Raw genomic sequence first — 72,089 nt, forward strand, 5'->3', positions numbered from 1 at the left:
AGATAATTTATTGACATAGCCATTAGAGACCATGTTTGAACAATTTTCCCTTCCATAAGTAGACCGTAAGGTTGCTAAAGGCTTAGTACTATTTCTACCTTGATACTATCCAATGGATTCCTTGAGGAGTATGTGTTGTGGATTGCAAAGAGTGGTTAGAGTGGATAAGAATGCTTGGACTCAAGAAGGGAATTTCATGAAGATGTACCAACATAGAAAAGTCGTGGATGTGATGTGAAAGAAGTTCTAGAATGTGAGGAGATAGGACATGCGTCATAGATTTATAAGATAAAGAGTAAAAGGTGAGAAGTAGCATGATGATAAGGAGGGTATTTTGAAGCAATATCAAGAGTGAGATACAATGGTTAAAGATATTGCGAAGGGGTAGAAGATGAATTTCTAAAAAGGTAACTTAAAGATGCATATTACAAGAGATAATTACATAATGAAACAGCATAAGTTGAAGAGAGTACATGAAGATAAGTAAGAAGAGAGTGCAAATATGAACCAATAAAAGAATCACAAGGCAACATCAGATATTGATTAAATGGTTAGGCGAGTGTGCGCTTGTGGAAAGGATTTTAAAGAGAGAAAGAGACATTCGAGGAACTATAAGATTTATATGAGGTGAAATATGATGCTATAGGGAATTTTAAAGTGTGGAGGGGTGGTGAGAATGACCTAGAATGTTCCATGAGGATAAGATGATAAAACCCCCTAAATATTATGTGGACGTCCACCTGTCATGCCATCATGAGATGTGAAAATACAACAAAATATGATTTCATCCCCAACCACACCCACCAGCACACTAAAATTTTATGTTCCCTTGTGATTAAAACAAAATTGGATCCCTCGACCATCCAATCATGAGACAAAGTCTCTATCAACCAAAAACTAGTTTGATTGCAAAAAATATGAATTAAATTATTCCCACCAAAAACTCGATTGGATGAAATATATCAATCAAATTTTTCTTATGTTTAAATCCTATATGATCAGCTTATGAATAGACCCCTCTTTTTGAGAAAGTTATGCATGTTTAAATGGAACCTAAGGATAGGCATCAATAACTACAAACCTCGAGTCAATATGAAGATATTGCTCATACAACACTTGACATTCACTACCACTAACAATGCCCAAAGACATTGAAGTCAAAGGCAACCATGCAAGAAAATTGTTGCTATAGATAACATGGATTGCCATCAAGGAGAAGTCCACGTCAAAGGTGAGTACTAGGATAAAAGACCCAAAAGATTATCTATAAAAATATGGCCCATCAATTTCTACTTGTGAAGCCTCCTAACATTGCACTTGAAGAAAAATCATACCGCTCAATGGAGACAAAGCAGAGAGAAAAATCTACTGTACAGATAAAGCAAATGATTTCAATTTGAATCGAATGGCTCAAACATGTTGCTTTAAATAAACTAGAAGAGATTTCAAAGTGAATAGTACTAATTGTACTAGATGGTTATCAATCGAGGGAGATGGGAGCAACAATGTAGAATATGTGTGTGTGTGTGTGTGTGTGTGTGTGTGTGTGTGTGTGAAGTAAAAGTGATCTTCTAGCTTCCTTGTCATAAAAGTTGTGGATGTAAGGAACAAATACTATATTACCACTTCATCATAAAAAACCAATGACCATTATTGATCTAGACCTCGTTGGCGCACATTTCATGTTAAGGTCTTGATGTTGATGTCTGTGCATGAGGGTTCACCACTGAGTATAGAAAATCACACGTAGAGTGGAAACCAAGCTGAGCTCAGAATCGCTACTTCTCCCTATATAAGTGTTTTTGGCTCCTACGTCATGGTATCATTACAAAGCCCATATGATGTAACAAGCTATCATCTTGCAAACGTCCGATTGTTCCTCCACCCAAGCCTTGTGCCAACATAATACTACTCTCAAAAGCTCTCTTGCTTTCTATTCTCTTTTCTAGCAAAGTGCCTTCTTGTAAGCAAAGGTGTTCGTTTGATTGCAGGGAATCACAATGCCAACCGTGGGTGACGAACTATCCGTGTGAGTTTTTGATCCTTTGGTAGAATGGATAACTGCCCAAGGGACTTGAGTTAGTAGGCACTCTAGACTACCCTAGGAATGAACAAGAAACAACCTAGATAGCCACACAAAGATTTCTTGTCATCTACAAGATCCTTGTGCATCTTTGTAAATATGGTGATAGTGGTAATGTTACACGCAATGAGAGAGACAAGAATGTTGTGTTACATGTCACATGGTGCAAGTAGAAAAATCTACAAGATGAAATCAATGATGTAGGTGTAACAAAGGGCGACCAGCAGATCATACAAATACCTAATAACCTTTAGACAAATAAAATATTTAGATATTACATGCACACAATATTGATATGGAGTACATTACTTTGTCCTACACATTCTATACCAGGCCAACTACAAATATTGCTGAGAAGCATTCCCTTAATAGTCACCTGTAGTAGCAATCACATAAAACACGGATGTGTCATTTGCACAAATTCATCTCACATGACCTAGCATGTAAGTCATGATACTAAAAATGTAAGACAATTGACCGTTGCTACTTTTCCATGATATTATCAAGTGGGAGGTCATACTTAGCCACCCATATAAAGTTTCCAATACATTGAAAATAATGACAACCAGAACCTATTGACAGATATGCCTCCTCTAGCACAGTTCGAAACTGAAGACCTGGAGCTTGCCAAAAGTGGGCAGGACAAGTGCCTGTCCAGTAAAATTTATGCTTGGTCAACTAGCAGAGTTTACAGTTTTGTGAAACCTGCAAGAGCAAAACAGCGTTTGCAAAGCTGTAAGTGCCATCAGGTCACCCAAAGAAGGCTTCAAGGTCACATTTACCGGCTGCATGAAATGCTCCACAGTTAGATGTTTGGTTTGCATGACCAAGTGAAGGACGCCATCATATTATTGTGTACCACAAATGAACTGTACAATTTTGGCATGGTACAGGCATCATGCTCATGCAATCTTTTGGCCACAGCAGATATACCTGTGCCCATTTTTGCAAAGAGTGTGGGAACTTCAGTACTTCACTCCCTTGCCTTTCAAGAGAGGAAAACCAAATTTAATTGGAATCTGTGTTGACATCAAAAATGTTACTATACAGCCAACCCAGTGTGGAAAACTGACATCCATGGAACAAGATGGTGCCTATCGGGCTCTGCATATACAAAGCAAGATTAAGAGGAGATAGCATCAATGCTCATCTATTTATAGGTCCAACGGTGACCTGAAGCACGATAAGCACCCAAACCTTGATCGCTGCTCTCTCCACTGCTGTCTGCAGTACCATAGGTGTAAGTATATTTTTTTGTCTTGCGTTTTCCCATACCACTGTCACTCACACTTCCAGTCAATAGAGGGTCATCAATCCCTCTGATTGTTGTAAGCCATGTGTCATCTTTAACTTGCTTTTGAGGGCTCCTGTGCATTGATGCTTTTAAACGAAACAGGCCCTTTTCAACAGGTTCTCTTACCTTTCCAACAGTGAACTTCACGTCATTTATGACCTGCATCAAAAGGAGCTGACTCTAATCAAGCTAACCCTAAAAAGTGAACTTTGGAAAACTGGAACTTTAGAATTAATAAGAAAATGAAGGTGTAGAGGTTTCAAAATCAATGTCTCATCATGAAATCATGAGAACCTTCTAGTAGCGTTCCCAAACAAAGTGTTTTAACCATGACATGAAAAGGAGGACTCACATATTCACCCCCTTTGAAAACCAAATCATGCATGCTCTCTTTCAAGCTTGTTCCAACTTCATTTACATCTGAATACAATTGCCGTTTGATTGTGGGCCGCTCAATATCCTTGACCTCCTCGGGATCCGGAGGAAGATCTATGGCAGCATAATCCGATAGAACTGACACACTACCACGCTTCTGTGAGCCCATAAGTTGGTAGGGCTTGGCAGGAAGAATATAAACATGGGCAACAGCTGCAAAGCCCATCTGCAGAAAACAGGAAAACATCTAAAGGACCAAGTACCATGCATACAAAATGTCTCATACCATTCATCCTAATGACAGGGCTGAGGTACAAGAAATACTCCAGTATACCTCTATGCATATAATGAAGTCTTGTATCCGAGCTTGCAGTGATTCCTCATTCTCTATGTTTGCAGACTGCATGGCAAAAATTATCGCAATGATAAGGCCTTGCCACCATGTAAGAAACACTATCGCTTTGAAACAAAGAAACTTGTACAGTGGCCGGATTGGTGCAAGCTCCTCCTTAGTTATATTGTAGAACTGCATCAAGCAATATAGTGCCCAAGATTGACTGAAATTTATGACCACTGCCACATACAAGTACCTGGAGACCACAAAGATGTGATGATTCATCAGTGGCTGATTTACACTATTATTGAACAGCTCTTAACAGCTTTGCTACCTATTAAGCTTAATTTAAAGGCAGTAACAGATGAGATGTTTATCTAACAGTCTAATAAGAGCTCTGATGAAAAGCCCAAGGAGCCTGACCCTACAGTAATGAAACAACTAAGGAATATCTTCTGAACAGCAATGTCCACCTTAAACATGCACCATAAGGACATGTAACAGGTTTGCACCAGTGCGCACATTTGTTGCAAACAAGAACAACACACCACTGGTGAACCAAGCATGCTAAGATGAGATGTTTATCTAACAATCTTAATAAGAGCTCTGATGAAAAGCCCAAGGAGCCTAACCCTACAGTAAACAAAGGAATATCTTCCGAACAGCAATTTCCCCTTAAACATGCACCATAAGGACATGCAATGGGTTTGCACCAGTGCATACATTCGTTGCAAACTAGAGCAACACACCACTGGTGAACCAAGCACTTAGCATGTTTCCATAGTCTCCAAGTAAGGCCCTCCACCACACACACCAAAAATGCCTCTTTGGTGAATAGGAAAAGAAGACTATCTTAATCAGAACCCAACTCCTTGACTGGCTTTACATCTGGTTGTAGTGTGTTCACCACATATAAAACAATAAAAATAAATTAAATTTGCTGTGTCCTTTCTAGACACAAGTTTCTTCACAAATGTTAGTTCTCATGACTAGCTTTAGCTTCCTCCACCAGAAAAGTATCATGGTTCAGTTGAGAAAAAGATTAAAAACCCTCATACACTGCCTGGATAAAACAGTAAATCATCTCGACCACTTACCCTCTGTCAAATCTAAACTCTCCCTCTCCATAAAGGTTCCAAATTTGCAGAATCAGTGCAAGCAAAGCACTTAAAGTCTTCAATATCATCTGCAGAAATGGAGCAAACACACACACTTAGTTTGGCCAATTTAGCTCCAGCAGTACTTTTCTTTGATCCCAAAAGAAAGAGCAGTTTATTTAACTGAATCATAATCAAAATGCATTTACACCCAATAACAAAAGTTGCATGGCATACAAATTGGACAATGCCAAACTTAAATGCTTGATAGAACTGTTTTCCAAGATCCCAAGGCTGCAATACATAGCTCAGAGGAAAACTATGCTTAACAGCTGCCCTGCCTGCACTCTGTACCAACAATGGAGTTCGAGGACCAGCAACTGCTTGCCTCTCCATCGATTCCATGGTCTTTTCCTCACCACCTGTATGAAGCACATAGCTGGTTAGTTGCACAGGATATCACTAAACCCAGAGATTCTTCTGAAGTCAAGATTCTTTTGAAAAAAGCTCTTATCAATAATAAATTTGAGCAGTTTCACATGTCATGGCTCACTGCACCATGTCGGATATCTTATGAGGACATGCAAGAGAGTCCACAAGAAAAGACCCCAAACTAAACAGCACAATGGCAACATCATAGCTCGACACCAAACTAAGAAAATATGAATTGTTGATTATTCATTGGAGCCAACTAACATCATAGCCAGTACACCATTCTTATTCAATTCTGTGAAGCTCAAGTTTCCCATGCATTTTGCATACACATAGACATACCCATACTGAAGTATGGTAAAAGTGGATTGCCCCTGAACAGTACGTAGCCCTAAATGTATTCATGCTTCCAAGGAGCAAGGTGTAAGTAATTAATGGAGCACTTCTACTACTGCCATTCCAGAAAATTAGCATAGCAATTTATGCGTAAATGCACCAAAACCCTGCCATAATTAACCAGTCACCAAATGCATCCACCATTAAATATTCGTAAGGCATAAGAGGTATTTGGATTATGTGCTCTGTTTTATACCTCAGTGCTCGTTATTATAGTTAAGGGATTATAATATAACTTTTTTTCCCCAAAAAAAAAAATCAGTGTTGTAAGCCTAGAAAGAGTGCAGGCCACACGGAAGAAAATCAAGTTTAGAGTCACAAAAGGCATCGGGCATAAGAGGTATTTGGATTATGTGCTCTGTTTTATACCTAAATGCTTGTTATAGTTGAAGGACTATAATATTCATTTCTTTTCCCAAAAAGAAATTTGTCAGTGTTGTAAACCTTAGAAAGAGTGCACAAGCTACCAAAATATGAAAACAGACGAGGGGAGAGAGGTGAATAAACCAAGAGCACACATACAAAAGAATGGAGACTTGAGCACACAGAGAGATAGGGTTGAAATCTTCTTCTCCTTCCATACAAAAAAACCAAGTCTACAACATGATAAACTAATATGAAAGTACCACAACATATGTACATGCAATCACTAAGTGTGAATCTACTAAGGAAGGAAGGAAGTGGCACAATGAATATGCCATAACCAAGGATTGGACTACTTGGGTGTAGTCCAACTGTAGAATCACTAGCGTATCCTCATTTCAAAACTAGGGTATTTTTTACATATGCTTGTGTAGGAAACGCTTTGAACTAACATTTCAAATTCCTAGGAAGAGCAGGTCAGCAAAGAAGTCTTGAATCTTTGCATGAGACTGCATGAAGAGAATTGAAAAGAGGGGCATAGATAGGGACAAAAATGACATTTTAATAGTAAAACTTTTGTTTTTACTTTTCTTGAATTTAATTTGACAAACAAGCATTAGCTTCATCTCACATGAATATTGATCACCTAAAAGCCAGATAACAGTGAGCAATTAAATTCAAAGAGAAAAAGTTAGAAGGAAAAATACCAATCAGATATCTAAGAACCTTTCCTTGTTTTGTCTTTTCCTTTTTTCCAAAAATAAGACAATTCTCTTTTAAGTTCCACTCGCACACATTTCCCTCTTTAAATCAATCTCTAGTAGCCTCTAAACTGCATTAAGTTCATTCCAAACACTAAATTGAAGATAATCTTATTGGGAAATTAATGCAAAGGAGTCTTTTTAAGAATGGGAACTTCCTCCAAATGCTTTAATTATCTAGCACTAAATAAAGAAATCTCATGTGTGAACCGCCGCTAATATAATCTTCTTCCTGAATGGAAACAACCTTTATGGGATGTAGCAAAATTAGATGACCTTAAGTGTGGCACCTTTAAGGAAACTTGTCATCACTCCCTTTGACATGTGACCTGTGTAGTGGCAACACATGCACGCACATGTAAAGGAGGGCGCTCTCTAAAATAAGAAGCTGTGCATATTTGTTTATGATGCAAGTTAGTAAGATGAAATTCATTGTGCTCCCCACGCACCATAGCCTTTGATTTGCAAGCTCAAAACCACTTCATTTTCTCACTCTTCTCAGTCAATTGGAGTTCTTGCCACTTGCTTTAGAGTTCTTACTCAGTAACCAGCATACATTTGGACATCAAATCAGTAAGGAGGGGAGATCTTGAAGGCTTGGAAGATTTGAAAGACCATCAAGCAACATCAACACCAAGCTCTCTTTCCACTACATTTTTTTCACTCTCCCTAAGCTGAATCTCAGCTCAGTTTCCAGCAAGCATTCAATTGATTTACCAACAAGGAGGGGACTCAAGTTACAAGACAAGCATCAAAGAATCATCTTCAAGCTCAACATCAAGTTCAAGCATAGTATCTACATAGTGTGTTTTCACACTACCATTGTGCTACCGGTAATGGGGACCCTGGCACCTGCTTTCGGTCAACTGTGGCACTCTTCTCTTCACAGCACATCTGATGGCAGGATCAAGCAAAGTCTCTGTCAATTATATAATGAGCATTGTCCCAGCACGTTTAGGATCTCTGCTCCCACCCCGGCTTCCTGCAGGTCACTCTGCCCCCAATCACACCTTCCCTCCACCTTGGTCTACTGCTCCATGGCCTCTAGCATCCTCATAATGGATAAAAGCTCCAGCCTGCCTTCCTCTGACCTCAGCTTTGCATCGCCAGCAGCAGCATCATCACCCAAGCAACAATTTCTCTCTCTGCTCATCATATCTGAGAGCTGGCTTGATGTATCCTCAGAGGTCAACTAGAGGACACAACTTATGACAAAGCAACAGACGTGGCATCTCCATCACCACAATGCATTGAACCTGCCGAACACCATTTCAGCTACTTTTACATTTGGTGCCTGCCCAAGTCACAATGGCTCTATTTATATGCCATGTGTTTAATAACTTCAAGTTGGATCTGCTTGATCCACTTTTGGGCACCCAAATTTCGACCGTGCAGATTTGTTTGTTGGGATCCTGTAGACACTTTTATTATCCACCATTGGTATGGGATCCTCTTATTTTAACCTCTTTATCGGTGCATGTCATTGACACACAATCCCATAACAACAGCCTCTTGTTGAAATTTTCTGCATTCATTTGAATGGTGTATCTGGAAGTTCTTTTAAGCCTTTAACACAAGCATCACATAAAAGCCCTAATTTTCCAGAAGACACATGTTCTTGGACATTGGCAATGCCCATGATTATTGCATTATGTGCTTAGTGTTTTAGTTTTGTTGATAGTACTTCAGATACTCGGCCATTAATCCTTCATTAGCAAGACACCTATTTATGGCAAGAAGACTATTCAACAATCTGTCTCTACCCATATTTACACATTGCACTTGTTTCATCATTCAAATGTAATCACAACCATTCCATGGCATAAGGGAATGCGCCAGACCTATTAATCTTGCTCCAATACCTTTTTCGTCCAAATATTGAGCCCCTATCAATTTATTTGTCATATTCATTGCCAATATTGTTGATTGAGTCTTCCACTCTAGCTGGAGATAGTCACATCACATCTTGTGCTGGGACCACTACCAGATCATCATTCAAATGCAATCACAACCATTCCATGGCATAAGGGAATACGCCAGACCTATTAATCTTGCTCCAATACCTTTTTCGTCCAAATATTGAGCACCTATCAATTTATTTGTCATATTCATTGCCAATATTGTTGATTGAGTATTGCACTCTAGCTGGAGATAGTCACATCACATCTTGTGATCATTTCTGGGACCACTACCAGATCATACACACCATTAACGGTTAATTATCCATCTTGTTTTTAGCTCCATCTTGTGATTTCTTAGAGTCGTTCCATTTTGTGCATCTTCCTTTCTCTACACTTGAAAGAAGTTTGAGGTAAGGGAAGGTTATGGTAACAATCCTACTTCAGAAATTCAAACTATCAAGTGTAGAAGAGGACTTTGTTTGAGACTACTTTTGAAGATCGTACATGGATTGCTTCACACAGCATTTCCTTCGTAGTTTGGCAAGTCTTCATTGTATAGCTCATGGCTCCTTTCCATTGAGTAAGGGATTGTTGGAAAATCAATGTAAATGAGTCTAGTATGTGTGGGAACTTCCTCCAAATGATTTGATTATCTAGCACTAAATAAAGCAATCTCATGTGTGAATCACTGCTAATGGTGAGAATACCCTTTATGAGATAATGTAAAAGTGGATGCCCTCAAATGTGACACCTTCAAGGACACTTGGCATCACTCTCTTTGATATGTAGCACATGTGGTGGCAACACATGTACAAACTTGTAAAGGAAGACTCTCTCCTATATAAGGAGCTATGTGAACTCATAATACAAGTTAGCAAGAGCTCCTTGCTCTCGTTAGATTAGGCTTCTTGTGCTCAATCTTGTTTGTTTATTTCTTAATCTCTTTGCCTTTCAATAATTACCCCTTTGCCCAATCTTGATTAATGTCAACAAATCTTTAGCTCTAAGCTTGAGATGGTCCTGACCTTTAACAAAAAGCTCAATCACACAAACGTGCCATTCTTGAGATATCAAACAATATTGGCCACTATTATGCCCAAAAAACCATTAAAATAAAAAGAGTATGCATATCCAAACAATATACATCTTCTTTGGGATCTATGTGCATGCATGTGGACCGTGTTTGTGAAGAACGTCGGTTGTCATTACATGTGTGAGGTGTATATGACATGATTGAATAAATGTCAAATCCATATGCTCTAGTATATATGCATCTACACAGTTGCAATGGCTTACAGAGCATGGGCATCCAGCATATGTGGTGCACTAAATGAAATTACGCTTGCTTAATAACACAAATAACATAGGCAAAGTTATAGAATATTTTTTAATGCTGTAATACTTGCTGCAAGTGCTCTGTTGAATCAGACAGCAAAAACCTTCAAACAATTACAAGCCAAATTGTTACATAGTTGCAACATCCCAAAAGCGAAAGAGTGTAAGGTAAAAAATTACCGAGACAAGCAACCATGTAGCGCCCAAAGGAGTAAAGAGCAAAAGCTTCATAGCAATCTCGAACTATTTCAAATACAAGCGCAGCCTCTGAACTGCACAAGGAAACAAACTGCAACAATCTTCAAAGTGAGAATTTGAGCACCAAGCCATGAAAGAACTCTTTTTAACAAAAAATTTGTCAATAATCATGGTTCCCCCTTCATGATCCACTTGGCCATAACATAGATGAGAAATTCTCTCTAATTTGCTAGTACACTAAGACCAGCTCTGTAACATCATAATGTTCAAATATTTAATACTACAGTTTAAATTGAATATGCCATACTATCCCCTAGGCATAATTTACAACAAACATCTTTGGCAGTCACTGCATTGTGTCCTACAAAGTCAAACTTGAATTGATATGCAGACCTTAGTCAGCTGATTCCCGAGGGTCAAATCTTCATGAATGCCTACTTCAATAATAGTACCACCAACCAAGATTTGATCCCAATCAGAAATACACCCACCTTTTACCAGAATCACACCTATCATATTGACATCCTAGCTAGACTCTAAGCTCAAAAGGTTTCCCTCGAGCCATACATTACAATAAAAACAAGCTATGTTGTCATACATTTTTTTATATTCCTGTTTTGGGTGTGTTGTAGTTCTTCCTCAAAAGAGTGGGTGGGTGGCTGTTTTGCACCGTGTACATCTCTTGGTTGGGAGCCTCAATCTAAGTCAAACGAGTACATTGGGAGCTCTGACACGTTCATAGTCTGTTAGTCTTTCTTTTGAGTTAGATCCCTCCATTCCAAGCACATCATATGGAGATTAGAATTTCTAGGCCTTGATCATCTCATCCACTGTTTTTCTTAGCCTATTCACACTACACAGTTCATTTTATGGAGTGTTGCTGATCTTATCCAAGTGGCATCATGGGCTGCCAGCATCTCTTCCATATGGGCAGCCGGTTTCGCAGGCACCGACTTTTGGCAGCATTAAGTCTAAGAGAGTGTGCACCGGAAGAGAAACACAAACAAGGATAGACAAGGGAAGAGCAAGACTGCAAAGAAAGAAGAGAATGAAGTGATAAATCTGCATTGAATTGGAATGAAAGCTGAATACAAAGTGTCATGAGGTCATGTATTTTTGAAACCTCACTTAACATATGGATTAATTTTTAATCACATGGTTAAGTAAATGTTGCACATGTAAGGTGTAAGCGGGGTTAGAGTAAATTTACAAGCCCAAGACCCGAGAAAATCGCGGGATGTCAAGGCAAAAGTTGCTATAAGTTATGCTGCACAAGTACTTGATGGTATCTGTTGCCAGTCGTTGGCCTAGGTCATTCATTTGGCCATAAGTGTCAGTTGGTGATACTAGAGAAGTGGCGTTTAATGGTACTTAACGCCAATCTAATGGTCAAAGATGGTGTAAAGACACTCGAGAACGGAAGTTGCCTAGCCAATTTAATTATTGGCCAATTATATTATTTTTCAAGACACCAAAATAATTATTAGATTAATTGTCAGTATTTAAAGATTGAAAATTATTAATATTTGATTATGGATAATACTGAAAAAATAAGCCATTTGGAAAGGCTACCACTTGTCAAAAATGCCCATACAAGACTGAAAAACATCTTTAGAGGTTGGAGAGAGGCATTTTAGAATACTCAGCTGCAAGAGAGAGGAAGGAGATGTTGCTGGTCTGATTTGCAGCCATTGGAGGACCTTCTGAGGCAGCCAAGGGCAAAAGAAGACCAATGAACAATAGGTGACAGCATCTACAGGCTGTTGAGATAGGGCAGCAATAGTAAATGACTGCTTTTCTTCCGTTCTTTGCATCTACAAGTTGTTGAGACAAGGTCACAACAATAAATGATACATTTTGTTCAGTTCTTCACAAAGGTCTAAATTTTCTCTCTCCTCAGCATTCTCTCTCATCTCCTAGCCTTTCTATAGCCTTGCTCTGAAGATTATAGCATTGAGATCACCAGAGACTGAGAAATTTCATATTTCTTTATTGTAAACCCTAATCTGTAGCAAAAATTAGGGTTTGGCAACAACCTCAAGAAGCGTGCCAAAAATTGGAAGCTCCAAGACTTGGATTCAATACGGTTGAAGCTGTTTTCAATCAAATTCAGGTGGAGGGGCCAAAAAATCAATGAATTTGGGGCATTTTCTATCTCCATCAAAGCGGGTGAAGGCCAATTGATTGCCCGAATCAAGGGGCAAATCAGATTGTGAACTGCTTGTTCATGGTTTTTTTTGTTTTGTAGGAAAAACTAGATCAGTCTTATTAGAGTGCCGGAGATTTCTTAACTTATGAAGACTTGCTCGTCATTTTGGACAGCAAGGGAAGTTGGAATAAGGGAAGTTGAAATACCGAAAGGGGTTGGGAGAATCCCATTGTACATCAAATTCTTCTTCAATTAAGTTAAATAAATACCGAAAGGGGCGCCAATTTTGGGACCAACAGGGTGTCCAATGTCCAAGATTATAAGCTAAAGTGTGTATTTCAGTTTTGTGAATTTGTTAACTGCTGTAAATAGTGCTTAATCAAGTTATTTACCACCCTATCCGAGGAGGAAGACTGGTTTCACAAAGAGTGGACTAATCAATCCTAGCACACAGCCCAAGGTGTCAGTGAGGGCACAGGATAACGGCAGCACCAAGAACGGACGAGACTGGAAGTCGGAGTGTGCTGAAGCAACCTGCAGTAGAAAACCTGTGAATGATGGCAGCCAAAAAAACAATCTACTATAAATAGCAAGAATGCCCAAATCTAGCCGATCTTGTCAAAGTTTGAACCCCTAAAATGCTGACCAACTGCATTTCCAGCAATCAAATAATGCTGGCAGCCGAATACAATTCTGATTGCAAAATAATAATGTTGATTGAGTTTGCCGAGTATGAATAAATCCTCTGGCCACTAAAAGAGAAATTCAAGTACTGAAAACTGAACTCTAGCAATGTGAACACAACCAAAACTCACTGAAAAAGAAATGCACGCGAAAAGAATGAGCTCAAACAGTCATAGCTCCTATATCTCTATCAAACTCTAACGAAGCTCACAAGCAAGAGATGACAAACTAACAAAATACAAGCTAACACCCCCTCTTAGATCATGGGACTGTCTGAAGACCCAAAGCCCTCGTGTGATGAAGCATAGAAGCTTGAGACAAAGGCTTCATAAAGAGGTCCACTGCATTGTCCTCCATGGGACAATAGGCCACCGCTAACTTGAAATCCACAATCCACTCCCGCTCAAAATGATGATTCGATGTGCTTCGTGCAAGCATGAAACATGGGGTTCTTTGTCAGAGCAAGGGCACTCTAGATATCCACACATAGCTGAGTGGATCCGATCTATGGAAAGCCAATCTCCACCAACAATTGTCCAAGCCAACCAAACTGCATCTTGTGCAGTAGAACAAAGACCTCAATACTCTGCTTCTGTAGAAGATAATGCCATAGTAGGCTGCTACTTATTGCTCCATGAGAGAGCTCTCAATCCAAAGGAGAAAGCAAAGCCTCTAGTGGAGCATCATGACTCAACATCCCCAACCCAATCTCAGTCACTTCATCTAGTGAGAGTAGCCCCCTCTTCATACATAATCCCATAGGATCTAATTCCCTATAGATGCCACACCATGCGCAAAGCAACTCTCAAGTGAACCTAAGTTCAGAGTCTTCATGAAAGAAGACAATAATGCCACCACAAAGGAAACGTCTAGCGGAGTATGGATAAGCCAGATCAAGGAGCCAGCAAGGCACCTATACCATATGGCATCTAAAAGGGGATCTTCGATAGTAACCAACTTGGACTCTAGGTCCATAAGGTAAGAAATAGGCCAGCACTCTGCCATACCAAACTTTGAAAGAAGCTCAAAAATGTACATCTGCCCTGTGTCAACTAATAAACCTCAAGATCGAGGAAGAAGTAAAGGATACCAAGGTCTTCAATGTCAAACTCCTGTCATCGCAAAATATGTCTAGTCCAATCCACTTGTTGTGAGTCACTCCCTAAAACAATCAAGCCATCCACATACAATGTGACTAAAACACATCTATCACCCGTAACCTTATAGTAAAGGTTGTGGTCATGGTCTGATCAGATTGGATTTTCAAAAGCGTTTGCTTCATTGCTTCATCGTACATAGCTGTCATAATTTATTTCGCATTTTCCAAGTCATGATCCTAGATTTTGCACACATACCAAATTACCTCCACCCTTATTTTTATATAGATGTTTGTGATTTTGTTGAGGTTGCTCCAAATGGTAGACTCTAGAGTGCTTGCAGCTTTCAAATGGTGGTGGCATATTACATATTTTGGGTGATCCTACTATTACTGGTTCTAGTTTTTCTTTTTTTATTGAGGGGGGAGCAAGCTAAATTTGACCAACATTTTCATAAGCATTTCCTCCCGCATTTGTTGCATGGGTTCATCACACTTCAACTATCATAAATTCTCTCGCTTTTTCCAAGTCATGATCCTAGATTTTGCACACAAAACAAATTGCCTCCACACTTATCACTATATAGATATCTTTGATTTTGTCAAGGTTCCTCCTCCATTACAGATTCTACTTTTCTGAGAGAGAGAGAGAGAGAGAGAGAGAGAGAGAGAGAGAGAGAGAAGAAGCGAGCTAAATTTAATCAGCTTCAAAGTTAGAATTGGTTTTTTCACCTTGAACAAAAGCAAAGTAAAAAGTGAAGCTAATTCAGTCACATTAAGCTATTTCAATCAAGCTTTTCTATTTGTTTTCAAAATGTTGTTCGAATAAAGGGATTAACATTGATCAAGTAGTCGGATCTAGGTGTAAAGTTCTTGAAGAACAATTCATCATGTCATTGTAACATTGAAAAAGCATATGCCCTATCGCACAACACAAACAAAAAACTAGTTCTCTTAAGGTCAAACATCAACAAGAGCATGAAAGACATTCTTGCCAAAACCAACGAGCTGCAAATAAACCTAGCCCTTATAAAGTCCAGTACCTAAGTTTCCCTCATATCTAACTGGTCAGGGATTTATAATATGCTTCTTCCAAGCTAGAAGTTCCCATGAAACTTTCTAACAAGAAGATACCCTGGCATGATGAGATGTGTGAGAGAATATCGTGATAGATCATTAATGTGTTAGATAGAGTTTGTTTGGAAAGTGTATGAGGGCAAAGACTCTCAAAAAGGTGGATATGCTTCATCAAGTATACCTAAAGTTTCATGGTAAGAAAAGTGGCAATCGATTGAACACAGCAAAGAGAAGATGTATTCCACATCCACCTAAGTGCTTAACAATGATATGCTTCCATAGCAACAACTACCATCATCAGGTTGGAGATCTACCCAAGCTTATATACTCATCAAAAGCTTTATGTGCAAACCCTTGTTAGCACACTGGTCAACTCACGAGTGAGCCTGTGCATGTGTATTTGTGGCCTAGGAAAAGGAGATTATTTTAGGCCCTTTTTTGATACCTAATCTTATGGTTCTAGCACTTTTTTGGCTAGTTGACTTTATTTCTAGGCCATCATGATGTTGGCCAACCTGATACATTGTAGACATTATTTTTTGCCTATGTATTCCAAGATCCCTCCTCCATATTCATCCGTTCTTTTGCAGTCTTGCGAAGCAGGTCCTATTGGAAAGAGAAAGCCGGCCACCAATGCCCACACAACCGGTGACTCACTATTGTACACAACTACACGAGTTCGATATATGTATTCCATTTTCCGAGCGTATATCTCACTTCTCTCTTTGTAGTGTTCCTCTATTCTTGTGTTCTCTTTTACAATCTTCTACGGTTCCATTACTCCACCCACTTCTAACTGTCAAAGTGCAGTGAATGCAAAAGTATATAACCAAACTAAAAGAAAATGAACATGAGAGAAGAGGGGAAGAGAAAAGAGACAATAGAACACAGAAATTTGCAATAGATGAATGCTGAAATGAAGAAGACAGATGTGTACATGATGTGTACATGGGACTGTCAAATGTATCTCTGCAAGCGAATCTCTCTCTCCACCTAAAAACCAAGTGAATGATGACCGTGGCAAGTAACCAATAGATAGGCCAAAAAAATATGAAAATCTGATCAGGTCAGCTGATTAAAAAACAGCCGACTGCTGCATAAATGCAGTCGCTGAATAAAATATTCAATAATAATGCTGCAAAAATAAATCAACTCGTGGCTTACCTAGCCTGCCCAATTACCCATATAGCCTGGAAATGACCTGTAGACTGCATACAACTGTCTAACCTAAAAATAGGAAATGCATAACTGTGCCTGAGACTCAAGGGTACTAACTATACAACAGTAAACTGCCAATGCCTGTCCTAGGGATGAATAAATCCGCAACACCCCCTCTTAGATCTTGGACAAGGCATACGGCTCCAAGATCTAAAGTGTTGTCGAAGAACGGTCTGAGGAAGAGCCTTCATAAACAAATTTGCCAAGTTGTCCTCCGTCTTGCAATACACCACATCAATGGTCTCATCCAAGATCTTCTCCCAAATGAAATGGTATTGTATCTCAATGTATTTTGACCCAACATGGAATATGGGATTCTTTACCAAAGCAAGGCAACTCTCATGGTCGCAACACAATGTAGTAGGACTCGTCTGAGGACAATCGAGCTCTCCTAACAACCATCGAAGCCCACCTCTGTAGATGACAAGGCAACAATGGGCTGCTTCTTGCTACTCCAAGAGATAGCTACTACACCCAAAGTAAGCAATATCTTGTTATTGACCTCCTACGGTCAACATCTCCAACCCAATCTAAACCCGTATAGCCCTATAGAACCAATGCTAAATCTCTAATATCAGCTGGATAATAAATACCTAGGTGGGGGTCCCCCTCAAGAATTGCAAAATCCTCATAGCAACCAATGAACGAGCTTGGGTTCACTCATGAATCCTGTAAACAAACCTACAAGAAAACACAAATCAATCCAAGTATCTAGGAGTCATATCAACAATCCAATCAACTATCTGTAGCGGGTAGCATACGCTGCCAAGGAATCTTCATGGGCCATAGCCTTCTAGTTCGAATCCATGGGAGTAGAAAGAGCCTTAAACCACTCCATCTCAAACCTAGTCAAAAGCTCCTACACATACTGTTGCTAGTAGATGAAAATCTCCCTTGGAGTCTACCAAATCTCATGACCTAAAAAGAAGTGGAGAAGACCCATATCTCTCATCTCAAATATCTTGTGTAGTGCCTCCTTCGTCTATTTGACCTTCTAGGCATGGTCACCTGTCAAGATGAGATCATCCAGCACGAACAATGCATGCCCTCCAACTAAGGTGTGGACATACAACTGGGGATTGGCAGAGGCATGATGATACCCTAACTTCCCTTGGAGAAACGAGTTTATCTTCTTGTTCCAAGCACATGACACACAAAGGGTCTTCTTCAAACTATGCACTATGCCATTTGATGAGGAAAACCTAAGAGACTACTCAACATAGATCTCCTCCTTCAAATCTCTGTTAAGGAATGCAAACTTCACACCAAGGTGATTAACCGGCCATCTCCTATAGTTAGCTAAGGCAAGAACGGCCCTAATGATAACCATCTAAGCCGTAGGTGCGAAGGTATCATGAAAATCCACTCCTAGCTACGCATGATGTGAGAGTGCACAGCAGAAAGGAAATACAAACACAAAGACAAAAGAACAAAGATAGACTGCAAGAAAATAAGAAAGAAATCTACATTGAACAAGAAACAAATGCTGAATACAGGAGGACGCATCAATCCCTGCAGGCAGCCCACAACGCCATTGAGGGCACCAGATCAAGCTGATGATGACAGCACCACCAGAGACAAAGAAAGATGACCAAGTCAGAGTGTGCACCTGCCAAAGGGAAGACTGAAGAATGCCAAGGACCAGCCAACTGGGGGTTATATATAGCCAAGCCCCCAAAAATTGGCCATCTACATCCAGGGCCTAAAATATGGCTATCTAGCTGAATACAAGAGGGCGCATCAATCCCAGCAGGCAATCCACAACGCCATTGAGGGCACCAGATCAAGCTGATGATGACGGCACCACCGAAGACAAAGAAGGATGACCGAGTTAGAGCGTGCACCTGCCAAAGGGAAGACTGAAGAATACCAAGGACCAGACAACTAGGGGTTATATATAGCCAAGCCCTGAAAAAATTGGCCACCTACATTCGGGGCCTAAAATATGACCATCTAGCATTTAATGCTAGTAAAAGGCCTTACATGCACAAAAAATTTCTTGACAAATCTGGACACTGTTTAGCAAACGAAGATAGACTCATGTATACAGAAACTGTCCGAGAAATGAAGCTCACAAGTAGAAGATGACAAGGCATGACAAACATGACAACTAACATCCCCTCTCAAATCCTAGATGTGGTGGAAGGTAAAGGAAGAAACAGATCCTGGGGTGGCAAGAGGAAGGTCAGCGTTGATAAGTCCGTCAATGAAGATTACTGATAAAGAAGCTCTTCACAAATCGAGGAAAACCCCTCTAAAACACTAGGGGCCAAGGACTCCACAGCCACATCATCGAGATCATTCCCCGTTGGAAATGGGTGGGGAATGGGACGGGAACCTGTGGAATAAATGGTGCACGATCAAAAACGGATATAGCAATGGAAAACTGCCTCGAAGAACTCTCCATAAAAGAAGGGGAATGGAGCGCGTAAAGCCCACTCTCCTACCAACCTGTCGTGATAACAGCTCCTATAGAAGAATCCTTGATACAAACAGCCTACTCAATGAAGACAACCTAGGTACCAAGCCTAGTAAGGCCATAAACTGAGAGGAGTGGAAAGCCCAAATCCGGAACATAAAGAACCTGTGAAAGAGAGCTCAACGTGTAGTCTGGAAACAAAGGCAAAGTGCCAACACCACTAATAGGCACGGATACAATGTCACCAACAATGATTGAACCCTCCGAAGGAGGTAGATTCGGCAACAAATCACCTCGTGGAGTCATAGGACTAGAAGCTCCACTATCAGCCAACCAAGGCCGCTCAAAAGATGAGGCAACCACTAAAGAAGGCTCCTCCAAGTCAACAATACGAAGAAACACTAACTCATGGGTAGCCACCGTAACAGAGGTAGAAGGCTGGGATGTTTTAGCCACATCCTTCACTCTCGGACGAAGGTGAGGGTACTTCCAACATTTCTCCTCTAAATGTGTCCCCTTCCCACAGTATGGGCATTTAGGCTTCTCCAAGTCAAAGTCTAAGCCTAAAGAACTCTCCTGTCGTTTAGCATTTGACTTTTCTTTTTTCTTCTTTCCCCTTCCAACAAAAGCTTTGGTGGAGGTGGATCCATTGGGATGCCTCTTTGGTGCGCTCATCATGCTCCAAAACAAGTGGGGCAAGCTCCTTCCATAGAAGCTTCTCACGAGTCCTTAATGTAAGAAGGCTAGTGTAGAAGACATCAAACCGTGGAGATGGCAACTAAGTCAAGAGAATCATGGCCATATCCTTTAAAGAGATCATTCTACCAAGTTGTGCAAGCTCATCCCTCATATCCTCCAACCTGTTGATACGATCCTTCATGGAACGAAAATCATCAATAACGAGCATCCCTAATTTCTTCTCAAAAGTAATCCGGTGGGCAAATGTCTTTTGATGGTACAAAGAAGCAAGCTTTGTCCACACCTCCACTACTTTCCACAACCTACATACATACACTAGGACAAAATTTTGTAAGCTCATTAGAAGGAAAGATCAGACTCTAGAGTTGAGCCGACCCCATAGGGCCACATGATCCATCGATGATCCAACACAGTGGGATCCTCTATTAAATGGGGAATAGGGTGGATAACAAACTCCCAAAGATCGAAGGTATCAAGGATAATCTCCACCTTACATGACCAAAGCATGTGGTTTGAACCATCAAGCATCTTCTTCGGGTAAAAAAGGGAGTACACACACCTGTATAGAGGGTGACATGGGTAGCATATGGAGGCCAGCAGAACAGGCCTTCGGTGAAACATGGAGAGAACGAGTAGAGGGTTCCCAAACAATCGGGCTAGGTGATCTTTGTTCTTCACAATCCACACGACAGTCTTCACCATAATCTTACCGCCGTTGCAAGGAGTGATAAGAATGCTCCTCATTTGTATCATCAAAGCCGTAAAACTAGTTGTAAGACATCTTTGATATCCTACAAGATACCCACAAGAAATTTGTGTTTTGGTTGTAGACAGTCCCAAAACAAGAGGAAACAGCTACAGGATCACAATGGAGTCAATATAGAGGGTCCGTCTAGGGAAGATATTGTCACCTAGCACAAGAAAAGTTGTCGCCTCCAAGCAGAAGGCTGCATTTTCAACAAAACGCTAATGTGACAAGGCCACCTGGCAATCTAGAGTAGTCTCCTCCATGAGGAATCAGCTCTCTCTCTCTCTTAAGCAATGATACCATTTGTGAGAGTGCAACAGAAAGGAAACACAAAACATAGAGACAAAAGGAACAAAGAGAGTGTGCAAGAAAAGAATAAAGAAATCTACACTAAACAAGGAACAAAAGCTGAATACAGGACTGATCAGTCCTTGTACGCAGCCCACAGCGTCAATGAGGGCACCACATTAGGTTGATGATGATGGCAACACCAGAGACAAAGGAACATGACAGAGTCAGAGTGTGCACGTATCAAAGGGAAGACTAAAGAATGCCCAAGGACCAGCCAATTGGGGACTATATACAACCAAACCCCTAAAAAACTGGCCGACCTACATTTGGGGCCTAAAATATGGCTGACTAGCATTTAACACTAGTAAAAATGTCAAACATGCCCAAAAAAATCCTCACAAATGTGAAAAATGCCCGATAGGTGAAGATAGACTAATGTATGTAGAAACTACCCGGGAAATGCACATAAAATCTCGACTGGAGAAGAAAATGCACTACAAGACAATAAAATGATTGCTCTAGAATGAGCTATCTCCTCCCTCAAAATACGTGACAGACAGGTCAGAGCTCCTAAAGTCCTTGTTTGACTCAAACTGAGGCTCATAGGCAGGAGATGACAAGGCATGACAAACATGATTGCTAACTCGCAAATCCTTTTGCGCAATAAGTCACACCTCGTGTTTATCTAGAGTGCATCACTATGTCACTTGGTCTTAAGGAACCACTTCACTCCAATCACCTTCCAATGAACAAGCCCAAGCACAAGATCCCAAGTGCCATTCCGCTCATTAGTCGCATCCAACTCCTATTCCATAGCCTTCTTCCAATGTTGTGACTACAAAGCCTCCTTCACAAAGGTGGGCTCCCTATTCTATATGGCATGAGACATCAAACAATAGTTAGTACAAACAAGCTCGATGGAGTGTATTTGGTTCCTCCGAGATTGCCGCAGGCCATCCTACGACTACCACTCTTCACGAACTCCCTCAATCCCCGCATCATCGAGTGTATCATGTACCCAACAAGGAGGAGGTCAATACTCCCCTTGCCACTCTACCTTTGCCAAAGTATCTAGAACATCCACCGATTCCATCTCAACAATTGAATCCGGTAGGAAAGCAATCTTCTCAACTAATTGTGGAGCCTCAAGAATCATAGGCTCCAACGGCACTGGCTCAAGTGCCCAATTGTCACCTAGATCTCCAAGTACAAGATGTTCAGCACATCCCTCTGCAACTGGAAACTCCACAAACCGAACATCTCAACTCGTATATACCTCTCAAGAAACGGAATCATAAAGCCTATAACCCTAGGACTATGAGCCGTAACCCACGAACACCTTTCAATTGGAGGCGAGCTCACAAACTTATCCCTCTGTTTCGTTGGGATGTGAACATAATCCAAATTTGACCAAAATAAGCCTCAAAAGGAGTCACACCAACCATGGCCAATGAAGATGATCAATTAAAAATGTGGACAACAGTGGCTATTACTTTGACCCACTAACACTCATCTTGCTCACACTACGATTCTTTCGCTCCAATATGCCTTTCTCTTGAAGCGTGTTTGTGTTGGTAAACCCTTGGGGCACTACTTGATGCTCAAGGGGAAGGTAGCACTTTCACTCCTCTAGTGACGGACAGCTCGTGTGTCGTGGATCTCGGATGCATTTAGCGTGTATCCAAGGTGTTGTGCTGACAATATGTTCTATCATGAGGTCACTAATCAATGAACTAGTCACTACAGTTGATATACATACAGGTATGGTTTTCACTACAACTTTGAAGATGTGCATTTGCATCAGTATGCATCAACATATGGTCATTAGAGATTAATTATCGGTTGCTGATTTTCAATGATGATCATCAATTTTCAGTAGTATTCAGCTGGTTTTGTGGACAGCAACATGTTTTATGAATGCCATTGATAGTTCAACCAAAACAATTAAGATATGCTAATGGGAAATGCATTCTATGGGTTTCTGGCAACAGTATTGGATTCTTTAACAGTCTTACATTTTATGAATTCAAGCTGAAAATTTTCAGCAAGTCTTTGGCATTAGCATGGTTAAGCAGTAATGGCCAATGTTGTTTTTACTATGATGCCTTTTGGGAAATTCCAGTGCAATATGTTTTTGCTTTAACACATTGCAATGCAATCGAGGACACTTGCAAGGATTTCAAGGGGATGGTCTATCATGAGGACGTGAAATCTTATCGCTTTGCTTAGCATTTGATAAAAGTTAATCAAATGTGCAAATGTGACTTGGACATGTGAGGTGCAAGTTAATTATTTCACAATGTGGGACCCAGGACCTTGAGATATCAGCTTATGCCAAAGGCCAAAGTTGTAATAAGTTATGTCTGATCCGTACTAGGCAGTACTTGGTGTAAAATTTGGGCCTACACTGATTTATTGGGCACTAATGTAATTGGTGACATTAGAGACTAGGCATTAATTAATTTTAATGCCAATCTTGTTGAGCTCAAATAAGGATTACATGCTGAATTAGTCTCCTTAATAGCCCCAAAAATACTTAATGAATGAAAACCCTAAAACTCTATACGGTTTGAGAGAGTTTAAAATGGAAAGAGATTCGAGGTCCCAAAACTTTCTTTATATAGGTAGGTAGTCCTCCATTCATTCCAATCTCATTTTTGAGGTTGCCCTCCATTCATTCCAAAATGGAGAGAGGTTCGAGGTCCCAAAACTTTCTTTCTATAGCTAGGTTGCCCTCTGTCACACCAGGTGGTAATACTTTTTGCAGTTGCTTTTTTTATTTACTTATATAAATATTTTATTTTTCTTTACTTTAGTTGATGTTGCTTTTTACCCCCAAAGTTCTCTTGGATTAAGCCGGGATCTTTGCATGGCCAAAAGAGACAGCCATTGGGACAAATTGGACAGATGGTTTGTTTGAGCCTTGGGACCAGATTGAATGGGCACTGAAGAATAGAATGCCAGTGGTTTGGGCCTATATACTTAGCCACTGGAGATGGTGTAGTACAATGAGACTGGCCAAGACAAAAGATGCACGTGTGAGAATGCCCATGGAATAAAAGTCACTATAACTGAGCCACATTACACTTTTTGATGTGGTTGCAATGATAAAAGTTGCTCAAAACAACTTGACAAAAGCAGGGATCACCATCCCTAAAATTTAGGGAGTTACTATTTTTGGACCCCAGAATCTGTTCACGTCATTATCTTCGTTTTTGCACAAGGATTAGTTCTCTGGTCTGTGCCGAGGTCAAATTTTAAACCGATCATGGAGAATTGTTTTTGCACAAGGATAAGTTCTCTGGCCTGTGTCGAGGTCAAATTTTACACCGATCATGGAGAATTTTAGGCCGAAAGGTTTTAAACGGGAAAATTGGTACATGTATGCCATGTGTCACAATTTGGGCACAAATTCCCAAAAGAGAGAGAGACCACTAAAAGACAAAACGTAATAGGCAAGAGGGGCCGATCTGAGAGTGAAGTTTTGAGCGGCTGAGTGCAGATTGTTGCAAGTACATCAGCTATGGAGAGTACTTCTTCGTCTTTGACTCATGTACGAAGATAGAGCTTGCTCCCTCTAGGGTTAACTCTCTCTCTATTCTCAGAGGAAATGCTCTGCATGATGGGCTGATTCCATCGAATGTACAATTCTATGTTTTGTTTGCACTTCTGCTAAGGCAAGAGCCTCACTGTCCAGGTTCAGGAGCAGCTGATAGCTTCTCCAATGTACGAACTAAAGAAAGTGATGACCATGCCACACACGAACAAGGTTTTTCAGCTCTGATTTAGTGTTGTTTGTGGGATTGTTTTACTGTTGGAATGATGCCAAGGACAAAGGGTTTGCAGTCCATCTGGTATGAAACAGATCTGGAATGGAATAAGGCTGAGAACAGGTCAAGAAACATGTGAAAACAGTAAATACAGAGTTCTGCAGATTGCAATTCTGTACATGAATCATTGAATTATGGTCACAGAAAGTGTTTTCCTAAAAGGGATGTTGTTCTGGATATGTTGGACAGTAAAAACAGCAAATACAGAGTTCTACAAACTGCAATTCTACACATGAATCATTGAGCTATGGTCATAAAAAGTGTTTTCCTAGAAGGGATGTTGTTCTAGATATGTTGTACTGTCCTTATGCAGCCGAGATTTACCTAGAAGGGATGTTGTTCTAGATATGTTGTACTGTCCTTATGCAGCCGAGATTTACTAAGAAAAGATGAAAACCAACTGTTCACAAGTTATGTATTTTGGAACATTTAATTTTTGTAACTTTCCATCTTTTAATTGATAAAGAAATGCCGAGAGGGGCACCGGTCTTCGGGGCCAATCTGATGTTGACCGAGGAAGTGAGGTCTCTGTTTTTGTGTGTGTGTGTGTGTGTGTGTGTGTGTGAAAAGACCAGGTATTAATTGAAAGAACTACCGCTTTATGTGAGACATAGACTGGTTGCACCCTCCATTCATTCCAATCTCATTTTTGCAAGTTTCTACCCTCTAGCTTCACTGCCCACACCCCATTCACAGAAGACATCTCAGCCGAGGCTGCCCAACCTTCTCTACACCCATCCAAGGCTTGTTTCTATCCTTCATCATGCAATCTACACCTTCTACAACTACTATCCAACCCCGACTGCTACTGTTGTCCACTCCTTAGATGTCACTAGCTGCCACGTGGCATCCACAACTGCATTTGTACCTATTGGCTGCCACCTTGCCCCAGTCGATTGCAAAATCCCTGTGTTTACCTCACTCAGCTGCCATACAGGCTGCTATGTCATCATTCACAACTGTATTTTCACTACAGACTGCCACATCATCAGTTGCCGCTGCATTGAGTGTTTTTCTCTCTCCTCTGGGCGTCAACACTAATCCAACATCACCTGTTGCTTTTCCTGTTGTCCAACATTTTGGAGGCTGCTTTGTTGTGCTTCGAGATCCGTCAAGAGTACAATACACTCTCCCACTCATTACCTCTGACTCGATCCTCAAGTCACGAGAGTTTGAGGTATAATTTTCATTCCCTGCACGATTTGTTTACTGCATGAGCATAGTATATTTGGTATTCATTCGTTCGTTCAAATCTTCATTGTGTTCATTGTCTCTAAGTTAGCCTAACCCTAATTGTGTTCTACTGAGTTTATGCTTTGTTGTACGCTTTCATTCATGTTTCTCCATTATGGTATTTCTTCACACAGTATAAGAGAGCAAGATTCTCTTTGACAAAACCTTGGTTTTTGATATGAAAGCCCTTCGCAAGAAGAAAAAACAATAGGAGGGCAAGATGACTTCGCACATCTTCACCACATCATCATGATGCTCTTGAGCCTAGCACATCAAGACACAAGATAGAGTGGGCTTCACGGCTTGCTCCTCCAACTTCTAACATGGCCAAAGAGTCTTCGGACTACCATGGAGTCCATGACCATACAAGATCTCCCAAGCCGAATACAATCTCATCCTTCATGCATTGAACTCAACAACAGATTGAAGGCAATTTTAAGTTTTCATCTTTAGATTTGGTGCACTGGTCTAATGATTTTGCAAGGACGAAAGCTCCACAAACGACGGGCCATCTTGATATATAAACCATTTTCCTCTCAACCACCATCATTCTCCATCTTTATCTGTTTCATCTTTTCCATACACATCACCTTCATTCACTCCTATGTCAAGTACGCAAATAAATACTTCTCAATCTTTTGGATTTATTTCCTCTTTTCCACAAGATATTGGTGATGCCATCATGCTTAAGATGAAGGAACTCTCCATAGCAAGTATTGGTTCATAAGCCTTGAAGAGGATAGATTTTTACATTTGAACTCAAGTTGCAAGATTCATTTGTGAGTGCTTCTTCATCTTTTCGAGGATAGATTTTTAAATTTGAACTCAAGTTGCAAGATTCATTTGTGAGTGCTTCTTCATCTTTTCCTCCGGCTTTTACATCTCATGGTCGATTTGAATTTGGTGAATCATCTTTTTCATCATTTGCATTTAATGGACAAAAGAAAACCTAACTCATTTCCCACTACTACACAAATGACAAATCCATTTAATCTCCTACTCATCCCACTCATTAGTTCCACTGCACCTTCCTTTCCACCTCCATTAACTACACCTTTCATGTCTTCACACATCACAACGAAAAGTCCTTCACCCTTAGGCACAGCCTTTAGGACCTCGTCTTTTCCTTAGCCGGGTGGTGTCTCCATGATGGAGATTCATCCTCTCATACACACACTTTCCGGATTTCCATAACCTGGGAATGCCACCCAACCATTTGAGTGTGGATCAATTAGTATCACATTTTGCCTCCATGGCATTACCTACGACTCATTCTAACAGGTCCAACTTCACTACTTGGTCAAACCTAATAAGACATGTCCTTGACTCACAAAACTATGGATATGGTGCAAGGGTTGGAACCCCAACTTGATCATGAAACCTGCACTTGTTCCACACGAGGTTATCCGCTCATGGAAGGCTAGGAATGCCTTTGCTATTGTCGAGCTAATGCAAGGTCTATCACTTGAATTTCATTCACAACTTCAACATTTTGACCTAGCATCCGAGCAATAGGCACACTTGACTGACCGCTATGTGGCTTGGGATAGGATCCGTCACATCAATTTGGATCATGAGCTCCAAAACCTTAAAATCATTGACCAAGATGACTTGAAAGTCCAGTTGGCTGAGTATTGGCACCTTCTCCAACTATGTTAGTGAATGTCACTTAATGTGTGAGTCTGTGCATGCCATCTAGGGCTCTGGGCACATTGTAGTTATTTTAGGCATTTTTTCTGGTAGACATTTCATGTCAATTTGGCATTTATGATGCCAAGAAGCCTTTATTTGAGGCATATTTTATGCCTATATATTGGGAGCTCCTCCTCCTCAATCATTGTCATTCACCTTCTCAAGTCTTGGTGGAGAGAGGTGTTAGCAAGTCATTCCCTATCCACGTCAGTAGTACGGACAGCAAAGGTGCCACATCAGCAGAGCACGTCACCGCATGAGCCACGTCAGTTGCCACGTGGCAGCAGACTATGCAGTCAGTCAGCAGTTTGTGCAATCGGACAGTTTTGTTATTATTTTATGCAGTCGGCTGAATTTACTGCAGCCCACCTGGTGTTGGGCACTACTCTTTTCCGGCTATTTATAGTCAATTGGTGGCACACTCTCCTTCATTCTGATCTGACATCTAACAGAGTTGGTCTGCTAAGATTGACAGTGTGCAGGCTGACGAAGATCGAGGTTCTCAAGGCGGAGACACACGCAGATATTTTATCTGCACCCGTGTATATTTCTGCACTCCTATACAGCATACTACACTGCAGATTTTCTGCATTACACTATCTTCTTTTCTCTCTCTCTCTCTTCTCTCTATGTTCACTCTCTCTCAATCTTTGTCCTACGCTTCCGCATCGCTGCACTCTGACAAGAGGGAGCTGATATTGGTGCCTCGACAGCCAAAGACTTACGTTGGATCTCTATTGTCTCATATCTTGATATATGGATTCCATTTTCCGAGCATCTCTTTGCTTTTGAGTCCTTTGTGCGGTGTTCTTTTCTTTTGCAATGTTTATCTTTCCTTTGTCTCTTGCGTTCAGCAGTATATTACAACAATTTTCCATGCTTACATCACTGCATCCAGTTCTAACATGGTATCAGATTTCAGGATCATTGTTCCTGCTGCAGTTTTATGCTGGCACAGGTCTGCATTTTGACTTTTCGTCTACTGCTTGGACCTGTTCTTGCTGCTACGACTGCTGTGCAGCCTAGACAACCATTTTCTCCTAATTTCAGCCTGTTTTTGTGCTCTTTTTTCAGTGTTTTGCAGTCTGCCATGTGCATTTACAGTTTTTTGGGGCTGTTACAGGGCTTGGGACCTGTTATTGACCCTTCCACATCAGTGCATTGGTGTCTGCTGGCTGCACCAACCTGTTTTTCTGCAGGTCAATGGCATTTAATGCAGCTACTGTCTACATTTTCCTGATCATCCTTTGCATTTTGCTTTTTTGCTTCTCTGGAAGGCTAGACAACAGGTTTCACGATGTTTTTGGCTGTGTTTGGTCTGCGTTTTCACTTTGTGATACACTACTCAGCTTTAAAGAGGGTTCATGTGCATCCGGTTGTCATGTTCTTATCACTACACTTTGGCTCCTATTGATTTTTTCTCTATCTGCTTTCTTTCTTGCTTTGAACTCGTGCAATCCTTGTGAGTCGGTATTTTTGGCATACTTTTCTTCTTGAAGATCCCTTGTCTTTCTTCCTCTTCTTTGTATCCCCCTCATCACGGCTTCTCTGGCATCTCCTCCTAATGGTCAGCATACATATATTCTTTACTCATCTACAATGTTATGTCGGAGACTTGTGTTCAACTTTAAGTTTCTATGAAGATGCGATCTCTTGGTGCTTCAAATGTTCCAATTTCAAAGACGAGTGCCATATGGCACAAGAAGTAGTCTCAGTGCTATTATTGTGGCAAGAAGGGACACCTCCAGAAGGATTGCAAGACAATAGCAACTCTATGGCAAGAGCAAGAGCAGATAGTGACGAAGGATGACAACCCTCTCCATGAGTCTACCTCGTCTCCGGGTCCAAGTTTAGGCTCCAGCTATGTGAAGCCGACAACGGCTACAGGGGCCTCCCTCCTCAATTGCTAGCACAAGTGATGCGGTCATCCCTCACGACTCTCCAATGCTAGAGATGGAGTATGAGAGGGTGGTAAGGTGGGGCTGGTGAGCCTCATCTATACAAGAATGCAGGTGCACAAGTTCCAAAGAGGGATTTCCCTGACACATCGATCGAAGTCTAGCAAGTTCAAATCTTGGAGTTGGGATTCACATCCATGTTCATGATGAGCTGGTTATTTAACATAGAGCGGGATTGGCTCCTAGTCTTGTGCTCACATGATGGGACACATTGGCAGTCGCCAAGGAATCCATGGTCACATATGTTTAGAGGCATATTTAACAAGCTGGTCTTGTATACTACTGCGAGACATAGTGACAAGAGCTGCTATGATTCTTTTCTGTTTTTAGGAGTTGGTACAATCGGCATTGACACGGAAGTCTCTCTAAGGCATGTTGGCGGTGGGCTGGCCACTCCCTACCTGGATATCCATGGTTCTCTTCTCGTGATTATTGTTGTATGGACTTTGATGGGTTCTTATCATTGTATCATTATATTGTACAAGATCACCCATGATATAAGAGAGGTTGTTAGCGGATATATCGGTTCATATGTGAGTCTATGCAGGCCACTCTAGAGTTGGGCACACATTGTAGTTATTTTAGGCATTTTTTCTTGTGGATATTTCATGTTTGTTTGGAATTTATGATGCCAATTGGCCAACATTAATCCTGGAAAACAGCCTTTATTTGAGGCATATTTTATATCTATATGTTGGAGCTCCTGAAACCAACCTTGCTTCCGTGGATGGGTGGTAAATCCCTGATTACAACTTAATTACAGCAACAAACAGTAAATGCAAATCTGAAAATACAAACTTACCTACTGATCTTGGACAATACACACCCGATTGGCCCCAAAATTGGTGCCCCTCTTGGTATTTATTTAGCTTTATTGAAGAAGAAATTGATTTACAATGGGAATCTTCCAATCCCTTTCGGTATTCCAACTCCCCTTGTTGTGATGAATCACCAACAAGTCTTTAATCTGATTTGCCCCTTGATTCGGGCAATCTATTGGCCTTAACCCGCTTTGATGGAGATGGAAAATGCTCCAAATTCAATTATTTGTTGGTCCCTCCACTTAAATAGGTTTAAAAACAACTTCAACCCTATTGAATCCAAATCTTGGAGCTTCCCATTTTTGGCATGCTTCTCGAGGCTGCTGCTAAACCCTAATTTCTGCTGCATAATAGGGTTTACAGCATAGAAATCTGAAATTTCTCAGCCTCCAAGGGTCCAAATGCTGAGATCTTTGGAGCAAGGCTGAGAAATGACTGGGAGATGAGAGGGAAAGCTGTAGAGAGAGAAATTTCAGAGTTTTGTCGCAAAGAATGACTAAAAATCAGTTAAATGCAGCTGCTGCCCTGCCACAACAGCTTGTAGATGCAAAGAACTGAAAAAAATCAGTCATTTACTGCTGTTGCCTTGTCTCAACAGCCTATAGATGCTATCTTCTGCTGTTGATTGTTGGTCTTCTCCTACCCCTGGCAGCCGCAAAAGGTCCTCCAACAGCTGCAAATCAGACCAGCAGCCTCTCCTCCCTCTCTCTTGTAGGCTGAATTTATAAAAATATCTCTCTCCAACCTCTAAAGACGTTTTTCAGTCTTGCATGGGCATTTTTGACAAGTGGCAACCGTCTCGAATGGTTTTTTTTCAGCATTTTCCATAATTAAATATTACTTTTCAATCTTTAAATACTAAAAATTAATCTAATAATTATTTCAATGCCCTAAAAAATAATTTGACTGGCCAATAATTAAATTGGCCAGTCAACTTCCTTTCTCAAGTGTCTCTACGCCATCTTTGACAATCAGATTGGCGTTAGGTACCATTAAACGCCACTTCTCTAGTGTCACCAACTGGCACTTATGGCCAAATGGATGACCTAGGCCAACAGCTAGAACCAAATACCACCAAGTACCTGTGCGGCATAGCTTATAGCAACTTTTGCTTTTAACATCCTATGATTTCTTCGGGTCCTGAGCTCATAGATTTACTCTAAACCCAGTTGCACCTCACATGTGCAACATTTACGTAATCATGTGATTAAAAATTAATCCACATGTTGAGTGAGGTTTCAAAAATACATGTCCTCATGATAGCTCCTCCTCGGTCATTGTCATTCACCTCCTCAAGTCCTAGTGGAGAGAGGAAGCCAATGTTGGTGCCTTGACAACCAGTGACTCATGTTGGATCTATAGTGTCTCATATCTTGGCATATGGATTCCATTTCCCGAGCATCTCTTTGCTTCTAAGTTCTTTGTGCAGTGTTTCTCTTTCCTTTGTCTTGTGGTCAGCAGTCTATTAAAGCAATTTTCCACACTTCCATCACTACATCCACTTTTGACAAACTGTTGTTGATTAGCCTCTTCCAGGCTACTTGTGTAGGCTGGTCAACTGCATTTACATGTCTTTCTCATCTTTTGGTTGTGTTTGATTGGTCGCATGGTTTGTGCAGAAGCAATTATGGTACATTGTTTCACAGGCTATTGAGCAACCCCTATCTCCCACTCCTCTCTCACATGATTGGGACCGTGTCAACCATGAGAAAGCTTTGCTTACATGGGATTACAATGATACTTCTACATATTCCGCTCATCTCTAATGTATTTCTAAAGAGGTTCTACTAGCGGTCACCTCCTACAAAACAACTTCAATGGTGTGGGAGAAACTTCAAATGTTGTACAAGGCTCCATCGACCATGCATGCATTGACCCTCTATAACCAACTCCAAGTAGATGAAGTTTGAGCCTAAAGATATTATTCAATCTTTCTTGCTTTGTGTTACACCGGTATAGGATCAAATTTGGCACATGCAATCTGCACTTCCAAAGACTCATCTTGTGGGGACTGTGCTCTATAAGCTCCCTCAAGAGTTTGATGGAGTAGGCAATGCTTTGAGAGCCCAAACATCATTGACACTAGTCGGTTTCACGTATACGTCCTCATTGCTACTTGAACATGAGACATAATTGAGATTCAAAGGAAGGCTCCCATCTCAATATAGTGCCAGCTGACCAAGATGAGGCATTTGCATATTCAAAAGAGGAGTGACGAAAAGAAGTCAAAGGCCCGACACTTTCACTGCGGTAAGAAGGGACATTTGCACGAGGGCTATAAGGAGTTAGTGGCTTCAAAAGAAAAAGAAGAGGAAGAAGTAGTACGATATGGACTCTTCCATTAAGTCCTCCTCATCCTCCTCTAACTAAAACTCAAATCCTCCTACCACCCTACTACTCCAACCCAACACCTCCCCAACAGACTCCAAACACATGAATTTTGTTTTCCCACACCTTTTACTCCTAGCTATTGCATTCAAGCCACTATCTCAATTGTTTCAAAATCTAGAGGGTTGCTATGCTTTGTTGATTTCCTATGCTCATCAACCTCAAAGACATCATGAAAAGGACAACACTCTCTTTCTATAACCCTCCACCTTACAAAGATAGCAACAATTGGATAGCCACTCTACCCCTCAAACATGCCAATTGCATTGCATACCTCTATAGCATCACTTAGTTTATCAAGTTCTCCACATTCACTCTCTATCCTATTCTTTGAGTTCATTTGCTAGTCGTGCGTTGTCATACACTATGTTTTCTCCCCAAACCCTGGTATTTTCTCACACTCATAACTTGGAAGCAAGAGTTATCAGTACCCTATCATGATCAGGAAAGGCAATAATACCCGAAAAGAGGATAAACTCTCCAAAGATGATTCATTTTTCAAATGTTCCAACAGACTTTCAAAGCAAGCACAATATTGGCTAGCATCTTAGCATGTTTATTTGTCTACACTCCAAAGGAGGAAGATTAGCAAGGGTTGAGCAAGTGATGGTACACAACATACATACCAAGATAGGAGCATCTTGGACAACATAACTAGTTTTATGGACTCTATAGGGTGCTCTCAACAAAAAGTGGTCAAGGGATAGCCATCCTATTGGATTTTGATAAAGCCTATGCCATATTCATTGGGAATTCTTGAAGGGGACAATGGCTTGTCTATGCTTTGGAGAACATTGGATCGGTCTTGCTTTGGGCAACCACTAGCAAAGAGATCATAGGCAGTCCATTGGGAAATATCAACCTTTTCTCCACTCTCAAGCCATATGCCTGCAAGGTCTCAGGCTTCTAGTGAGGAGTGAGAGAGAGTTGGACTTGGAGAGCGCAAATGACGGCCCTCTATATTGGTGGATGATATTTGATGTTAGATAGGCTCCCTCAAATCCTTGAGATCTTTTGAAGCACAATATGAGAAAAAGTTATTTGATGTAGGTCATTTGATTTTCCCACAAATCCTAACTTTGCCATGATTGGGGGTTACACTTCAGCTTCAAATGGTAAGCAAAGAGTGGCTAGTATGGTACTTAAGGTTTCAGGTGGTGCATGATATTGGACTCCATATAGTAGAAGCTGACCTATTTGAGGGCAGCTTGCCTGTCCTTCGCTGGGAGAGCTTAAGCAATCAAACAAATCTCTACCACTATGCATTCTGATGCTACTTTGATGAATCCAATTGGTTTTACAAAAAGGCAATAATTCAGTACAGCTGGTATCAGCAGATAAAAGTGAAAAGCATACAGCAAAACAAATCAAGATTTGAAACATCCAAACATTGTAGCATAGAGATTTTGCGGTTAATACATAAGTCCTTATGATTTCTATGTTTTTAACAATATTGAAAGCATTTTGTCTGCTACGTTTTGGAAGCTCCTAGACGAGTACATGCATGTATCAAACACCAGTTCCAACCATAAATATGTATGCAATTCACTTACAGATTCTATTGCATAAAGGGGGACAATTAGCACAACTCCAATGATCCATTTTTGCTCCTGCCATTTAAAAAATTGAAGCCAGTTCTTCGCAGCATGTTCACATGAGGCAGTAAAGAAACCACTATATTGTTTGTCAAATAAACTGACAGAAGAGAAGCTAACCATGTGAATGAGAAGATGCACAACATGATTAGAAGCAATTGTATGAATATCAAAAGTTCAAGAGTACTCTTGATAAAAAGAACTTACCTCTGGATTGTTGTACCATGACAGATGCTCAAATATCAGAAAAGTTGAAAGAGCAACAGCAAAAAGGACAAAAATTCCTGCTATAATAACGGCAGCAGTGTGAACTCCAGATGATGATAAACCTAGTAGACTCCCTACCATGCCCAAATTAATAGCCAGCAGAACCCCCGTTATATCTCCTGGCATTAACTGAAAAGCGAAACCACAAATAACTTACTTAAAACCTCCATAGTTGTTTATTTTTCGATAGCCAAGGTTTTGTAATATCACCAGATAAAGCAAATAATCGACGCACACTCACAAAAGAAAATATCAGTCGCTAAGCAACTGAAATGGATAACCCGTAAAATACCATGTTTAAGATAGAAATCCAGTCTAGCATCAAAAACCCTCAACAGTCCATCGCCAAAGAATGTTTCTTTCGTTTGTGAGATGCCCATACCTTAAGTTTCTACGTACACAGAGCATCTGCCAAGCCGAAATTCCCAAACTAATGACGAAGAACAGCCTCAAAATGACAGCAATCCTCCAGAAACTTTACAAAAGGCGTCCGCGACGCACGAAATATATGCTGCTGCCAACGCATTCAACCTTGAAAGCTATCAAATGTCGGTCATCTTCCTAAGAGCAGGCCTTGGAGTCGCCCTGAAGATCATCGGCTTGATGAGCTGGATTTCTGCTGATCAAGCCTGTGTCCAAAGGAAAAATGGCCAGCCAGAATCTTCTGCCGCGACGTCGTCAAGCAAGTAAGAGCGTTCCCGGGGTGAAATGTCAGGAAACGGCTGCTGCAGGAGGCGATATACGGCGACTATGTCGCGAGGTTAGGGTTTCGGAGGCGCGAGAGCTGAGCTATGGAGGAGGCACGATTGGAGAAGGGAAGCCAAAGAGACAGCGTGCGGGATGACAAATTCTTTCGTCTCGATGACAAATGTCTTCTTGGTCAAATCATTTTAAGCGCGAGACTACAGATAGGCAGAGAGAGGGAGAAAGAGAGAGAGAGAGAGAGAGCTGCAAGGTAACAGGCCTTTTGCGTGGACAAGTCCACTTCATCCTTTTTGCCACGTTGACATCTCCACGTCATCCATCAGCTCATGGGCAACTCCCCGTCAGCACTCTTGCCTTGCGGCTCCACGTCATCCATTCGTTTCTTTTTCGTTTCTGCCAGCACAACAATCCGCCACGTGGACTCCTCCACGTCATCTCTCTGCGTGGGATCGACCGACGTGGACATCTCCACGTCATCCTTTCTTTCCCGCAGACGACGTGAACGGCAACCACGTCATCATGTCCGTAGCGAGGGGACGAAACTGTACATATTTAATTAATTTATTGTTGCGTGCATTCAATTCCTGTCGTCTGAAAGTGACACTCATCATGATCACGACAACGTTTTCTTCATCCGCTCAAAACCTTCCTTGATCCACTGAAGGGCCGTGTCATGCGGCACGCCTAATTCGAGTGGGGGTCTTGGCAGTAAATTAACTATACCAAGAGCCCGTGTCATGGCCCTACGCATAGAGGGGCAGTAGAGTTTTACCTCAAAGTGAGTTGCCCTCAGGGTCACACCCTATGCTTACGCGGTGAAGGAAAAAAGTCAACATGTCAAAGAGAAGGTGTCAATTGGCTTGAGGGAGGAGATTAACACAATCCAATTAGTGTCAACTAATGAGCAATGTTAGTGCTACTGAATTTGAGTTAGCACATGAAGTGTTGATGGGGGAGTGGGATCTCCCTACCCCCATCGTAAGCAGGCGTGACATGGCCCTAATACTTGCTTGCACCAAGGGGAATGGGTTTTCTCAACCCCTCAAAACCCTCCTAATCTCAAAGCAAAATCAAGGGGTAGTGCAAGGTTGGCAACACTAACAAGAGGCCTCCTCACCTATCAATGGCTTCATACAAAGCAATGAAATGTTATGGCATGAGAAAACCTAAAGCTTTTGGTAGTGCAACCCTTTCATGGTGTGATTGAAGGGAAGCACCACACCTTGATCCCTTCCCTTGAGCCCAATGCAATACAATCGCTAGCTCTAAAATCAACAAAATATCACGGATGTCATTTGGTTTTTCTTGGGGCTTCAAATGGCCTATCACAAAAACATAACCAATTTTTTTAGGTGCAAAAAGTTAATGTTTTTTTTCCAATGTTTTGGATGGCCTATGAAAATATGTGGCTTAAATGTTTAGATGTGGGATATTTAGGTGTTTTTGGAACAATACTCTATGGTTTTGTCAATCCATGTGTCACATTTCATTTGGTTCTATTTACCAATAGCAACAAAACTTGATACCAATGAAGCATATCTACTACTTATTGGCCTATGCAAAGGTCAACAAGGAATGAGAGAGTTTTTGCTTGAAGAGATTGAGCACCTAGCTAGATTAAAAAAATAACTTTTTTATGTTGGTTTTGATGTTATTAGCTAAAATTTGAAACTTGGGATGATTGATCGTCATCTTAAAAACATTATAACTAAATATACTAAGTCTCACACTAAGAAACATTATAACTAAATAGACTTATATTAGGAAGCTTTCTAAAGGAGAGGATTAGATATGAATTATAGTAAATGTTTATGAGAACGTAATAACCAAACATTGAGAGAGAGAGAGAGAGAGAGAGAGAGAGAGAGAGAGAGAGAGAGAGAGAGAGAGAGAGAATACTCACAAACAATGGCATTTTAGTGTATTTTGTACTGCCCTAGAACTCTAAAATATGAATTTGAAATTTTTCTTGCCCTAAAAACGAGGGTGCATTTTTTAAGAACTTGCCTTTGCTTTGATTGGTTAGGAAAGAAAATGGTCAATAAGCCTACCTCGATTTTATTGGAAATGTTGTGGGAGATGTAGAGAACAAAGCGAAGAATGAAATGGTCAAAAAAAGGCAAGATATTCTAGATGTCTTGAGATTGGCTATGGGGAGACTTGTATATATATGATCTTGATAGGTCCCATAAATTATTATGAGTGAAGCGACTATTTGGTGTGTATGGTAAGCGGAGAAGGCTTGTGCCACACTTATTGTTCTCAAGTAGAGTGGATTGTATCAACATTCATATTTGTTGTTGTTGTCAAGTCTCATTTTTTCCCACCAAACATGAAATGTGTCCATAGTACATGCAAGTATTTCAATATCTTTTGTTACTACTTTGCTAATTGGCATGCATGTGAATTGCCCTTAAACGATGGATTATTAGCTTATGACCTTTGCTTCATTAATTGCAAATGAAGTTTAGTAAACGCTTTAGTCATGTGGGTTAATTTCACACAAATAATGTTGGCTTTGAGAAAGTTTTCATCGGTTATTATGTATTTCATGTGAGTTGTGACATTGTCAGTGTTTAGAGATGTGATAACAATATGCTCACTTTGTGGTTTAATGTGATATTGCACGAGTTCCCACTTTGTATGGAGGACATATATGTCGATGTTAACATGCTTCTTTTCTAACGGTACTAGCAAGAAAGGGTTCTATGACTTTAAAGAGAGTTGTGTAGATTAGGTCATGTGCATTTACTTGTGTGGGGCTGAAGACAACTACCAATATTGTAAATCATTGAGCCCTATGGATCATACTTTCATTGCTTGCTAGACAGACAACTATGTTTGGGACATCACATTCTTGTTGTTGTTGTTATGGGCAATTGAAAACTCTTTAGTCACCTTTAGTATGGGTATCCAAGAGGTCTAAAACTTTAGCGTGTAGTATTGGGTGTCATTAGCTTTGCACTTCTCACTTGTTCTAATATGCCAAGCACCCCCTGGTAATTCAATTAGAATGGAATATTTTAGGTTGAGGGTGTAGTGCAGGCCTCCTATTTACTTAGGGTCATGAGGACTTTTTATTGTCTTGTTACATGCCCTTTCACACTAGTCATTTACATTGATTACTTGGGGTGACTTGAGGTGTGCCCTCATTGCTCCCCAAGACTAACTTGTTGTGTGTGTATTTCATTTGGCTTATGTACAAGAGATGTGGGATTTTTGAGGTTGAAGGCAATGGCCAACAATGCTTCATGTTAAGAAGGGTTATATCTTGTGTGTGTCTTTCATTTGGCTTATGTATAAGAGATGTGGGATTTTTGAGATTGAAGGCAGTGGCCAACAATGCTTCATGTTAAGAGGGGCTATATCTTGTTGGTTAAGTGTTTTCACCCTTATTTTGTTTGGCATTAATATAAAAGCAAGGTTGGATTGGTCCATTACTTTTGTGAGCTCTTCGAACCTAGTTTTCTCTTCCCCAAAATTCATGCACACTAACATTGTGGGCTCGTTTTGGTGTTGAAAATCCATGTGTTTTTTGTTGGGCTTACTTGGCATGCATTCCCACAAAAATTTACATTGATACTTTTGGAATGCTCATTGATGTTTCATTTTATTTGATAAAGGCAACTAATATTAATTGTTTGCATCTTTTGCCCAACTAAAGGAACCTCGTCAATGATAATTAGTTGTTGGTTCTTACAGTGTGAGTTTGCCCTTATAGGTGATGAGGACATCCAATTTTTGCATTATAAGAGGGATATGCAAAGTTGAGTGGATGGTTATGTTGAATGTATAAGCTATTACTAATGCTAAAGGTGATTCAATTGTTGTTACAGGGTCACAGGATATCTTTTTCCATCATCAACCATAGAAACAGTAAGATTTACATATTCCAAAAATTTTGTTGCTGGCTTCGTATGTCACAAAGAGTGTTAGTGAGCCTAGTCTATGCAACATTGCTAAAATATTATTCTTGAGATATTGTTTATAGTTGTGGTAGAATTGCATAGTGCATCAAAGTTGCAAAGTTTCACATTGCTTGAAGCAAACACTTTATGTTAGACATCCTTGGCATGGAGGATAACATCTTGTAATTGGCCCTTGCATAAGCAAACCCAAATTGATTGGATTGCTTTCTAAACAAGGGCTTCCATTTTCTTGAAGAATATGTTTTTAAATGTTTGATGCAAACCATCAATCTTCCGTATTCACTTCCCATTTTACACAAATTTGATAATGTTTTTTAGATATGTGTGGTATATCTATGGTTCTCTTGAGAAATACATTGGGAGGCATAATTTCTTGCAACGCTCATCTTTAAACAACCCCAGTGGGGACCATAGGCCACACATAATGCAACATTGATGATGGAGTCATGATTGTCCACTTCTTGTTGGAAAATCTACAACTTATGAAGCAAAACATCTTTAAGTCCTATGCATTGTTCCTCTTATGCACCGAATGGCATCTTCCGCATCATATGCAATGTGTTATAAAATTTTTATGTGATTAGAACATGGAGTTGACTTCCACATTTTCACAAATGTACAATGTTGTAGACAAGGTGCAAAAGTGCTTTCATGGTAACAAGTGATCTTAATAGGCTACTCATGTCATAATGGTCATAGATAACTTTTCATTTAATATCAACAATGACAACATTGCTATTTTGCACAAAACAAGGTAGAATTTGTCATATCAATTTCATGTTTTCCATCATATTAATAGTACTACCGTTCACATCCAATCAATCATCATAGCTTAGTTGGCCTATGTGAGTAAATAGAATTAGGGGGAGCATACAAGCCTCACTTCCATTTGTGTGAGAGCTTTACACTTTTAACAGCTTTGTTCAGTGGAATAGTCATGAAAATAGAGGATGCATGCATTTCTTGAGTTTGCAAACAAGAATGTATCGCACTTTGTCTTTCAATGCAACAATGAAGATGCTTGGAAAGGTGAGTATTTTAACATTAAGGGTCATTGCCTTAACATGCAAGCAAGTGTAGACAAAGTAAGCCTGCATCAATGAATCAAAACTAGACCTATAATACTTTCTTGCAGCTTGTGGTGAGTGAACCGATTTTTTTTGCATGGTTCCTTCTTTTCATGCATGCAATGCTTGCTATCAAGGAATGTCTATAAAAGTGGCTGGTGTATCATCTAAGGTAGCATGACTATCACCCAAAGGGTCTACTCTTGATTTTCAACAAATTGTATATTTTCCATGCTTTCCTTGGCTAACACTCATTGGTTGGGTTGTGTTTCCTTCATATAACATGTGATTTCTACCGCTCCCTAATGGGTTTGGCAAAGAGGACATTAGATAGATGTTGTCAAGGAAAGTAAATAAAGTGGTTGCTCATTTGCATGGCTACACATGGGCATATTCCCAAACATGATTTCTTTGACCAAATCTTGTTCATTATCTACAACACAACCATGTAGTGCTAAGTTCAATAGTTGGTATGTTGTTGCAATCATTTGAATGGCTAACATTATAATCTATGTATGGAATCAAGAAGCTCATATATTCAAGTCCTTGTTAGGTCACCCACATATTGGGATAATAAGAATTGCCATTTATGAGTTTAATCACCTTTTCTAATTTTTAAATGACACATATCATGGGTTGCCTATTCTAGTCTTCCAATTGTAGTCTAATGTCTACTCAAACAAGTAGTGCAAGACATTATACGTATCAATAGGTCGGATCAACCTTTCCATTTACAAATGATTGGTTTGAGTTTCCTTCCTCTTTCAACATAATGCAGTGAATTCTACATTAGTTCCATCTTTTGCTCAAGAAAGGCAGAGAATGTTACTTTACTTGGAATTGAGGTTGCATGAGTAAAACTTGTTGCACACTTGGGCAATACTAAACACTTGAAACAATCGGTTGGCTCCACCTAGGAATAGATTGAAATGATAACTATTGCCAATGCAGTTGTAATGACTTCCACATTAGCTACAAACCCATTGATAACTTTGAATCAAATCTCAAAATGAGATAACACTTCCACATTGATTACTTTAAATCAAGCTTTGCAATGAGATAGTAAGAAGGTAGACTGTTGGAGTGGTAGGCAATTGTTTTTCTTAGGTGAGGTGGTGGTGATCAAAGTTATGATTGCCTCTGCTACCACATTTCTTGCAATGGTACTCAACTTCAATAGAGCAACATGGTCCCAAGTTGAAAGGCTCTTCTCCAACTTCTTACGAGGCAAAGAGCAAGGTCAGAGTGGGTGGAGGGCTTTTTCTTAGGAGCAAATAGCTTCTAGTGAGTTGGAAGGGGGCATAGGTGTCCCAAAATTGCTAAAATCAAATACATTTCTATCATAACAAGGAACGAAAATAGGACCTTGAAAACATATGCGTGACCTCTAGCACATAGAAACAAGGCAATGTAGTCCCATAAGCAAAAGAAAAATCAACAAGTGCATGTGAGTGGATTGAAGCCAAGTGAAAGCATTCTTTATCTTGACATAATAGATAATGCACATTGAAAGTGCATAAAAGATAGGGACAAACTTGCCTTGCTCCACACAATAGCATTTTTAATGATGTATACTAGGTGTATATTCAATTGGTCAACCAACGTTGCTCAAAGTAAAATCTATGTTCAAGGAGCAATTTTGTGGAGGGATGCCTTTTTTTGTGAATAAGCATGTAAAATCTATGTTCAAGGAGCAATTTTGTGGAGGGATGCCTTTTTTTGTGAATAAGCATTGATGAGCATTTTGCCATTTTGGCAAGCAAATTTTATATCTGCCTTTTCTAGATTCTCCCTTTTGGCCCACCAAATGTTAAATACCTTTGTAGATTCACTACCTTGGCCCACTTTAATATATTGTACCTATTCACAACCACTCCTTTAGCTCACCTTTCATATCAAGAACTTTCTTAGATTCACCCCTTGACTACATATCATGACGAATTTAGTGCAACTACGTGTGCATCAAAGCTTCTCCATGTTTATGAGAAGTTTAGTTGGTTATCCTATCAATCAAGATTTCTCAACAATTTTATTAGAGAATTACAATATGTCACATATTGAATGTGTTAGGCTCAAGTTGAGCTCAACAATTGGGACATTGAATGGAGACTCTTATTAATTCAAGAGTTCAACACACTATCATCTCAAGTATATTTCACTTAGTTAGTTCATACTTTAGTTTCAAACCATTTAGTTTCCTCTCGTGCTCCTCATGTAAGCAAGAAATCAAAAGACTTACAGCATGTAGAAGACTCATCCACTTACATTTGGCACATTGTAGTCTGAATGCATATCGAAGGTCTCTTGATGGCCTCATGATCCATCTACTCTTTTGTATCAACCCCACATAGCTCCAATATTAATAGAAGACAAAGAAGGATGAGGAGAAGGAGGAGGAGTAGCAGTAGCAGCAAAGGATGAAGATATTCTCCCAATAGTCTCGCATATACACACACTCTCTCTCAATCTATCTCATTCACTGCCTGTCACTCAACTCCTTACCCTCTGAGCTATGGAAATGAGAGGGGAAGAAGAGACGAGAAACATTAGGTGAAGATGAGCTTCACTCTCACTAATCTCTCACTCAAGCTCACGCTCACACTCTCTCTCCCTCTCTAAGGAAATGGTAGATAACAAGAAGATAGACAAGAGGGTAGAAGAGAAAAGACTCAAAGAAGAGACGGGAAACATTAGGTGAAGATGAGCTTCACTCTCACCAGTCTCTCACTCGAGCTCATACTCTCACTCTCTCTTTTTCTCTAAGGAAATGGTACATAATAAGAAGATAGACAAGAGGGTAGAAGAGCAGAGACTCAAAGTTGGCACACACAATAACGAGCTCTCTATCCAATGTTACTCTATAGATCAAATACATCAAGGTTAGGGTTACTCTTTTCCACTAGGCTTGTGATTGCTTCTTTTTCCTTTTGCATATGTAGTTTGGCTTTTGTGGACATGGTTTAGGTAAAGTTGACTAAAGGTTACCCGCAACCTTCTCATCAATTGTGGGTCCTCTAGATTTACAATTTCCACAATGTGAGCCACTCTCTTTTTATATCTACATATATAAAGGATGTTCTTAAACCATAAGTAATAAATTGGAAATATTCTAAGAGGATTTTATAGATGAGTGGTGCCTAAATTAACATGTTAAGCTCTCCTAGAATTGATCATGATTCATTAAAAATTAGACTATGCTGCCACCCTTTAGTCTTCTAACTTGCCTTTAAAAGCCTTTTCCTGTATGAGGGTTAACAATATGTGTTATTGCATGATCAATTTTGGCATTAATGTCACTCTCTACTTCAACATCCTTATGAGCAATTGCAAATTATTATAGGTGGCGATGAAAGTTTGACTAAGGAGTTGCTGAAGTTCTTAATGAAGATAGAAAACATCTCATGTAGTTCATAGGTCTTGAACACATATGTCTTTTCTAGATTTGTGGCATGCACATTGGGGATGTTGGGGAAGTTGTATGTGCCATGCTGCTTGGGATTATAACCAAGGTGTTGGCTACTTGGATATGGGTAATGCAGTATATTAGCCCTTTCCTTTGAGAGAGAGAGTAGCAAAATGCAAACCATGCTTGATTATCAGCCTCCAAGAGAGTATTGCACTGCTTGGGTTGCATCTTCCATGTCTCTTGGGTTTTCTTATTGAGAAAGGATCTCGAATCTCCTTGGAGTTGGCATGCCTCTTCAAAGACAGTAGTACCTTTGCTGCTCCAATCACTTTCTTACTATGTTGGCAATCATTTTGATGAGAGTTTGCACAAGCTAAATGGATATAACTTGCTTAAACCTTGGCTCTTAGGAGAGATTAATGTCAAAAGCCACAATAATGAGAGGGAAGCAATGGTGGGATGCAAGGTAGAGTCTACAAAGTGTAAGATGGTTGAGAGAGAAAAGAAAACAAGGGAGTTATGTAGGCATAAAAAATGCTAGTACCCTTATTCTTTGTTATCTCCACATATATGTAGTGGTAGGTTTATTTTTGGAAGGATATTATTTTTGGGCACTTGTATTCTTTTTACTAATTCATGGACATGTCATTACCACCATCATATTATTTTGTGAGATCTAAGCCTCTCCTATACAAATTGTATTTATTACCCATAGTTGTATTTGTTGCACCCAGAATAGTTGTGTGGGATGCGTATTTGTAATCAGAATAAGGTAGGCTGAGTCTAATTAGGCTATGATAAAATCATGCTTTATGGAAGGACCAGTCTATATCTCAAAAGGGGATAGGATGCCCGATTGAGGGTGCAAACCCTAATTCACAATTGTGGAAAACCTAAGATGCAAAAGAGGTGCAAACCCTAAAATGTAAAGTGGAGCATAAATCCTAAAAGGCAAACGAGATGCCTAACCCAAATCTTGGTCTATACAAGGGTAGAAGGTCTCAATTGTATTTACCCTTTTGGTGTATCCATACTATAGGAGCTTTGTTAGTGCAACTATTAAAGCTTTCCATCCACTTCTTCTATTCTGTCATCTTACCTCCATTGTTGACAATGAGTGAGAGGTGTGTTGAGCGAGGGACTAAGGGAAGTTAAAGCTCTGCATTGCCTTCTTCCTCTTTTTCTTCCTCGCTATTAGCTTCTTTATTGTTGGTATGCTTGGTGGTGGATGCCAAGGAGCGATGGCAGCGGATCATATTGCTTGGGTTGTGGAACCATCTTTGAGCTTTCAAGATTTTGGACTACAATGTAAGAAGGTAAGATAGATGAGCACTACACCTTGAACTAGTATTGTGTCCTTGCTTTCTTGGGATAGTGAGAAGGGTGCATGGTTAGTTAGAGTAGAGTGTTGAGAAGACAAGGTGAGAGATTGTCACCAAAGCGAGTTGCAACTTCTAAAAGAATAGAAGTTCGTCTAATGTCCCGTGAGTGTTATGCATTTAGCCCAACATATTGGTTCCATAAAAGGACAGTGCAACCACCAAGGTTCTCATACTTCTACCATGTGATGGAATAGGAGGCTTGTCCGCTTAAGTATGGATGTGATGGACGGGATATATATCTTCCATACTTACGACTTACATACTCCAAAACACATGTTATGAGTATAAGAAGGTTGAATTGGGAGAAACTCGTTCATTGGATTAAGATTCAAAATACCGGATTTGAAAGTCTAGAAAAAATCACAAAGCTTAACCTCAAAATTATAATAAAACTTAAAAAAAAAGATGCAAAAATGCAAAAAGGCAAGATGCAAAACTCAAACTCAAACTCTTATTGTTTAAACAAACCATGTGACATTATTATGGATTGAAGCAAACATCATGCATGTCATGCTTATTGGGTTGTGTGTGCATTAAAACAAAAACAACACAAAAACACAAAAATGCAAAACTCAAATACTCAACTCTTTTTACTTGAACAATCTATGTGTCAATATTATAAATGTGTCTCACTTGTTATGGGTGACTGATTGTGTATATCTTGAAGAAATAAAAGTGAAAAAAACTCAAAAAACTTAAAATTGAAAACACAACATGCAAAACACAACGTATGAAACTCAAAATTCAAACTTGTCTTACTTGAACAAATTGTATGACACTATTACGGATTGAAAATACATTATGCTCGTCATAATTGTTTGGTTGGATGTGCATTGAAGGAATGGATGCTCAAAACTCAAAATATACAAAACTCAACATGCAAAAATCAAATTCATGGCCATCGTTTGCATTGATTTCGTTGTTTGTTGATTTGTTTATTTCTTTATCACTAGAACTAGTGAAGCAAATAGATCTATGGTAGCACATGTACACACTATTGGTCCAAGCCAAATTGTGGTGGAAACCAAGTGAGAGCTCATCATTGATGCTCTCATTGACAAATTTTTGGATTATAATATCCTGACTTATGATGTATGGACCAAGATCAACCAACCCAAGCTAGACTTCTTATAAGTATTCGATGACTATTTGCAATATAAGAATCAAAACATGAATAGTCCAGGGGTGGGAAATACTACAAACGAGTCAAGAATTTCATTCCTTTGAGTGACACTTACCCAAGGCAATGATGCCATAGAGATGCATGAGGGAGATCCGTAATTGCAAATACATTATCAAAACAAGCAAAGGATAAAGACTTATAATTTTGGCATCTCTATCAAAAATGAGATTACCACAAGTGATTTTCCATATAGAATCACCAAAAGAAACATGATAACCAACATCATCCAACTATCCAATAGAGATGAGGCTTTTTGTCAAAGCTAGGATATGACATACATAATGTAGAACATAGAAAATTGTAAATATACTTAGCAATGCCAACAATATCACACACATTATCATTCCCTAGGCATAGTAAACCAGGAATAGTATGGTAAGTATAGAATCAACTTTGATGCATAGTCGCATGAAATGAAGCCCTTGAACCAAGTAACTAACATCAAGAAAATGATGACAACTACTTGCCATCAAGTGAAGAAGTAGCCAATACATAATCATTTGAACTATGATCCAATGTATTAGTCTCCTCAATTTGGGATAGTGGATTTAGTGATGCAATGGCCATTAGATGACTTAGCACTATCCTACACTTTTCCTTTGCCTTTATCGCCCCTATATTGGTGCATCTTATAGCATTGTGGCTATATATAACCTTGCTGCCCAAAATAATAGCATGTAAGAGAAGACTTAGGACCATGGGATTTAATGCAAACATGCCCCCAAGATCTAGACTTAGATCTATTCTATTGTGAGTCTCTACCATGGCGATCAAAACCGTCTCTAGTATTATTTGCATCTCTAACTGTAAGAGCATGAGAGGCACATGCTGCATTAACATTCTTCATGTTCAATTCCTCAATGAATAAAGTTCCATCCACATCTCATCCTCAAGAGTATTAGTGCTAATGCCAGTAGGAATGTATCCCATGACTCAAGAAGAGTGACAATCAAAACCATAGACTTAGATTTAATATTATCATCATATAAGTTGGCTGCAAATAGAGTGAAACTCATTCAAATGAGTGGACATAGGAGTGCTTTCCTTCACATGAAGGTCCACAAGCTTCTTGAGCCAATACAACTATGAAGCAAGGCTTTGCTTATCATAAAGATCACATGTTTTCTCCCATAATTGCCGTTCACTACCAATAGTCTCAATGACATTAAAGTATACTTGCTTAGACAGAGACAAAATGATAGTGAACTTGCATAACTCATCAAGCTCCTCCCAAACACCAATATCTATATATTGTGGCTTTATGCCTTTGCATTTCTATGGCTTGACCTAGTTCTTTTGCACCAAAACTTGCCATATCTAGGTCTTTTAATAGTTAAAGTTATTGCCATCCAATTTATCAATGCTATAGGATGGCACTATCCCTAGAAGCACTAGATGTATCCATCATTATGATTGCAAAATAAGAGAGAATGGACTATTATAATATTAGTATAATAGCCCCTAAACTGATTCAAAATATATGTAATAGGAGGATAACAAATCAACACATTGCTATCCACAAAGTAGAAGCATTAGAGTTCTTGAAACAAGTGTTTAATTGTTGTAATATAGCTCAAAACTAAATTTCAACGAAACTTTCCATAAAAACTATAGTAAAGGATATGTCAAATGTAGGCAAATGTTCAATATAAGATGCTCCCACTGCCAAGGAAGTTTGGATAGCAACATGACTTATAATGCAACTAGTAGCATCCAAGAATGAGCATGCAACTCCAAGTACCAAATACTGTCAAGAAGCCAAAAGTGTCAAAGACATACGCATCCCAAGCAAGGGGTAACCAAGTACATCTGAAATCCCAATGATACTAAATAATACATCTAGCCAAATATGAATGACATGAACATCCAAGCTTGTAAATAGAAGATCGTGAGACCGGTGCAACCTCTCTAAAATATGAATGTAAAGGAGCTTAAAACCAAAGCTCAAAGGTCAAAGAAGAGTATATCTAGCACAACCAATAGTGGTATGCAAACATATGATCCAAGAGCATTCTCGAGTGGCATAAAAACACATATTTCATTGATATTCAATAAATATGCTTATTGTCAATTGTTTATGATAGTAATAAATCTTCCAATGATGGTGGTTGAGAAAAATGAGCTCTAATCGATCCGTAGAGCATCCCAAAGTATAAATACATCATTTCAACAAAAAAAAAAGTGAACAAGCATCAAAGAGGCATAAAACATCAAAAAGTTTGTTGCCCCAAACTATGAACAATATTTCTTTCCATAATTATCAATCAATGTCTTATCATCTCTACCCTGAATAATGCCCAAGATGGAGTCCAATATGCTACTGGGAGTAATGCCCAATAATTGAGAAACGAGCAAGAGGATTGTTAAAAGCAAGAGGCTGATGTAATTAATGTAAGGAAGCCACTTAAAATTGCACCACAATTTTTGGGCTATTGTACTAGGGTCTAGGGCCGGTCCTATTGCTCTTGACCTTCAAAGGTCACTTGGCAATGGTTTGAAGTCCTCCTAGAGCTAAGAAAGAAGCTAGAGAAGGTAGAGAGCTGATGGGTACCTCAAACGAATGAAGATATGGCTTTGAAGCTCAGTTGTTGAAGCTCTCTTTTCTGAGTTGGTGTAAAATGGTTGAAGCCCCTCAACAGCTTGCTTTGATTCTAGTTGAAATGGTGAGGAGGACATAGTGAAAAGATAACAAATGGAAGCAAAAGCTATAGCTATGGAGGTTTAAACTCAAAAGAGTAAGACCAGTATATGGGAACTCCAATAGTCATAATGTGTGACTTGCCTCCCTTTATTATTCCATAGTGAATAATAAAAAAGAAGGATGATAGTGATGGGCAACTACCACATGCAATGTACAGGTGTGTGGGTAGTAAGTACACAAGAAATGTAGGTGGCTAGGCACATGTGGCCTTTAACCCCCAACAATCCATCTTTTCATGCTCACACAAAACAATGACTAGCTACAACTAGCTACAAAACAATGACTAGCTAATCATGTTCATGCTAGTTTCCATGACTTCCCCAATCACAACATTAGAATTTCATAATATTTTTCTTGACTTTTTGTTAACCCTGGAAACAAAAAAAGGCACAAAGAAGGCTTAAGAAGGAGCATAAGAAGACAACTAGACAGAAAAAAGAAGACTAAGAAGTGTGGGAGAAATTTTAATATCAAGAACATAGCACACAAGAGATAAAGCACAATTTAGTCCTTTGTAAAAGAGCGTCAGGCTCCCTCCTGTGTGCAAGTTATAAATAAAAAGATGCATGTAAAGGAGCAATGAGAATAGGGAAGAATAGGAAAAGAGTAGAAAAGAGGACCAAGATTGAATGACTGGTCATAGAAATGGGTTGGGTGCCCAAGGGGAGAAGGGCATGTATAAAAGCCAAAAAGTTAATGGATAACTCATTCTTGGTGTGTGCAAACTAGCTCTCTTCTTGTTCTTGTTCTTCCTTCTTTCTTGTGCATGAGAGAGGGAGTGTGGGAGAGGGAGAGTGTGTGTGTGAGAGTGAGGGACTGTGGAGAAGCTCTTCTTCTCCTCTTCTCCTCTTCTCCTTCTTCTCTTCTATTTTCTTGAGAGCATGGCTATAGAGGTTGGAGGTTGGAGCATGGAGATGGAGCTTGCTTGAGCTAGCTCCTTGAATTGTGGAGTCATCAAAGGACTCGAGGAAGAGAACTGCAACGATCGGATTCAATGGTAAGCTCACTATATCTACAAGACAAGGGAAAAAACATCGACCAAAACCAAGAGATAGTTGACTTGAAGTTACAATTGACCAAGCTACAAGAGATGTTGAGAAGGCTAGTGCGACCCCACATGCAATGTGTGCATTGTGGTGGGAACCATCTTCCAGCTAAATGTCCCAACCTTAGATCACGGCCTTGTGACATGATGAGTTACCGATTGCCAAGAAAGCTCCATACCCACAACCCTATTATCTAGGGAATAGGCAACCCAAATTTGGAATAGCACCCAATGATTCAAAGACAACTAGCCCTAGGATTAACATTAACCCCACAGGAATCCCTAGGCCACCTAGACCCATAGTGACCCATCCATTGTGAGCGATGCTCCGATATACTTTCTAGAGGAGCCATTGGAGGACAAAACATATGTGAACCCCTATGTCTTCTATGACAAGGAGGATAATCCTATATTGATGGACTTTAGACTGGTGCTCATTACGGCTTTAGGTAGGGGAGCAGTAGAGGTCTAGGAGGGGGCCCGAACCAAGAGCCACTAGCATGTTGGACTTGTGGACATCCAAGGCACATTTCATCTTATTTCCCTGAAAAGGAACAAGTAAACATGGACAAGGATGACTTGAGATGTCTAAGTGCAAAGTTACACATTTGTACGATGTTGATTAGCTTAGATGGAAACCCTCCACTAGTATGGCAATTGTGCCATCTCGATACCACTTGGAATTTTTATCAAAATGATTGATGATGAGGCCACACCAATCCCACTAAACATCATGATCCAAGATCAAATGAAGTAGATCGGTATCTCATTACCTAGACCTAGCAACTTAGATGTAACATTTGATGGAAAGAAGAGCTGAAGGAGGAGAAGGAAGGGGGTGGACACCAAGATAACACTTAAAACTGATAGTGTCACCACACTGACCAAAGAGAAATAGGTTATGGATGAAGAGGTGGAAACATTTGCCCCTAAGATAGTGGAAAAGGGAAGTACTAAGTTTGGACCCCAACCCAAAACACCAATTAGAAGTTGTGGACAAAGTCAAAGAATGGGTAAAAGAAGCTCAAGCGCACTTGCAAGATGTAGAGCTTGTCATGGAGAATGAGATTAATGGGCTCTCTAGCATGAGTCCACTAGTCTCCGCTATGCGCTTGAGATCAAGAGGCACATCAACACTCCACATAGCACCACACAAGTAGAATCTAGGTGCCACATATAGATAAACTATCCAAGAGTATTGGTAGAAAGGCCTTGAGTTAGAGGAAAAGGAAAAGGTTGGCAATTTGCTCACTACACTGATATCAACTTCTATATCCTTGCCATTAAGCGAATTGCTTAGGCAAAATCCCATGCTATGGCAAGTGTTGAAGTAGTGGGTAGAAAGACCCGATGGACATGGAGAGATCGACTTACTGGATGATGATGCAGAGAGACATATACCGAGCTTAACCCTAAACCCATTGTGTAAATCTCTACAAGTGAATGCCTTTTGGGAGAGCACAGAAATGCACATAGTCTTACCTATTGTTGCATTAGGTGATGCCACATGGAAATGAGTTGTGGACACAAGAGCAAGAGTTAGTGTGCTTAGCCATGTAGTTTTGCAAGTTGCACAATTTAATGTTACACTAGCGAATGGAATGAAAATCAGACCATTCGGAGTGCTAAAAGATTGGTCTCTAAAGATAGTAGAAATCCAATTCTCAGTCAACTTCATACTCATGAAGGGAGTGGACTACGACATTCTATTAGGGTAGGCCATGGATGAGAAATGCTCGAGTGATAGAGGCTTGGGGTAATGGCCTAATATTCTAGGGCAATAGAACAGAAGTTGTTCGAGTAGAGATGGACACTTGAAAAATCTCACCAGTTGACTTTGATGCTATCTCTGCAATACTAAAGGGTGACTCACAAGGAAAGTATGAATATGGACCCTTAACTAAGTATATTCCTTGCCCTGAGGATGGGCATGATTGGATGCATGTATTGGCAACCATTGACTTGCCATTCTCATATGATGAGGATGACTATAGGCAAGCTGTAGAAGTAGCTAGTAAACCCAATGGAGTCACAGATTTTGAGTTACCCAAGAATAATGCTACATCATCAGCACCTCTTTGCATGATGGCCAAGAGTTCCATCAGTTGACCAACACCCATCACCTACCATGTACCAACTAATAAACTTGAACTCCATAGAATTCTTGAGTATTTGATGAGAGAGCTAGCTGGTAACCTAGCTACAAACTGTAAACCTCTTAAGGACCTCATAGAGAATTCAGAGTGGCAATGGACTAAGGTACATGACCTAAATTTTTTGTACAATTGGGCCCTCATTGTGGGTGAGAAAAGTCTTATGAACGGGAACCATGGGAATAATGAATAGTATGAGTATGAGGATTTGGATGATGTGTATGGACTGTTATTCCAATGGTAAGGAAAGTGAGGAAGAAGTTGAGACCATAGAGTACGAGACAGATGGAACAGTGATTGAGTAGATAAGAGCAAACTCTAAATACATGGTAAAAAGTAATCTTCTTTGGGGGGACTACAAGACTCCAATGTATATTCTTTTTATTGAGGATGGTTCACAACCCCCCATATGTACTTCATTGCAAAATTTCATTTTGTGAGTTGTAATTCGTATAAGAAATGTAACCATGATTATTCAAAACTTTACTTCCTTGTCACTTGGTGAAAGAGCTAAATGGTTAAATAAAAGCCCAATATGATGATGCTCAATCATTGAGGTTTAGCAAGGAGTGTAGAGGGGCCCTATGCAAGTAAATGCCTCCTTTGGCTAGGGAAGGAATGTGATCACATATATGTGCATCACAATATAGAGTTGGAAGGTCTCAATTCTAGAAGAGTTAGGAATAACCATGGTAAAGGGGTTGTTACCTCAATAAAGAACTAGAGCTTAGTGAAGAGATTCTACTAAATGAAGTGAATCCAAATAAGAGAGCTATTTTTCTCTAATGCTTGTTTGATTGATTGATATGTTATGACTAGCGTGAGGTGGATTAGTTCAATCATCAAGGTAAATTGTGATCGTACCTGGTTAGAGCACCTGGACATAGTGGACTATGAGCGAGCTAGATTAGTTCAATTAGACACCACACCATTTCTTAAAGTGGAATTAGTCTCGAAGCTACGACCACCAAGGGAAACTCCTTCTTCTAGTGAAGGTTGTGAGTTTAACTTTGAGTCAAAAGTTAGCTTTGAGAGTGATCTAGAAATCCCATGGCCACCTAAGACCAAATGCACCAAAGGGGATCTCCAGATCCATCTAAGGCGTAAGAGGCTCAAGGAAGAGAGAAGGAAATAGTCCAAGTCCTTAGAAGCTAAATGACAAAAGAAACTGCATGACTTACCCAAGTGCTTCACTAAGTATAAGAAGGGTGAGTGCATAGTGGTGTTACTAGGAGCCAAATGAGTAGGATAGGTTAGTGAACCCATTGAAGGACCCACTAAAGTTACAGAAGTCAACTTACCACAAGGAAAGGGGAGAAGCCTTGACTCGTGTATACAGCCACCGATGACTTAACTAAGTAGGAGGAGGCCAATCTCATTAATCTCTTACGAGTGTATATAGATGTATTTTCTTGCTCCTTAGAAGAGCTAAAAGGAATCAATTCAAGTATTATGACTCACAACATTCCTATGACCCCCAATGCAACACCAGTCAAACAAAAACCGTAATGCAATGAATCCAAAGCATGCTTATGCTGTGAAAAAGAAAATAGATAGGCTGTTGAATGTTGGATGCTTTTATGAGATTGAGCACATGGACTGGATATTAGCGATAGTAATTGTCATGAAGAAGAATGGGAAGATTCGAGTGTGCATGAATTACAAAAAGGTCAATGTAGCGACAAAGAGAGACAATTATCCATTACCATACACTGAGCATGTGCTTGAGAGAGTGGCAGGGAAGGAAGTCTATAGTTTCCTAGATGGCTTCTCTGGCTATAACCAAGTGCAAGCGCATCTAGATGACAAGCATAAAATGACATTCGCAATGAAATGGGATATTTTTACCTATATATATAATCATGCCATTTGGGTTAACTAATGCACTTGCTACCTTTCAGCATCTTATGTATGCCATTTTCAAGGACATGCTTTAGAAAGTGACAGCTAGTAAGGTAAAAACTAGAGCGAGCGAAAAGATGCTCAACCCATGAAGACTCAATGGGTCTATCACCCAAAAGTCGAATCATGACTAATAGGCCTTGCCCTAATACCTCTAGTGCACCACCCACTACACAAACAAAGAACCATACATCCCTTGAACCATAAGCTCAATCATAGGCGATAGATAACAAACACTCCAATGACCACCTCATAGTGGAGGCAACCATAGTTAAGTAGTCCAGCTAAGTCAAACCCCAACCACCCACCATAGGCCTTAAACCATCTTATCAACACCGATCCATTCTCAAATTGGCATCCGATATGGCCATGAACATGGGAGATGACTCAATGACCTGTATCAGACGATTGGATTGAACTTTCACACTATTTGCTACAAGCTATGAACACTTGGACCTAGGCATGCTTAACGAACAATTAGCAAATGATGTACATTCTTTGCCTTGTTCTTGGTAGGAATTTGAATTCATATTCACAAAAAATCCCATGATTGTTGAAGACTTGACTATCACTAAAATCTCCCAAGAACAAGCCTTAAACCAACGGTTAATTATATTCTTCAAGAAAAGCAGAGTTCCAATGTCACTCAATGAACTTGATGAGTTGCAAAAGCTAGTTGAATCCGAATCCAATTTTCTATGGAAATTGTACACTTTCTGCATCCAATGGGAATAAGAGGGTTGTCAAATCATGATCGATGCAGAGAAAAGATACATCATCAATACTTCCAAATATGACCCTGCTTACATGGCCCCAACTTTGTTTAGAGTATTGGCCATGATACGAAATAGACTATTAGAAGACAATGTCATGTTGCATCCATACTTAGATAGGATCCTAACAGAAGAACTTCATGTTGCTAGCAGAATAAACTCAAGTAATCTTTTGACCAATGTATTGACCTATATCACACATGTGGGCATTTTCCCACAAGACATGGACCACCATGCTACATTGGAGTATAACCCAAACTTCTACGATTAGCTCTTGAAACACTAGAGCACACTAAGCGCATACCAAATGCCCTTATCCCTTCATTTTCCAATCCTAGGAAGGATTCTCATCGTTCCAAGAGGGGAGGAAGTAAGGTGAAAGGTGAATATGAATCTGGTACATTTCACTATTTGATAATGTTTCCTTCTAACCACTTCACTTTTTAAGCAAAAATTGCCCTTCAAAGAGAACTCATTGTGAGTTATTGTGTTATGATAGGAATCCAAATGGTAGGGCTCCCATTTTTCAAGGAAGAACAGAACAAATATTGCTTAACCCCCATGGAGATGCAAGTTTTCAACTAGTTATGATATCGAAGCGTACATGACCTAGAAGAATTTGTGGCAACTAAGGACATAGCCAGGTAGATTATTGAGTAATGCAATCTAGCCAAGTATCTCGAGAAGCTCAGCCAACAAAATAGATCACACCATGCCAAAAAGGAGGCAAAAGAGAGATGTGTACGACATGCTAGGGATGGATAAGTAATACGTGTACATGGATGATGGAATTAGCCTAGCAAACATCCTTGATCCCACTGTCAGATTGCAATCTAAGATGGTGCATGCTCTCTTTTCGAGCCAAATGTACAATGCACTCACGAACAGAATAGGGATACCATTGCTCAAGAGTATTGCAGCCTAGGTACTAGATGAAGTTAATCTAACTCCTATGTCCGAATGACAATCCAAGCACATTAGCTAAGGTATTGACATCAGCTCCAAGAACCATGGGTGGGGAATCCCGAGCGAGGATGAAGGTTGACTGAGAAAGGAAAAACCCCACATCCAAGGCATCAAATTTAGGTTTTAGAGGAATACTAACAGCCCTAATATAAGAGACCGTGGGGGAGATGGACAGAGAAGAGGAAGTGGAGGAAACACTAGAACAATCACCAATCTATGAGTATCATTCAACCATTACTGTAACATTTCCACGCAATAAAAGTTAGTTGGTTAGTTCGAAATTTAGTTAGCCAATTAATAAGTTAGTAAGATTACTAACTAAAGACTAACTAAGGTAAAAATTGACTAGGATTAATAGCTAATAATTTTCATTCAATTAAAAATATATTTTAAAAAATCGAGAGTCATAAATCTGACATTTTTCTTGGATTGATAAGGACCGTAGCCACCCTTCACGAAAAGTACAATGTGAATGGGACTTATGAGCTATATTAATCACTAATATTAATGTGTATAGTTTTAATGGTTCAAAAATATTAGATTCTTGGGGGGGAAAAATATTATATTTTAGATATTATCCTAAAAAGATAGAACTAAAAGTCATTTAAAAGAAAAGACAAGTGATGTTTTAGTTAGTTTTGGATATTTTATAAAAAGAGAAATAAATAAAAGTGACTGGCAAAATCACGCGCACGCCGATCATAGTCTACAGGCAGTAGATAGCACTTCGAACAGAGAAAAGAAGAAGGAGTGAACTAAGAGCTTTCTAATCAAGTGTCTTGGGGATTTACCCCCCTTTTGGAGCCAATGCAACCATCAGATTTATGATCTGAGCATCAGATCACTGAGTCTTCTAAGAGCCCCTCCACTTTTGTTCTCAGACTTATCCCCTCCTCTCTAATTCATTATAAATATGAGGCATGGGGAGGCACAAGGGAGCATAAGGGACCCCGAAAGGCTGCAAGAGAGAGGGAGAGAGAGAGTATACCCCTCCAAGAGATCGTGAGAGAGAGCTTGAGAGAGAGAGAGAGAGAGAGAGAGAGAGAGAGAGAGAGAGAGAGAGAGAGAGAGAGAGAGAGAGAGAGAGAGAGAGAGAGAGAGAGAGAGAGAGAGAGGAGTTACCCTGAGAGGCTGTACAATTTCCCTCTATCTCGATCCTCGATTTAACCATATTCTCTTTCGCTCTTCCATCTCAAATCTATTCCACCTTCTTAATCTCTTGAGTCTACTTGCGGACAATGGCCTCCAAGTGAAGAATGTCGCGCGCGGATAACAATCCTATAACCAGCAATAGAGCTTCGGGCGAAGGCATCACTATCAATCAAATTGTGGTACGGGTTGTAAGTAATGTATTTTCAAATTGATAGATGCTTGTTTTAATGCTCATAAGAGATACATTAGGCTCCATACCTTGTGGTGCTAGAATAGGTCATTGAAAATGATAAATTGTATCTCAAATATTCAAAGATGAAGTTTGTGAAGTGCTTGTATCAAAGGGAGTTAAATTGCACCTAGTTGCTATGTGATGAATCCATGCATAGCATAAGCAACATATGGGACACTAAAGTATTGAGCATCGATGAGTCTTTGATTAATCTTTACCGAGGATAATATTGTTCAAAGTTTGCAAATGCATATACACGGTACATACATGGGAGAGATTATGCAAACTTTACGTCGATGACATGTGACTCCTTGCCTTAGGAGAAAGGAAGATAAAGCCAAGAAAAAATGTTGCATAGTAGGAAAATGCTAAAAGATAATTGTCACTCAGAGAAGAGGCATAAATGCTCTTGCTAGATTGATTAATTTGCATTGGAATGATAGGACTTACGTCATGTATAGTATTGAAACCTTTAGCATATGCCTTAGGCTAAAGGAGGGAATATTAAGTAAATTCTACTCTTTGGCCCCAAGGGGGAGAGTGAATATGCGATGGAATTATTGTCGCATCTATTATTGTATTGTTTGGGAAAAATACAATTAGTTTTGTTGGTTGATTGAAGAACACACTAAATGTTTTTCTTTCAATCAAGGGATTGTTGCATTGTGATTTGGATAAATATTCCAAGGCTTGTGTTGATTGCAAATGATTGGTAGGGGTCTGTAATGACAAGTTGCCATGGGAATAAAGGAATGCTTTTCTAGAAGATGATATTAGGGCTGATTGCTTTGATTGTGCTTGAATTTTAATTGGATTAAGTAAGAAAGAATATTTTACATGCGTGGATCATCTCCAAGATCACATCGCGGATTATCTCGAGAGGGCACTGCTCGATTCACAGGCCAATGGTCGAGTGGTGAAAAGGCCAACCACACGGAAATGGCATCTCACTCCTAGACCGCTTGTGGGTCAGGTGGAGCTCTGGACACCCCTTGCCTGTCCAGAATGGAGTTGGAGATCCCCGTGAGCCTAATGTCTGGGATGTTGGAAGATCCTATTCTAGATAAAGGATGGAAATTTTGGTGCCATGTGATTTGGACCGAGTACTTCTGTTGGACAGAAGGGATACATAATTCTCCTGTATGGGCAAGAGACAAAGATTAACTTAAAGATAAGTTAAGGAACTTGTTTGATAAAAGGACTACTTGTTTTGTTTTTGTGCATGTGTTGTAAATTACGTGAACGAACTCTGTGCCCTAAAAGGCTTAATTAATGAGGCTAATTTCAAATGTCGCACATAAATGTGGTAGGACCTAATTAGACAACTAAACCTATCGAGGAAAGTGCGGTGGACATGACTTGGGTCCGTCCTACGGAAGGGTGGTCCCGATTAGCTGGGAACTTTTCTCAAAAGACGTAATAACAAAACTGTGAAGACCTAGAGTCAGTAGAGTTAAAATCTCGATATATGCTATTTTAGGGGAGCAGAATGGGACTATGCCTTACAGGTAGAGAGGTTGAGCTTCGCATCCCTCTTGTTTCCCATTCTCCATAAACTAAGTGCAGCATAAATCCGCCTCGACTCTGTTGTTCCTACGCAAAGTGGTTCATTTGGAGCTCGATGCTAGCTACTTCCTAGAGACTTGGCTGATAGGAAAGAAACCCTAACTTCAGGTCGGTCCTAAGTGAGAATGGTCGGATACTTCCGCTTCGGGGTAGACTCGGGAAGACCTAGATCACAAACCCTGTGACATTCCTTGCGAGTGCCAGATAGCTCTTTCTAGACTCCCCTCTCGATGGGCTACTAAGACATGTCCCACAAGCGGACAAGCGGACACGTTACAGTTGGTATCAGAGCGAAACTTCATGATGATACGTGATTGATGAATATTCAGTTCATAGACATATCCTAAACAGAAATAATCTGAGTGGTATGGCTTGATTGTCAGGCACCTTCTACACCCATGATTGCTGATATGCAAGAGAAGAAATTTCTTCTTAAGCAATTTAAGGCACCCGAGTTTGATGGAGAAGGGTTAGACATCGCAGCAGAAGCGGAGATATGGATTGAGACAATGGATGATAATTTCTCTGCTTCGGGAACTGCCTCCATGAATCAAACAATGATTGGAAAACTGAAGTTAGTTGGCCAGGCTCGATTATGGTGGAAGGAATGGTGCAAATATCAAGGTATTTCTGAAGCTGCTGTTACATGGACTTAGTTAAAAGATGCTGTATGCGGACGATACCTTCCGCCAACCTACCAGACCTTGAAGATGAATGAATTCTTCAAGCTCAAGCAGCTGGAATTAACCCTGGAAGCTTACTACTCAAAGTTTATAATCCTACTAAAATATGCACCACCTATGGATATTGCACAACAAGTATCCAAGTTTTGCCATGGCTTGAACACTTCTCTGAACCACCGTCTTGAAGCAATGCGTCCAACGGACTTGCAAGACGCATTACTCCGAGCGAATCCAATCGTCCAAGAACTTAAATCGGGCAATTGTAGCAAAGATGACTATCGAGATCAGGATAAGAGATGCCATACATGTGGAGAGATAGGGCACATCCGTAGGAGATGTCCCTACCCTCAACACTTCCATTGTAATGAGCTAGGACACATCCAAGTAGACTACCCTGATCTAAGTCCAGAAGACATTGAGCCTCCAAGAAAACGAAGCTGCACAGGTGCAGTCTATGGATATATAAACGAATCAGATGAAGACGAAGATCTAGAGCCCACTAAACCTTATTAGGAGGACTAAAATTTCTAGAAGCTTAATCGACATGTAACACAATTGAGAATAAATCCTACTCTTGTATCTATGGTTAATTCGAATAATATGAGTGCACTACTTGAAACATTAAGAGTAGCACAGCGGATGTATGGTGGGTCTTAACCCACAGGTCATAAGCCCCATTAGTGCTTGTCTTCCCCAATTTCTCTCGAGATGAGGACATCTCATTTCTCTAAGGGGGGAGGATGTAATATTTCCACACAATAAAAGTTAGTTGGTTAGTTTGAAAGTTAGTTAGTCAATTGCTTTGGATCCGCTTTCATTTTGGGCAGACACCTATTTGTGTCAGGTTTTGGCAGTTGCAGGTACATCTTGCCTAGATTGTCTGGGGGTGTACCTCTTACTGGCAGATGCTATTTGACATATCTCGGTGTTAAGCTCATGTATTTTCACTGTCATTTGGCTTTGCTTTGTCCTTTTCATGCCGGCTTTGGACCTAGCACTATCTAGTTGACTTTGGATCCAGTTTTGGGACAGTTTGCTCTCATTATTGCAGGTCTGCAATTTATTATAGCAAGCATTTATTGGTGGACTGAGCTGTATTTTTCATGCTGAAATGTCCTGATTTGGTGTACTGTACCTCGTACTTGGTGGGCAGCAGCATCTCGGTCAGTTTCCCAATCATTTTGCCTTGGATTTAGTGGTTTTTTGGCTGTTTATAGCAGAAAACACCAAGCAGTTTTGAACTGTCTCTGCATTTACAGCCTGCATTATGGCTTCGTCTTCGACTGATAATGCCATATTTAATATCACGAAGTTGGATGGTATCAACTATGGCTATTGGAAGAGCCAGATTTGGCAGGTCTTGGTGCAGAAGAACCAGGTAAAGCCACTTTGATTGAGCGGGCAGCAGCCTGCATGTATGAGCAATGATGACTGGTTTGACTTGGATGCATACTGTAAGTCCACAATCATACTCTCTCTGATTGAGCAGGCTCATTACAATGTAGTGGATGAGGCATAGACTGCATGGCAGTTATGGGAAAAGATCAAGAATCTTTATAGAGCCCGGCTAGTCAAATGTATTGGCTCAAGCAGCTCATGGATCTGCGCATGAAGGAGAATGCGACGATGTCTGCTCATTTGAGCCAGTTCCATGTGATCTTGAAGAATTTGACATTGCAGGGTATCACATTTTCTGATGAGGTGACCCCACTCTTTTTGCTTGGGACTCTTGGAGAGTCGTGGGATGTCTTTCGTACTGCCTCGTGCTCCTGCTACTGAGCTGAAATTATCTGATGTAGAGAGTGCTCTTGTGCAAGAAGAGATCAACAGGAAGAACTTGGATGCCTCTCGTGTTTCTCATGCTTTGACAGTTAGAGGCAGGAATGATAGGAATGACCATGGGAATGGCCGTGGCCGTGACTCTCAGAAGGGTCGGTCCAAATCTCGTGGAAAGTCGCGTAGTAAGTCGTGTGGGCACAACGCTAATGTCACTTGCTATCATTGTGGGAAAAAGGGCCATATCAGACCACAGTGTCATGAGTTGCGCAATGAGAAGCGCAAGGACAAGGGGAAGGATAAAGTGCATGAAAAGTCTTCTCATCGCAGTATTGTACCTGCAAAGTCCAGTGTAAAGATCGGAAGTTTTCGGGGCCTGTTTTGGAGGCGGAAGTTTTCTGCACGCACTCAGGAAAAGGCCCTGTTTTATGCTGTGCGACCACTGTTCTACAGGTTGGTGAAAAGTTACTGTAAAATTGCATCGTATGCCTGTGCGCAGAGACATTGGGAGTTACAGAATCATCCTTGTTGCATGTTGATGCAAAATCATCACTAGGAAGTGACTGTGTGGTCAAATACCACTTTCGTCAATTTTGCAGATTTACCCTTGTGAAGCTGAAGCTGTGTTTTTTGCAGTGACAGAATTCTTTACAGTGTTCTGTAATGGCGTCTGATTCTCTTTCACAGATTGTCACTGAAAAGCTTGACAAGAACAACTTCCAAGCATGGAAGTTTAGAATGACGAATTTCCTTACGGGAAAAGGATATTGGGAATTTGTTGTAGGAAATGAAGAAGAACCAGTTCTTCCTGATGTTCCCAATCAATAGCAAATACAGGCATTTAAAGGATGGCATGAGAGAGCCAGAAAAGTTATGTACTAGCTGTCTATCAGTATTTCAGACTCTATGATTGTGCATATTCAGGATGCAAGTACGCTAAAGGAGGCATGGGATACTTTGTCAAAAATGTATAGCACAAATATGCAAGCCAGGAAAATGCAGCTCAAGCAAGAGTTGCACAATGTGCAAAGAGAAAGTATGAGCATCAATGACTACCACATGAAGGTGAAGAAGATTGCAGATGCACTTGTTTCCATTGGGTCGCCAGTGGAAGATGATGATTTAGTTTCCGTGACCTTGAATGGTCTAGGAAAGGATTATGCACAGTTTCGAACATCCATTTCCGTCCGTGAAAGATTTTCTGATTTTGAGGAGTTGATTGCTCTTCTAATTTCTGAGGAGCAGAGAAATGGTGGTGCATCTTCTTCAGGAGGAACTTCAAAAGAAGTTGTCTTCTACTCAAATGCTGGAAGAGGTAGAGGTAGAGGTAGAGGAGGCCGATCTGGAGGCCGTGGTAGAAATTAGAATATACAGCAAACTCAAGAAAACCAGTCCTATAGAGGAGGACGTGGTAACTCTAGAGGCAGGGGGAGCCAAAGAGGTCATGGTGGATGGCAAAGAGGCCAAAATGCAAACAGTAATGTTGAATACTACTACTGTGGTAAAATGGGTCATATGGCTAAAGACTGCTATAAAAAGCAGAATGACATTATGAATGGAAAATTGCAACAAGGGAATTATGCATCTTCTAGTAGACAGGGTGATGACAGAAATGAGCATTTGTTTATGGTGCAGCACATGAACAATTCTGTGACAAGTGCAGAAGAAAGCAATGATGTATGGTATGTTGACTCAGGTACATCAAACCACATGACAGGTCATGCAGAATGGATGGAGGATGCAAGGAAAATGGAAAAACCAAGATTTGTGGAGACTGGTGATGATACTGCACAGCCTATTGTGCAGATTGGAAATATTCCTTTGTCTATGCAGGATGGGAAAAAGAAATACCTGTCGGATGTATTTCATGTTCCGAATATCACTAAGAACCTGGTTTCTGTTGGTCAAATGGTTGAGCAGGGCTTGCAGGTCAGATTTAATTCCCATGGATGCTTTGTTGAGAATATGAAAAATAAAGGTCGCTTGATAGCAAAAGGAAAGAAGAAGGGCAGAATGTTTACATTGGATGCAGACATGCCTGAATTGAGTGTAGCAATGTTTGCACATGGGATCGGTGTAGTTGCAGATATTGATATCTGGCATAAACGCATTGGTCATGTTAATGTACAATGACTTAAATCAATGCAGGCCCAAAATATTATTGCAGGATTGCCTAAATTCAAGGTTGTAGAAATGCATAAGGTATATGAATCCTATCAGTTTGGAAAACAGGCAAGGAAACCATTTCCTAGACATGTTCAAGAGAGTAAGAAGCCATTGGAATTAATCCACTCTGATGTATGGACTACTAAAGCTGCATCTCTTGGAGGCTGTCATTATTTTGTCACTTTTATTGATGACTATAGCAGAAAAGTTTGGGTGTATTTTATGAAAAAGAAAAGTGAAGTTTTTGGGCATTTCAAAACTCTTAAAGCTATCGTTGAAAAAGAAACAGGCCTGCAAATAAAATGCCTAAGGTCAGATGGAGGGGGAGAGTACCTCTCAAATGAGTTTGCAAGGTTCTTGCAAGAGCATGGCATAAAGCAGTAATATTCATGTAGTCATACCCCACAGCAAAATGAAATTGCAGAAAGAAAAAACAGGCATATTGGAGAGGTATCTCGTGCCATGCTCAACGAAAAAGACTTGCCAGATTTTTACTGGGCTGAATCAGTTGCTACAGGAGTCTACATAATGAATAGGACTCCCACTGCAGCAATACATGGGATGACTCCAGAGGAGAGGTATACTGGTAGGAAACCAGATATTTCTCATTTGAAGATTTTTGGTTGCATTGCCTATGTTCATGTGCCAGATGAGTTGAGATCCAAGTTGGATCCAAAAGCTGAGAAGTGCATCTTTATTGGTTATTCTCTACAGCAGCAAAAAGGGTATAGATGCTATAACCCTTCTACTCGTAAGTTTACAGTGAGCAAAGATGTTGTTTTTGATGAGATGAGTAGCTGGTATAAACCAATAAATGTGATTGATAATTTAGATGCACAAAATGGTAATGCTGCACAGAATTCACAGCAGCAGTCACAAGATATTAGTGGACCTGGAGCGTCCTCTAGCAGTGGTTCACATTCTTCACCATGGACAGGCAGATTGAGATCAGGAGAATCTTCTCAAAGCAATGCAGATAGTGGTATGTAGGTATCACGAAAAGGAAAAGAAAAGGTAGATCAGCCCATGTTTGATGTGAATGTAGGTCACTCTTATGTGGATGGTGAATCCAGTGGCTCAGAACAGAGCATTGATGATGAGTTGGGTATTCTTTCTGTTGTTACACTTGGAGTAAGGAAGACCAGGGATGTTTTGAGAGCATCTGAAAGTGAGCCTACTTTGCGCACGTCTACCAGAGCTAGGTATCCTATGGATAGGCTGAAATATGATGGATTTACAGCCATTCACTATGCCTATATAGTCAAAGTGATACAGGAACCAGAACCCACTTCTTTTGAGCAAGCCATGGGAAAAGAAAAATGGGAGAAAGCCATGGATGAAGAAATAGATGCTTTGGAAGTAAATGCTACATGGGAATTGGTATCTTTGCCTAAAGATAAGAATGCAATTGGTTGTAAGTGGGTTTATAAGGTGAAGTACAATGGAGATGGTTCTATGAACAGATACAAGGCAAGATTAGTAGTCAAGGGGTATGCACAAACATATGGCATTGATTATGAAGAAACATTCAGTCCGGTTGCAAGGATGGCAACCGTAAGAGCAGTCGTTGCTATGGCTGCATCAAAGGGATGGTCTTTACATCAGATGGATGTAAAGAATGCCTTCTTGCATGGTGATTTGCAAGAAGAGGTCTATATGGAGCAACCACCAGGTTATGTGCATACTGTTCATCCTGAGTCTGTTTGCAGATTGAAGAAAGCCTTGTATGGCTTGAAGCAAGCACCTAGAGCATGGTCTAACAAGATAGGACAGTATCTTGTCACTATTGGCTTTCAGATTTCCAAGGTAGATTTCTCACTTTATGTGAGAAAAACAGAGAAAGGTATTATGCTGCTTGTCATTTATGTTGATGATTTGATTATCACAGGTGATAGTGATGAAGATATCCTTCATGTGAAAATGCTATTGAAGCAGAAGTTTGAGATGAAGGATTTGGGAGAGCTGCGTTATTTCTTGGGCATTGAGGTGATTAGATCACCAAGTGGGATATGGCTCTTGCAAAGGCAGTATGGATTGGACATGCTGTCCAAATATGGGATGACAGGCTGTAAGCCTATTTCAGTTCCTTTGGAGCAGAATGTGAAGTTGAGTGCAGATGCAGGTGAGCTTCTCGAAGACCCTACTATGTACAGACGCATAGTAGGAAGTTTGATATATATGACTATTACCAGGCCAGATTTGAGCTATGTTGTTGGATTGGTAAGTCAGTTTATGCAGGCTCCAAGGAAACCGCATTTGGATGCGGCTAGATGCATACTCAGGTATGTGAAGTCCACATTGCAGTATGGACTACTTTATGAGACTGGGATTCAGATACAGTTGCATGGATACATTGATGCTGATTGGGCTGGTAGTATTTCTGATAGACGATCTACTAGTGGATATGTGTTCTCTTTTGGGAGTGCTGTAGTCACTTGGAGCAGCAAGAAACAACCTACAATTGCCTTGTCGAGCACAGAGGCTGAGTACAGTGGTGCAGCAATGGCTGCATGTGAGGTAGCTTAGTTGCATAAGCTACTTTATGATATGCATCAGCCTACAAATGGGCCAGTTGTCATTTATTGTGACAACATGAGTAGTATACACTTGGCAAATAACCCAGTATATCATGCTAGAACAAAGCACATTGAGGTGCATTATCACTATGTGCGGGAGAGGGTTATACTAGGTCTTATTGATCTAGTTTATGTCAGCACAGAGGATCAGGTAGCTGACATATTTACAAAGGCATTGGGCGCAGAGAAGCTGCACAAGTTTAGAGACCTGCTTGGTGTGCAGGAATTGGGATTGAGCTCGAGGGGGAGTGTTGAGATATCGAGCTCCACTCGTGATATGCCAGGGTGACCGTTGTGCATTTATGTCACCGACTTGTTAGCTGCAGATGCGGTTGGTACACCGCCCATGAATAATAGCTAGATGATAGCTATCCTTATCTACTCTAGTTCGTGGCTCAGATAGTATGCCACCTTAGTTAGTTGAGTTTGGTTGGAGACCCATATATAGGGTTCTTCTATTTCTTTGTACTAGAGTTCTTTTGGCTTACACAACTAAGAAGAGAAAAACTATTTTCAGCCTCCACCCTTGTGTGTATTCCCCCATTGTGCAAGCAAGAAAGCTACAAGTGAGACTCCTTCCTTCTCTCCCACAATCTTGACAGTCCCATAATCAAGGATTTATACTCTGCCATATTGTTAGTGAATCCTCAGATAAGCAGCTAACTTCATCGTAACTCTTCGTCGGGGATCTCGGATTACTACTCCAACACTCCCTTTTTTATTAGGGCCCCTGGACGCTCCGTCAAAATATAATGTATACGTCCACAATGGGTTTACACAGCCTGCCATCACGAACTCCTCTATTCGTAATTATGGTAATCAAAGTTTAGCATGTTAAGAGGATGAACTGACGGCTCCATCCCACCTTCTTCATTGAACTCAACAGGGATACTCGTCAATAGTCGTAAGCAGTGATGGCAGAAGACTTTGATCTTCCACACAAAGATTCTGTCTTCTTGCTCAATCACTTTGTATCCTTTGCTCCACTAGATAAGCTTCCCCTGATGGTATCTCTGCTCCAGATATGGGTGCTCCAAATAAGGGATTAACCGACCCATCAACCAACTTTAAGCTCTTTTCCGCATGTCTCAGATCGTCCCTAGCATGGACCTGCAATGCATTTCTCTATATTAGCATACTTAGAAATAATAAGGTTTAATCTTATTAAGATTAATCTTATTCTTAAACTCTACTCCATGTAGATCAGCTAATAGGGCCGTAGACCTATTTTTCCCTAACCTAACAATCTTCTAAGGGCCATCCCATTTGGGTTCCAGCTTCCCTAGAAACAGCTCCCTATGCGCATCATAATAGAGGACTAACTGTCATTTTTTAAAGGTATATTTCTTTGCTCTAAGGTCATGCAACTACTTCATCCGACGCTTGGCTACCTCCTGGTGTAATAAGCTCTGCAACTTCAGCTCATCCAGGTGGGCTATAGTCGTGAAACGTTCAAAAAGGGAATCCTTATCTCCCAACGAATGGTTAATTGCAAACCGTATGGTCGGCAATTCGATTTCAAGTGGTAACACACACTCTTCCCCATAAACCAATTTGAATGGAGTATGGCCGGTAGCTCGCTTGAATGTGGTATTATACGCCCATACTGCCACATACAACTTCTTGTCCCAGTCTTGTTTCTTCTCAGAGACTATCTTAGACAAGATACCCACAAGCTGTTTATTAGTACTTTCAACTTGCCCATTTGCTTGCGGATTATAAGGAGTCGTTTTATTGTGCTTGATTTGCCAAGCCTCAGTCAAGCTTTTGATCACCTTATTCAAAAAATGGGTTCCACGGTCCGACACTAATTCCCTCGGTGGACCAAAGCGGCAGATAATCTGCTCTAACAGGAAACTTGCAGTCTCTTTTGCATTGTCCTGCCTCGTCGCCCGCGCTTCTGACCATTTTGTGAAATAATCAGTGGCTACTATAATATATCTCTTTTGGGTAGTAGACGACGGGGTAATAGGACCCACAAAATCAATAATCCACTTCTCAAATGGAAGGATAGCCATGATAGGTGTAAGTGGACATTTCCTATTTTCTCTACTGTCATGTCTTTGACATGTATCACATCTCTTTACATACTCAAAAGAATCTTGGAAGATGGACGGCCACCAATATCCGGCTCTTAAAGCTTTCTGCACCGTCAACCGTCCTGCGAAGTGCCCTCCAAATGCAGAGTCATGACACTCCTCCAAGATAAAAGGAACCTCGTCAGGCATCACACACCGGCGGTAGATATCATCAACACCCTACCGATATAGTGTCCCTGCGATCAAAGAAAACTTCAAAGCTTGCTGTTTGATTTTCCTCTTTTCAGACTTTGACAAACCAGCTCCCGTCTCTCCTGTTGATAGATAGTGTGTAATAGCAGCATACCAAGATGGGATAGAAGCTGTATCAATTTTAAACATTTCCTCAATATCACTTCCTTCAGCTAAAGTCTCTTTCGGCTTCCCAAAATCCACAAGGCATTCCACAATACCCTGCAACCTCGATGGCTTACTCTTAATCTCATAATCAAACTCCTGCAAAGTGATTAACCACTTTGCCAAACAATCAGGTGGCTGCAGCTTGTTTATAAGCAATCTAAGTCCTTCTGCCTTCGTATAAAACACTACCTTTTCATAGAGGATGTAGTGCCTGAATTTCTTAGTCCTAAAGACCATCGCAAGACACAACTTCTCCATGTAGGTATAATTAATCTCTGAAATGCCCAATTTCCGACTAGCAAAAGCTATCAGATGATACCACTTTTCCTCCCATATTTGGGCTAAACAGCAGCTAATACTATGCATGGTGGCTGCTGAAAATATATAGAATACCTCGCCTCTTTTAGGTGCTTTTAAAACGGGTGCTTTTACTAGCTCCTGTTTCACATCTTCAAAAGCTACCTTACAAGGGTCGCTCCATTCAAATGAACAGCTAAAGGATAATAAATTCGTTAATGGCAATGTTCTTTCTGCCAAGGTGTTTATAAATCTCCGATAGTACCCTATCGATGAGACAGAAAGCTGTGTATCTTTTTTGGAGTATGTGGCGGACTCATAGCGACTATGACCTTGATCTTTTCAGGGTCAGTTGCTATTCCTACTGAACTGACCACATGGCCTAGCAATAGCCCATAAGGTACTCCAAAAACACACTTCCGTGGGTTAAGAGCGATACAAAATTGTCTGCAGTGCTCAAAGCACTTTCTCAAAATAATCAATATCCTTTCCCTTACAGTGGCTGCCCCCAGGACATCAATAAATACTTTCAACTCATCTGGGGAGATGTCACCAAAGGTCTTGTCTGCTGTTCGTTGCCACGATCCAGGTGCATTGCATAAACCAAAGGCCATCACATGGTACGCAAAAGTACCAGAGACAGTAATAAAAGTTGTTTTCAACTTGTCTTCCTCTGCAATTGCCATCTGATTATATCCTGCAAAGCAATCCATGAATGAATATATCTCCCTACCTGCTAATTGATCCAAAATCAGGTCAATAAACGGCAACGGGTAGTAATCTTTAACTGTCTACTTATTCAACTCTCTAAAATCTACACATAATCGGATCTGGTTATTCTTCTTCTTCCTGATAACAACAGGTGAACACCATTCTGTGTGTTGTACATGGAAGATCAAACCAGCTTTCCTTAGCTTCTGTAACTCTTCAAATAGCCCATCCCTCAGTTCGAAAGGCATATGCCTTACCTTCTGACGCACAGGACGACTGCCTTCTTTTATAGGAATAGTATGAACAGCCAGGCTGGGAGGAATGCCTCTCAGCTCATCATAACTCCAAGCAAAGATATCGCGGAATTCTTGAATCAAGGACACATAGTCCTCCCTTTCTGCTGAACTGAGCATGGAACCTAATTTAATTGGCCGCGAATAATTCGGCATGCCAAGGTCCAACTCAATCACATCCACGTTTCTTATCCTATCTTGCTGCTCTATCGGCTCATTTCGAGTTATCTGATAGATATCCTCTGTAGTGGACCCCTCTTTAGATTCATCGCTGGATGATGTCTCACTACCAAATGGATCATCTGCTGTCTCTAATTCAGTAGACAATAAATGAGCTCTCTCACTTTGAGGAGACTCAAGATAAGCATCAACTATTACTTGATTAGCACCTCTACCTAGAACCACTCGACCGGCGGCCAACCTAGCAAAACTCGATAGCTAGGACGTCCTGCAAATCTGATCACCCTAAAGTCCAAGAAACATTCTACACTTGCAACTGTAACATGGACCTTAGTAATGCAACCTTCTGGTTGTCTTAGACTATCATCAGCCATTCTCAGAAGGGTGGAGCTGTCTTTTTGGATGCCTAGACCCAACCTCTCCATCAATTCTGAACTCATGATGTTGACGGAGGATCCAGTGTCTACAATGGCATGTTCCACTAATATTCCATCCACATAAGCTGGAACCCTAGGACAGTTCTTTTCAGCATGGTCAAACCAATCTTCCCCTACTCGTGCTATGCCCAAGGGTTCTACAATATACCCGATACGCAGGATCTTCTTAAATTCCTTGCGTACTCCTGGAGATAATTTGATCAATTGCAAGAGATTCACATCTGGTTTAACTTCGCAAAGAGAACTCGCTAAATCAAGGTCATGATAAGTAGCCAAAGCTCTCTTTTCTCGCCAAACCATCCTCTCTTTTGGTCTTTGGACCGGTTTTGGTACTTCTTTCTTAGCTCTTGCCTTCTTTTTGGGCCCTTCCTCATCCTTCTTAGGGTCACCTTTTCTATCAACCGGCTTTAGCGGTCCCCCTTCTATGCTAGGACTCTGGACTTACGTTCCCTTATCCCCTTGTTTAGGGTTTGCCTCAACTGGTTTTGTATTATCTTTGTCAACCTCTTTAGCCTTTTGGTCTCTTGTCATGGCTCTTAAGTTAGAGGCTTCAGCATCATGGACTCGTACAACCTCAATAAGGCTGACTCCGTTGCCTTGTGGTAACTCTTTTATGTTTGTTTTTCCCCTCTGCAATATTTGCCTAGGTACATCATTCTGCTGCAAGTTATTTTCTTGCGCTCTATGATTCACTGGGCCCGGCTGTTTACTCCCTTATTGGAGAGAGCTAATCTTACTCCAACAGGTAGCAGCTAGATGACCCGACTTCCCACAAATGTCACATTTCACATTTGGACAATTCCTGGGGAAGTGTTGTCCACCACACCATTTACAACTGAATCTAGAGGGTCCACCCTCTTCAGGGCATCGACTCCCTATCAAATTTTGTTGCTTCTTTAAGAAATTAACGTCGATGGCTATTTGTCGATATTGTTCGGAGATCATATCGGTATAATGCTTCATCATATCCTTGACTTCACCAAGGACATTAGATGCACTCGACTCGTAGCCTCGATCATCAACCCGTCGTTCCATTGGCCTAACAATCTGATTTGGCATCGGCTGTTGACCCACAGGAACAACATTCGAATTTGAAACTTGGCCTCCAACATTTGATGGAGCCAACTGACTTGCCATGGGCATAGTCACACTGGGAGGAGCCGGTAATAAAGATACATTCGGAACCATACTCCCTCTCCCAACAGGGTTAGTCATAGGCATTCCTTGACTTCCATTCGTCAATACTGGATTGCCACTAGGTGCTAAACCCCCATTAACATTCATTCGAGAGGAGTAGGCCGTTTGTAATCGTGCTTCTACTCCCTCTGCCCGCGTAATAGCGGTGTCTATATCTGCTAAGGCCACACTGCTCAATTGTACTTGGATATTAAAGTCCAACCCATGCAAAAAGTATTGCAATTGGGAAGTTAGTGGAATGGGAATGTAAGTTTGCAACTTACGGAATACTTCCTTCAACTTCTTGGCATATGCTTTTACATTCTCATGAGGATCTTGACGTGTTACATTCAAGACCCGCAACCAATATTGGCCCCCTCTTTCAGGGGCGTATTCCGCTCGGAAAGCTACATAGAATTGATCAATGGTGGTTATGGTTCCAGACTCTATGCTGTGATAC

The 72,089-nt window shown here is 40.4% G+C and overlaps 1 protein-coding gene across 3 annotated transcripts; it reads right to left on the reverse strand.

Annotated features, from left to right (window-relative positions):
- Window positions 1-2,453: 2,453 nt before the first annotated feature.
- LOC148020111 (protein LAZ1-like) lies at window positions 2,454-35,672 on the reverse strand. 3 transcript variants are annotated; one of them, XM_087700384.1, is made up of 10 exons: window positions 35,117-35,671; window positions 34,675-34,863; window positions 34,426-34,482; window positions 10,552-10,660; window positions 5,421-5,605; window positions 5,184-5,272; window positions 4,087-4,342; window positions 3,730-3,978; window positions 3,281-3,536; window positions 2,456-3,187 (listed from the first exon to the last, which is right to left on the reverse strand). In XM_087700384.1, exons 2-10 carry the CDS (start codon window positions 34,858-34,860, stop codon window positions 3,126-3,128), a joined length of 1,449 nt encoding a protein of 482 aa, XP_087556510.1. In that variant the 5' UTR covers window positions 34,861-34,863; window positions 35,117-35,671; the 3' UTR covers window positions 2,456-3,125. The 3 variants fall into 3 exon arrangements, with proteins under 3 accessions (XP_087556512.1, XP_087556510.1, XP_087556511.1); XM_087700386.1 differs by lacking the exon at window positions 34,426-34,482 and having other exon boundaries at window positions 2,454-3,187; window positions 35,117-35,672; XM_087700385.1 differs by having other exon boundaries at window positions 2,458-3,536; window positions 35,117-35,670.
- Between the last annotated feature and the right edge of the window lie 36,417 nt (window positions 35,673-72,089).

The sequence above is a fragment of the Lygodium microphyllum genome, chromosome 19 (genome assembly GCF_053477565.2).
Source record: "Lygodium microphyllum isolate KBCC chromosome 19, Lygodium_microphyllum_v1.1.10, whole genome shotgun sequence".
Classification (NCBI taxonomy): Eukaryota; Viridiplantae; Streptophyta; class Polypodiopsida; order Schizaeales; family Lygodiaceae; genus Lygodium; species Lygodium microphyllum.

Coding starts and splice junctions, on each gene's coding strand:
- LOC148020111 (XM_087700384.1), bottom strand. CDS start 34,860: ATGCCAGGAGATATAACGGGGGTTCTGCTGGCTATTAATTTGGGCATG. Junction 10,661..34,425: donor CCCTTTATGCAATAGAATCT/GTAAGTGAATTG, acceptor AGATTGTTGCAG/TTTGTTTCCTTGTGCAGTTC. Junction 3,188..3,280: donor TGGAGAGAGCAGCGATCAAG/GTTTGGGTGCTT, acceptor TTGTATATGCAG/AGCCCGATAGGCACCATCTT.